This window comes from Dysidea avara, chromosome 1 (assembly GCF_963678975.1).
Source record: "Dysidea avara chromosome 1, odDysAvar1.4, whole genome shotgun sequence".
Taxonomy (NCBI): Eukaryota; Metazoa; Porifera; class Demospongiae; order Dictyoceratida; family Dysideidae; genus Dysidea; species Dysidea avara.
In genome coordinates, this window is record NC_089272.1 from 9,090,971 (window position 1) to 9,162,357 (window position 71,387).

General features: G+C 37.2%; 7 protein-coding genes across 10 annotated transcripts in view; 2 read left to right on the forward strand and 5 right to left on the reverse strand.

Moving 5' to 3' along the window:
* Positions 1–3,858, forward strand: part of LOC136255674 (uncharacterized) — a 10,980-nt gene extending 7,122 nt beyond the window's left edge. Inside the window, exons 4-6 of the mRNA XM_066048488.1 lie at positions 1,169–1,224; positions 2,774–2,892; positions 3,607–3,858. Of these exons, the coding sequence (XP_065904560.1) occupies positions 1,169–1,224; positions 2,774–2,892; positions 3,607–3,763 (332 nt within the window). The 3' untranslated portion in view covers positions 3,764–3,858. The remainder of the gene's footprint in view (positions 1–1,168; positions 1,225–2,773; positions 2,893–3,606) is intronic.
* An 8,143-nt stretch (positions 3,859–12,001) lies between these two features.
* On the reverse strand, positions 12,002–13,146 carry LOC136255817 (uncharacterized). The gene is made up of 3 exons (XM_066048738.1): positions 13,050–13,146; positions 12,457–12,998; positions 12,002–12,397 (listed from the first exon to the last, which is right to left on the reverse strand). The coding sequence occupies exons 1-3, from the start codon at positions 13,144–13,146 to the stop codon at positions 12,002–12,004; spliced, it is 1,035 nt and encodes a 344-aa protein (XP_065904810.1).
* Positions 13,147–13,326: 180 nt separating this feature from the next.
* On the forward strand, positions 13,327–15,098 carry LOC136255896 (zinc finger protein 431-like). Its single transcript, XM_066048835.1, has 2 exons — positions 13,327–13,339; positions 13,506–15,098. Exons 1-2 carry the CDS (start codon positions 13,327–13,329, stop codon positions 14,906–14,908), a joined length of 1,416 nt encoding a protein of 471 aa, XP_065904907.1. The 3' UTR covers positions 14,909–15,098.
* A 14,498-nt stretch (positions 15,099–29,596) lies between these two features.
* On the reverse strand, positions 29,597–44,448 carry LOC136255098 (zinc finger protein 420-like). Of its 3 annotated transcripts, none has more exons than XM_066047820.1 (5): positions 44,271–44,448; positions 38,566–38,673; positions 37,018–37,298; positions 33,339–33,576; positions 29,597–31,969 (listed from the first exon to the last, which is right to left on the reverse strand). In XM_066047820.1, exons 1-5 carry the CDS (start codon positions 44,323–44,325, stop codon positions 29,790–29,792), a joined length of 2,862 nt encoding a protein of 953 aa, XP_065903892.1. In that variant the 5' UTR covers positions 44,326–44,448; the 3' UTR covers positions 29,597–29,789. The 3 variants fall into 3 exon arrangements, with proteins under 3 accessions (XP_065903892.1, XP_065903899.1, XP_065903906.1); XM_066047827.1 differs by lacking the exon at positions 44,271–44,448 and adding an exon at positions 42,048–42,089; XM_066047834.1 differs by lacking the exon at positions 44,271–44,448 and adding an exon at positions 38,727–39,508.
* A 6,364-nt stretch (positions 44,449–50,812) lies between these two features.
* Positions 50,813–59,960, reverse strand: LOC136255440 (zinc finger protein 271-like). Its single transcript, XM_066048211.1, has 5 exons — positions 59,835–59,960; positions 58,221–58,276; positions 55,099–55,217; positions 54,969–55,045; positions 50,813–52,188 (listed from the first exon to the last, which is right to left on the reverse strand). Exons 1-5 carry the CDS (start codon positions 59,860–59,862, stop codon positions 51,095–51,097), a joined length of 1,374 nt encoding a protein of 457 aa, XP_065904283.1. The 5' UTR covers positions 59,863–59,960; the 3' UTR covers positions 50,813–51,094.
* A 4,114-nt stretch (positions 59,961–64,074) lies between these two features.
* LOC136255978 (zinc finger protein 883-like) lies at positions 64,075–65,125 on the reverse strand. The gene is given in 2 exon segments (XM_066048916.1): positions 64,075–65,031; positions 65,092–65,125. Coding segments are annotated over 2 exon segments (762 nt in total). The 3' UTR covers positions 64,075–64,303.
* Positions 65,126–69,007: 3,882 nt separating this feature from the next.
* Positions 69,008–71,387, reverse strand: part of LOC136255637 (histone-lysine N-methyltransferase set-17-like) — a 9,802-nt gene continuing 7,422 nt past the window's right edge. For both annotated transcript variants that reach the window (XM_066048454.1, XM_066048453.1), the window contains exons 3-5: positions 70,561–70,659; positions 69,420–69,700; positions 69,008–69,365 (exon numbers count right to left, since the gene is read on the reverse strand). In XM_066048454.1, coding sequence (XP_065904526.1) covers positions 69,111–69,365; positions 69,420–69,700; positions 70,561–70,659 — 635 coding nt within the window. In that variant the 3' untranslated portion in view covers positions 69,008–69,110. The remainder of the gene's footprint in view (positions 69,366–69,419; positions 69,701–70,560; positions 70,660–71,387) is intronic.

Here is a 71,387-nt window from a genome sequence, read left to right on the forward strand (position 1 = left end):
GTTTTCAGTGTTCCTACCCAGCTCTACATAATTACATATAAATTTAAAAATGAAGTAGGGATCCAAGCGATAAAAAGTAGTGAAATAAGAGACGAACAATGGTAGCTATTACAGCATAGCTCAGTGGGAAATCCCTACTTTGGCATCTAACACAAAGTAATTGTTATACCATGCCAAAGTAGGGATTTAACACTGAGCTATGCTGTAATAGCTACCCTTGTTCATCTCCTGTTTCACTACTTTTTATCGCTTGGATCCCTACTTCATTTTTAAATTTATAATTTTTAATATATATACTAGTTTGTTTAGTTTTTTTTGTTAAAGCATACAGCTAGCTGTACACATGTGACTTCTGTTAGGGTGACTGCTGTATTAGAGTATCTCGAGTCAGCCTGCAAAGATGTGTGCTTACCCAAAAAGGGGTGTGGTCATCGTGGTTTTGATCAATTATTAGACTAGAGTATCTCGAATCAGCCTACCAATTTGAAGGCGTGGTCACAAATGCAGCTAGCGTAAAAGGGGCGTGGTTATCGTGGTCTCGATTGATAGATCGATAATAGTAGAATAAAGAATGGGCATAATCTTGTGACCTATTGTGGAGTACTGGTACCTCCATACAGTAGTGTAGTCTAAGCGCCTTAAATAGTTTTGTGGCGTCTATTATGCTGCTTAAAGAAAGTGTTAATATGGAAAATTAACGCCTCGATATGGTTTCGTTGGATGAAGAAGAAGACAAGCAGCCTGATTGAAGATAAAAGTAAAGACAAGGCGCACAGGGCACACACTTGTCGGAACCCCAAAAGGCACATCCCACCGGTGAGTTTGTTGTTGTGACGTAAAATGGTGACTGTACGCTGCTTCGTTTGGGCTCTAGACTTGCGACTGTAGTCAGGCAGTGAGTGAGTGAAACGAAATTTCAAATTTTGACAATTTAAAAAAAATTCTTTATCCAGCAGCCAGTAAGCATTTTCTTGTTTTTAATGCTACATTTGATATTAGATGGACTAATATTATTCCGTAAAGGTGATTTTTGTCATGTAAGAAGTTTCTAAGCTCGTTTTTAAAGGCGGTATTTTTGGTGGTGCGCACCACTTTTGATGCAAACCCTACTTAAACGTAGTACTGTTTGATAGTGTGCTAATGTTGTTATATGTTACATGATGTGTAGATCGTGATGTTGAGAGTGTTCCTGACAGCTTGAGGATGATATCACATGATCCACAGGTACGTGATAGAACAATCGTGGTAGAACAATTAACTTGAGCTGTAAGTTGAGTGTGTTGATACATATGCGTTGTACTAGTCTGAGAGTGTTTTTTTGTTTGAGGATGGAAGTAAGTTTCTATAGCTCTTGTGTAGCAGAATTCACACCAGTGAAACAGACCATGTGTATAATACAATATATTGGAACCTTGTTATCACATTCCTTACATGCATGTTCAACCAATCCTTCATAGTTACACTTCATTCACTAGGTAGTGTTATCATTATTGTTACTATCACTGATCAGTTTGAAGTGTTTCATTGGTCTTACACTGGCAACTTGTGAGGAGAGAATTTTCATTATATCATCAAGTAAATGGACTGTTCTTCTAGAGTAATTATTTTGTTATCAAGTGTACATTATAGAGTAGTTCGATATAGATTGTACAGTTACGTATCTAGAACACTTTTGTGACACATGGAACCTCGCACCGTGCACTGATTAAAAGTAGCTAGTGTCTCACTGATAATCAACTGTCCAATTTTATATAGTACACTGTGCAAGTATGCAAGTTTGAACGTTTTGATTTTTTTTAAATTGTATGTCACCGTGCTACATAATCTTTTAACATTTGAAATCAGGTGCATAGGTCATGGTAAACTGGCATGCGACTAACAAAGGTGCTGGTTTAATAACACATGAATAACTATGCATTAGAATACTAAGTTATGTTCTGGAGTATAAAATGTTTAAAGGGTTTGTAGTAACGTAGGTTTGCTGCTACAGCAACAGAAATGTACGTAGTTAAGAGGTATACATTAAAATGTTACATAATTTGCAACATGTAGAGTTTAATTGTGCCTTATAATGCGTGGGTGTTAGGTACAGTATGAAGTCATAATTCTTTTGAAATTGTCGAAATAATCTCCAGCAGAAATTGTTCAATTAATCTCCAGCAGAAACTGCAGTGTTGTCCTACATAATTATGTGACCCGGTCTGACAAAATCAGTCTTATAGCCTGTCAAATTTTGACCACAATTTCAAAGGTTGAAATTCAATAACTTTTTCTTTGGACATGATAACTATTTAAAAGTTTCACCAGTTATGTAGAAATTAATGGAGATTTTCTTAAAACTTACAGAATTGTCATAGATTACACAGAAATGGAGATACATAATATTAAGCAAACGCATGTATTTTTCGGCTATAAGACTGACTCGGTCAAATATTTTGTTTAATTCTAGGAACGAAGCTACATGACTAAAGAACCACTGCACTGTACCTCACTATTTGTTAGTTGGCTAGTATTTAATAATGGTTGTTAGTTAATAAGTGCTATTTAGTATGCATGCTGTTATTAAGTACGTAGTTGGGTTGTTTGCTACAAAGAAAATTTTGAACAGTACTAAGTTACCAGAGCTAGTAATTTAACACCGTTAAGTTAGTTCGCCAACAATTAATGTTGTAAGAAGACTTCAACCAAAACTATACCAAGGCTTATCTACTTATATCCACCACTATATACATTACTTGTTTGGAGACTATATCACATGTGACTATTATTTCAGTCAGAAACAGTTACAAAGACATGTTCAACCAAAAGGAGTAGACCTTCATGTGATAATGATGAAGCTATCACTAATACACCAAAGAGGAGTAAAGCTGATAAAGTTGCTGTGAACAAAAGGTTTGTATATGTGAACATCTCAGCAAAACCCACATTGTTTGTACAAGTTACACCAATGAATACGTTATACCAAAGTTCGGCTTATTACGTTTGTAATTATAGACAGTAGGAAGAGAAAAAAATTGATTGTATGGCAACTATACTAAAAATGAATTACTGGTGCTAACATTTGCAGCCATTATATTGCAGCCATTATACTTTCCTTTGCTTTCGTCTACACAAAGTCAGCTAGGATTTGGCTTAACTGTTCACCCAAGGTATTTATAATTTAGTCTGTACATAAGATATGAAAGTGTTTAAAGAAATAAATGACATCAATCATATTTATATCTACTGTATATACAATAGTCCATAATATTTGTATGCGCCCATACAAATAATTATTATGAACTTTTGGTATCATAAATAAGACACATTATAGATGCATGCCCTTGTAAGGATGAATGAAACAAGGATACTCAAACTCTCCAGAGCCGATAAATAAGGTATAAGATGGTTTTATATGTAGATGTAATTGAGTTGAAACTTACTTCTCTGAGTAATGGCTCGATCATCACTTGCTTTTTTTTCTTTTAATATGCATAGCTTTTAAAATGTTGCTTTATTTAAAAAGTGTTCTTGTGCAAACTATGTATGTGGGGTTTTGCTGAGACAGTATGTGGGGTTTTGCTGAGACAGTAACTTGTCATTATGTACACTGTCGTATTGGATTAGGATGAAGTGTAGGAGATCAACGAGATTAGCTAAGAAGGGAACTACTCATTATGAGGAACCAGTTGTATCAGATGATTGTGAGTACATATGTGAGTTATGGCTGAAACGATCATGGAGATTTGGCATTCGAGTGCTTGCTACAGGGGTATATTGTTAAAAATCAACTTGTTACAAGTACTAGATACTTGTGACTACTGTATGTGACACTTTTTATGGCAAATGATAAAACACTTTATAACTGTTTCAATAATAGTAATGACACATGAATGACTCTGTATGCATATCCATATAAAATTAAATTTTAAGGGACCAAAAGAAGTAGTGAAGCAAGGAAGGTTTTCTATACCTGCAGATATACATGTATTAGTGGTCATTTAATCGCCATATTCCAGTCTATAACCATGACTGAATTAAGGATTAATTGCCCTCCTGCAGGTATAGACAATTTCTCTTGTTTCACTACTTTTCAGCTATTCTCTTGTTTCACTACTTTTTTGATCCCTAATCCAACTTAAAATTTATTATGTGTAGCTATATTAAGCAAGTGTCTCCAGCTTGTGGACTACAAAAGCATTTAAAAAAAGTAAGTTAGGACACATGGCTGCTACTAATTTTTCCTTGCTTACATTTTTATAACATAATACCTAATGAACCAATGCATACGACATTATTATTATTATTATTATACAGGAATTAAAAAAGGCTAAGCCTGTAAATCCTAATCCTATGTTACAATAAATCTATGCTAAACTTAATGTCATTGTTCAAGTTGTCAAACAACTTCTTGAATTCATCAGTTGATTGAGCCTCCACAATACCACTAGGAAGGGAGTTCCAGTTGTTCACTACACGGTGAGAAAAATAATTCTGTCGAACCTCTCTAACAGCAAATTGCTTGAACAGTTTGCAAGAGTGCCCTCTAATTGCTGTCCATGCTCTTGTAAAAAAAGTAGTTTCATTCACATTTAGATGTCCATTTAATATGTTGTAGGTCATGATCATGTCCCCACGAAGTCTCCGATACTTTAAAGTTGGTAATTTGAGGCATTTTAGACGCTCTTCATAAGGTAGATGTTTGATAGATGGTACCAGCCTTGTTGCATATCTTTGGACCTTTTCAATTGCATATTCGTCTACTTTGTAATTAGGACCCCATATGATGTTGCCATACTCAATACATGGTCTTACGATAGAGTTGGATAAGTAAGAAAAGGTTTGAGGACTTAAGTTAATAAAGCACTTACTAATTAGACCCAGAAGTCTTCTTGCTTTACTAACAGTTACTGCTACGTGCTTATGAAATTTTAGTTGACTGTCAATCATGATCCCTAGGTCTTTTTTCTCACTAGTTTGCTTAATGTCACAACCGGCCATGGTATAAACATGACTACAGTTTGTCTTCCCTAGATGTAAAGTTTTACATTTGGAGACGTTAAATGGTAACTGCCACATCTCCGACCACATAACTAGATTGTCAGTGTCCTGTTGCATTCTACAAATGTCAGCATCATCTGTCACACAACTGTATAATTTAGTATCATCAGCAAATAACAGGCAGTGATTAGTCAGAACTTGAGGTAAATCATTGATATACACCACAAAGAGAATAGGGCCAAGGACAGAACCTTGTGGTACACCTGAAAGGACATCAGCCCATGAAGATTTAACTCCATTAAATGTTACTCTTTGTTTCCTACCTTGAAGGAATGATCTTATCCAATCTAAAAGCTTCCCAGTAATTCCATGTGCTTTCAGTTTAATGAGAAGTCTTTCATGGGGCACTTTATCAAACGCCTTCTTAAAATCAAAGTATAGCAAATCAACTGGGTGGCGTAGCTGAATTTCATTAGTCCAGTGTTCCATAGCAGTGAGAAGTTGAGTTGTACATGACCTCTTTTGTAGGAAACCATGTTGGGAATTTGATAGCAAGTTATTTGAAGTGAGATGTTTTATAATATCTTCTCTAACAATGGACTCAAACACTTTACAAACAATAGAAGTCAAGCTTATTGGCCGATAGTTGCCCGGATCTGAACTTACACCTTTCTTAAACACAGGAACTATGTTGGCTGTCTTCCAATCGTCTGGCAAATGGCCCTCATCAAATGAGCTCCTAAACAACATACTAAAAGGAATACATAGCTGAGCTGCAGCCTCCTTTAGAACCAATGGATGTAAACCATCAGGTCCTGGTGACTTGTTAGATTTCAAAGTACTCAGTTTGTTAAAAACAATATCACTAGTTATATGAATTGAACTTAATGGGTGTTCATAGTGTAGGTCTTCTAGTTCAGGTAACACATTCAGGTTTTCGGATGTAAAAACACTACTAAAAAATGTGTTCAACAATTCTGCTTTCTGAAAAGGGGTCGTTGCTTTATCACCATTAGATGACATTAGGGTAGCAACACCTGTCTTGACCTTAATCTTACTATTTACATAATTCCAAAAAGACTTAGGGTTGCTTTTTAGATTTTTGGCAAGTTGATGTTCAAAATTGAGTCAAAGAGATCTGGTTAAGCTTCTCAATGAGTTACATTTTTGGGTGAATCTGAAATAGTCTAGTTGGTTACCAGTAGCCCTATATTTTTTCCAAGCAGCTTCTTTTTCGTATCTAAGTTTTAGAGCCCTTCGATTCAAGTATTTGTGTCTCTTTTTTGGAGGCTGGTTAAATTTAGGTATGCAAGTATCAATTGCTTTGTTTATTAACTCTGTTATTATTTCCCAAGTTTCAGAGGCGTTTAATTCCTTTAACTTGTTATCCCAGTCTACCTCTTGTAATATGTCTCTCAGCTAGTTAAAATTTGCCTTCCCATAATTATACCCTGTGGTGTTTCTCTCTGTTCTAGTGGCAGTGCAATTTAGACGGAATTGAATACAAGTATGATCACTACTTCCGAGACCTGCAGTATATGTAATATCTTGGACCATAGCTTCCTCATTAGTTACTATTAAATCCAAAATATGAGGATCAGTACCTGGTCTAATTCTCGTGGGCTGGGTAACAAGTTGATATAGTACACAGTCTTGAAGAGTGTCATAGAAGAGCTGTTCATTATTAGTTAAGCAGCCATTTATCCAGTCGATATTAGGATAGTTAAAGTCTCCAATGACTAAAATGTAAGATGGCATAGTACTACATACTTGGTTTAGGAGGTCACACAGATCATTAGTACTAGCAGACTAATCTGATGATGGACTACGATAGATGCTACCGACAAGTAGATTTTCATTATTGTCCAAAGAAATGTTGATCCACAGATGTTCATTGAGACCACTTTGATAGGAAACTTGTAGAGGATGCAAACATTCAACTACATAAATGGCAATTCCTCTACAACCACTTTTCCCCAGGTCTGGAAGATTGGCATCAAAATTAGTAAACAAATGATACCCTGGGATAAAAATTCTTGAAACACCAATTGGCAAGGTCTGTGCTTTAGGAATAACTTCTGTTAGTAATATTAAGTCAGGTTTATCGTTTCCAGCAATAGTTAGTAATTCATCAAATTTATTGAGCAACTGGTCACAATTAGTATAGAGTACTCGTAAAGGTCTTGAAATGTCTGTGTGTCTAGAGGGTATTATCTTGGAATTTGTATACAAAGCTTTCTGTGGACTTGACGCATGGGTATTGTCACAAAATAGTCAATTGGATAGATCTGCTGGTGTGCCAGCACCAGCAGGTCTACAGACAATCTTTCCGCGCTTGATGTAAATATCTTTTTCTCCAGCTGACCTTCGTGTTTTAAGCTCATCTCTTAACAGTTTGTTTTGAGAACGTTCTTTGGGAGTCAGATCTGGTGATATGTAGATGTTAGACCAAGTTGAACTCTTTCTAAGTTTAGTTGCTTGCTTCAAAATAATTCTCTTTGTGGAAACATCCCCAAGCTCAACTAACAGCAGTCGAGGTTTAGAAGAACCTGACCTAAGGGCTCCCAGACGAGCAATTCTCTGAATCTTGATATTTGGTAGACCAAATTCAGCCTCCGCTAGATCTGCAATTGCTTTAGAATCCTGTTTTGTACGTTGTTCAGTTGAATCTCCTGAGGGTTCAGGGAGGTTGTGGAAATAAGATTGTTTTTACGTTTTTCTCTTTCAATGTATTTGTCAACCACTTCAACTGCACCAGGTGAACAGACTGGGACTGATACACATCCTCGTACACTATCAGAAGACATGTCCATTCCAGTAGCTGTTGGGGCATCAATAATCTCTTCAAGTGCTTTTTTCACATAATCTCGTGTCTTTAATAGCTGCATTAAACTGCTCCACAACTTTACTAAGTGATTCAGAAACTATTTCGGTCACAGACTTACCGTTAGGCAAAGCACACTCAGCCCGGTCATTACTCTTATTTGAAAAGTGACCAACTTTGTCATTACAGTTCTGGCAAAACCAATGAATCTGTTTATAATCGGCAATAATATCTATTACATGCATAGGAATACCTCCACAAGCAGAACAAATCCATCCTTCACAGGCCTCACATAATATAGTCTATTCTACAGATCGTTTACATTTATCACACACAACATCACTATTCCTGTTCAGGGTTCTCTTGGTGATTAGAAGTCTTCATCACATTGTATGGCACAGCCCCTTTACTATCTTTCTTCCGGCTTTTTGTTCTTAGGCATACCTCTTCCAATTACTGCTCACCAAGATGACAAAAACTGCCTACTAACGCACTCAGCAGTCAGAAACAGTCAACTGAGTAAAAGTCAGCAAAACTATACAATATCCAACACTTTAGCAAAGTTATTTGACAACAATGAGAGATTAGAATCACTATGAAAATTTTGAGAAAAATCAAAACCCACAATTAATAAACATTTTTATTGTCATTAAAAGAAAGAAAGAATATTAATGGTGCCAAGCATGCCATAAAATTAATTTTGTGTCTAACGTTCACCCATAATTTCAATTACTGAATAGTGCAGTAGCTATTATGCTTTATTTTTAGATATGCTCCGCATGTTACACAGCATTGTAAATGAGAAACAGTAGAAGTGTCTGCAATCAATCCAGTACTTTGGGAAGTTACACAGGAAAGCTGTATCACTCTATAGTAAATGAACACCTTGCGTTGTCAGCGAAAAGAACTAAGACACAGGGGAGGACATAGGTAAGTCCATGATGCATGCATTGTACATACTGTGATTGGTAGAAAGGCATGTTTCGGGATGAAGTGACAGCAAACAGTGAAGAAATCAAGCCCATATATAGCCCCATCCATTGTTGAGTTATGCTTGAGTTAAGGCATCAATTAGTTAGTCATTTAGTAGAAAATTCAACTAAATAGAAAATTATGGAAACTTGTTGTAAGGGTTTAGGATACATTTTTGGGCTTGGTTAATACTGTCATGAAGTAAGTGAGGCTGATTTTTGGGTGATATTTTTGGCAAGAAACCCTAAAACTCCCCAATATACAGTACTACCGTACTCTTGCATATATCATTAAATTCCAGAAATCAAATTCACAGCCTTCATGATGTGATTTCTAGATGACAAATGTTTATATATTATGAGCTGATGAGTATCTGAGTATTTGCAGCATTTGTTTAGCTGTAATGTGAGTGTAGTATAGTTTAACAAACGGTTAAGTAGCAGGACAAGCTACATAGCATGGGCTGTCAACCACACCCCATCAATGTATAGTGCTTTCCCTATATTTCTCCGTGTGTACTAATAAAATGGCGATTTCAATAAAGAAAAGACAATTATAAACTTTATTCCTACATCATCATAAACAAACACCTGTATCATGCCTTAGTGTACTGACATGAAATAAGACACCATTAACAGACAAATCCATTGGGTTATGGGTTGTGTTAATTTGACCCTTACAAACTTCAACTGAAGTTATTAAATTTTTTTTTTACATAGCATGTGCTACGTATTTACCCATTGTATTTTCTAAGAGTTCAAATATTTGTGTAGTGTGTTCATAAATTATATTATGAACTCTTGTTTATTTCAAGTTCATCATATAGCAAAAATTGTGCGAGTATAGAGCATTTTCATTTCCATGGTAACGAATAATGACGTATAGGGCACACCCACAGTCACCATATTGTTGAACCGGAACTGGATCGTGATTACGGATATGGCGGCTGATGAATTGCCATTGAGTGACTATGCTCCGGAGTTGTCTATCAGTAATAAGAGGAGGTACCTCGAGAAGCTATCTGGAATTCAAGACCTGTATTTGATTCCACCCTCTGAATTGATGAAAGGCGTTTTTCCACCTGTCACAAACACAGATATCTTCAACTACTTGGTCCTGGGACACAGCTTTTGTACTCACAACGGTTTAAAGCTCATAAAAGTCCTGATGCGTACAAGTACTTCCTTTGCAGATTCATGAACTACCTGGATTCAAAACGGTTTGACAAAAAGTTAGCTGCAGTAGCAAAGGTAAATTTTAGCTACACATGCAATCACTTCACTTATATGTACTATAGGTGAGACACTCCCAGCGTGCTAATGATCCACCAGTGAACACTTGGGTGACATGTGAGCATGATGGTACAGTTGAGGCAGGTCACTGCACCTGCATGGCAGGCCTTGGTGAAGTTTGTTCCCATGTTGCAGCTATTTTATTTTGTCTTGAATCAGCATCATGGGTTCCACAACTTGTACACAGATAGGTTGTGTGTGGAAGGAGCTACGATTAGTGAAAGCGATACCTTATACTCGAATAATGGACATAACATTTACGAAGCCTAAAGGTTCTTTTAGTTGCAATAGGAAAAGGGGAGCACATTTATACAATGACTCATTGCCATTGTCGGAATTGCCGCAGTGTTCCCAAGCACAACCACAGAAAGGTTTGTCCGTTGTTGAATTAGCAGATGGCACTTCCGAACTGGAATTAAATGACAATGAAATGGAGCTGCTTGCTAATGAAATAGAGCATTCAGAGTCTATTCCAGGCAATGAAAGCAAGTCTTTAGCTGATTTTAGTTTTTTTCCGATTTTTGCAGACTCTGCCTTCAGATGAAGACAAATTAGCATTCTTGACGGAAAATGAAAGGTTTGATCCTGTGAATAATTCAATTGTCTCACCACTTTCGGATAAGTTCAAGACCATTTCTCCTGTCATCAACTTACCATCTCCATTGAGAGACTTGTACTGGCCAGAAAATGAAGAACTAACATCCAGAGCTGATGGCAGTGTGTGAGCAAGTAATGTTGACAATTACAGAAGAAGAAATTAGAACAGTTGAAGAAGCTACTTGCCACCAGAGTAAGAGTACAGCCTGGTTTGTTCAAAGAGCTGGTAGGATAACAGCCTCTGTCATGAAGCACGTCTGTGTTACGGATCCTGGAAACCCTTCACAGAGTCTGATTCAACGAATTTTTTATCCAGAGATAAACAATTTCTCCTCTAAGGTTACTAAGTGGGGGTGTGAACACGAGACTTCAGCAAGGTCAGCATATGCAAACATCATGAAAAATGTTTACTCTGGCTTTGTTTGCAAGGAAAGTGGGCTTATTATTAGCATCACATACCCCTTCATTGGGGCTAGTCCGGATGGTAATATCCAGTGTGAATGCTGCACTGGAATAGGGGTACTGGAAGTCAAGTGCCCCTATTGCGTTCGTGATGTTGAACCATCATCAGTTCCCTACATTCAAGATGATGGTAACCTTTTGAAAACTTACATGTACTACTATCAAGTACAGACTCAACTCTTTGTGTGTTCTGCTGATTATGCTGATTTTGTAGTTGCAACTTTTCGTGATGGTAATGCATCTCACCGCCCTTGTCTTTCTTGCAGTAACAGTAAGTATAAGTATCACTAACAGCTGAAGCTGCTGCAGTCTGTGCTGGCATAACTTGTTCTCGAGAATGCCATTTTGCCAGCAGTTCTGGAAGAATACATAATTCAAAAAAATGGGAACTATTGTCAACTATGTCTTTGATCAGGTGTTCATCTCCAAATATTCTCTGGATTGAGATGCTTGGTTGGATGTGACAATGATGATTGTGAGAATGGTCAATGGTTCCACCTCTCATGCCTTAATCTGAAGAATCCTCCACGTGCCAACAAGTGGTATTGTGCAAACTGTCGTAAGTTGCCTCAATTTACATGGAAGAAGCAAAAGAAATGTTATTATATTAATGTATAGTTATAGTACTTGTCATGTAATGAAATTAATTATTAGGAACTACAGATTTACATAAATTATTTAATGCTGAACAAATAATTATAATTTTGTCTATAGTAGCTTTTTCTCCATCTGCCTTAGGTTTCACAAAGTCTATGGGGATACAATTCATCAGAATAGAGTATCTCTGCCTTGTAGCACCTATTACCCTCTCAATGTGAATACAGACATTTGCCAGTTGGCGAGTTTTCTCAAAATCTTGTAGAGACAACTGCACTCATCCACGTGTGAATGCGGGTATTTGTAAAGCTGCCTGCATTCTGGCAACATCCTCATCAATGTCAAAACCGTGGTCAGCAAGGACAATGTCTCCCAGCAATAATTTTGAAAGAAAGCCACTGTTGACAGTCAAGTGTTTATCACTTACTCTTCCTCCCCAGGCACATGAAACAAAGGTAGTTACTCCTTTTGGACACATTGAGATGAACACTTTAGCAGTGTTAGCATGTTTATATTGCAACCATGTTGCTGACTTAGCTACTAAATGAGATGGTGTTTCAATCTTTGTCTCATAACAGTCAACAATTGCCACTACCTTAGTTCCATAGCAAGCACAAAAACAGTTTGGCATAGTTTTCCACAGCTGCTCTCTCTGTGGCCATTTTATAAGCCACTGCAAACATACCATCATAACATCTAGTGTTGCATGGAATGAACGTGACACAGTAGCACATTCAATCTATATGCTAGGTCTTGCAGTCCCAGATTAAGCCTCAACTTTAAAAGAACTATTAGGAATGAATGCCAGTAGAATGCTCGTATCTCTCCATTACAAAAGGGCTTCATTACAAACTCAAATGTTGACAGTAGTAGTGCGCACTTGGTCAGTCCAGTGTAGTAATGTACCTTGGAATCATTTGACAAAAAAACCTTCTCATCGAAAAAATTCCAGTCATCTGTCTGAACCCCAACATTACAAGTCTGAGGTGGAGTTGTTTGCACCGTTTTACTGTGACACAACACTCCTTGATCAGTTTGAGTACCCTCATTAACAAACACACAGCCAGTATCTTCCTCTGATACTTGTGCACCAACACTGGAAGAGGCAACAGAAGATGAGGTTGCAGCTTCCTCCATTCTTTGCCTTCTCTGTTCAGTTCGTATTGCCCTATCACTAGCTGCTTGCAAAGTACTCACATTGACCTTGTCATGCCCTAGGTTAATGCAAGGAGCCCAGTCAACATCAAATGTTTTCATAGCATATGCTGGTTTACCTAAATAAAATGAATTAGTACAGCACAACACACCTAGTTTGTAGCACTTACCTCTTTCAAAATGATTACTGCAAACATAAACATTTTCTAAACATAGCAAATTGTCTCTAGAGATGACTGATAACCAAACTCTTCTCCCTTCCGTCATTATTTCCACCATTTGAGGTCCTTGGTGCGTGATTATGGTTGGTAGCTTGTGAAACGAGCAATTGTTCCTTCCAGGCTTGCTACTGTCACTAGAACAGCCAACAATAACACAGTTAACCATTGTATTCACAATACAAACGCTGTAAAAACAACAATCACTACCGCAATGTGGTTCAACAATATGGCGACTGTAGGTGTGCCCTTTACGTGATTATTCGCTACCATGGAAATGAAAATGCTCTATTTACTCAGTTGGTCACATGTTTCCACTGAATTATTTCAGCCAGAAATGTAAAGTTTTGTGCAGTTCACATACATAGTACGTGCATATTACCATACTCATCATATGTTTCCACTTAGCTCCCGGGTACACTTGTGCTCACTGTCAAACAGAGTTTGTGGAACAATACAATTTTGATCTTCACTTGAATTACAGTCAAGCTTGTCGTGATACTAATCCACAAGTGTTCAAGTGTGGAAAATGTGGAGAAGTGTTTACTACACTGATCAACCTTCAACAACATATCAGCAGATGTGGGCAAAATGATTCTGTTACTCGAAGGAAACCAACTAAGAAACAACTCATCAAAAGGAGGTCTAATGACATGAAGCCCTACCAATATACTTATTATAATAAAGCAACTACAATGCACAGGAATCTGCGACCACGTTTAAGAACCCATACAAGACAAAAGCCATGCCATTGTGTTGAAGCATTTAATGACCTGAAAATTCATGCAAGAACTCGTAAAAGAGAGAAGCTCTACCAATGTCAATATTGTGTGAATGCTTTTACACAATCTAGCTATCTAAAAATTCATTTAAGAACCCATACAGGAGAGAGGCCATATCCTTGTCAATATTGTAGTAAAGCATTTACAACATCCTTTCAACTAAAAACTCATTTAAGAACTCATACAGGAGAAAAGCCATTCCAATGCCAGTATTGTAGTAAAGCATTTGCAACAACTGGTGGTCTACAAATTCATTCAAGAATTCATACAGGAGAAAAACCATACCAATGTCAATACTGTGGTAAACAATTTACAACAAGTGGTACTTTAACAACACATGTAAGAATTCATACAGGAGTTAAGCCATACCAGTGCCAGTATTGTAGTAAAGCTTTCGCACAACCCAACGACCTACGAAAACACCGAAGAACTCATACTGGAGAGAAGCCATATATGTGTCCCAATTGTGGTGACGCATTTGCAACCACTGGTAGCCTACGCGGACATTTGAGAACTCATACAGGAGATAAACCTTACCTATGTCAATTTTGTAGAAAAGCATTCACACAACATAGTGTACTACAAAAGCATTTAAGAATTCATACAGGGGAGAAGCCATATACATGTCACAATTGTAGTAAAACGTTTGCAACAACCAGTAATCTACAAACACATTTAAGAACTCACACAGGAGAGAAGCCCTACAGGTGTCAATATTGCAGTAAAGCATTCGCGTTACGTACTATTCTACAAAACCATTCAAGAACTCATACAGGAGAGAAGCCATACCAATGTCGATATTGTGGTAAAGCTTTTGCACAACAAAGTAATCTAGTAATTCATATAAGAAATCATACAGGAGAGAAGCCATACCCTTGTAAATATTGTAGTAAAGCATTCACAAAGAATGGTAATCTACAAACACATATAAGAACTCATACAGGAGAGAAGCCCTTTCCGTGTTCATATTGTAGTAAAGCATTTACATACCATGGTCAGTTACAAAAACATCTAAAAACCCATACATGAGAGAAGCTGCATACGTGTAAATAACTCTAACATATTACTGCATTTGCTGAGTGATGAAGCATTGTTTGTTGAAGATTTAACTCACAATACAGGAAGTTATACAAAATGTTGTGTAATAAAATGATTTTAACTACATGTGTCTCAATTTTATGTACATTAGTAGCTGCACAAGTAAAATCTAAACATTATCGTAAACGGGGAAAGTTTTGCTGGGCAAAAGTTTCGCAGTTAATTAAGACTATTTACCACAAAACCTTTGTGGCATGACATATAGCTGTAACTAACATGGAAATATATATATAGTATATCTAATCAAAAACAGCCAAGCTGTAAAAAAAGGTGCGGCCCCCAAAAAGGCCATGGTGAAAAAAGATGTGAAATCCAAGGTGGCGGCCAAGAAATGGCTGTGATGGTAGGTTAATGGTAAAAATTTTAATAACGACAATTCAGGTGAATTTGATGCCAAGACCAAGTGGCACAAAATTCACCTGAATTGTCGTTATTAAAATTTTTACCATTAACCTACCATCACAGCCATTTCTTGGCCGCCACCTTGGATTTCACATCTTTTTTCACCATGGCCTTTTTGGGGGCCGCACCTTTTTTTACAGCTTGGCTGTTTTTGATTAGATATCACTTCTTTTTGTATTTGTATACTGAAAAGCCAGCCTATGGCTGGCTTTGGGGCTTTTTTAACCCATGTGTTTTTTTATTTTTTTGTAGCTGAACTCTCTACATGATGGTTTCTTTGTAGCTGAACTCTCTACAAGGTGACTTCTTCTAGCTGAACTCTCTACAGGGTGATTTCTTTGTAGCTGAACTCTCCACATGATGGTTTCTTTGTAGCTGAACTCTCTACAAGGTGACTTCTTTTAGCTGATCTCTACAGGGTGATTTATTTGCAGCTGAACTCTTTAGGTGGTGATTTCTTTGTAGCTGAACTCTCTACAAGGTGACCTCTTCTAACTGATCTCTCTACAGCGTGATTTGTTTCTAGCTGAACTCTCTACAGGTGATTTGTTTGCAGCTAAACTCTCTACATGGTGCTTTCTTTGTAGCTGAACTCTCTACAAAGTGATTTGTTTCTAGCTGAACTCTCTACAGGTGATTTGTTCGCAGCTAAACTCTCTACATCCATGGTGGTTTCTTTGTAGCTGAACTCTCTACATGATGGTTTCTTTGTAGCTGAACTCTCTACAAGGTGACTTCTTCTAGCTGAACTCTCTACAGGGTGATTTCTTTGTAGCTGAACGCTCCACCTGATGGTTTCTTTGTAGCTGAACTCTCTACAAGGTGACCTCTTCTAGCTGATCTCTCTACAGGGTGATTTGTTTCTAGCTGAACTCTCTGCAGGTGATTTGTTTGCAGCTAAACTCTCTACATGGTGCTTTCTTTGTAGCTGAACTCTCCACATGATGGTTTCTTTGTAGCTGAACTCTCTACAAGGTGACTTCTTCTAGCTGAACTATCTAAAGGTGATTTGTTGGTAGCTGAACTCTCTACAGGTGATTTGTTTGCAGCTAAACTCTCTGCATGGTGCTTTCTTTGTAGCTGAACTCTCTACATGATGGTTTCTTTGTAGCTGAACTCTCAACAAGGTGATTTCTTCTAGCTGAACTCTCTACAGGTGATTTGTTTGTAGCTAAACTTTCTACATGGTGCTTTCTTTGTAGCTGAACTCTCTACATAACGGTTTCTTTGTAGCTGAACTCTCTACAAGGTGACCTCTTCTAGCTGATTTCTCTACAGGGTGATTTGTTTCTATCTGAACTCTCTACAGGTTATTTGTTTGCAGCTAAACTCTCTACATCCATGGTGGTTTCTTTGTAACTGAACTCTCTTCATGATGGTTTCTTTGTAGCTGAACTCTCTACAAGGTGACTTCTTCTAGCTGAACTCTCTACAGGGTGATTTCTTTGTAGCTGAACTCTCCACCTGATGGTTTCTTTGTAGCTGAACTCTCTACAAGGTGACCTCTTCTAGCTGAACTCTCTACAAGGTGACTTCTTCTAGCTGAACTCTCTACAGGTGACTTCTTCTAGCTGAACTCTCTACAGGGTGATTTCTTTGTAGCTGAACTCTCTACAGGTGATTTGTTTGCAGCTGAACTCTCCACCTGATGGTTTCTTTGTAGCTGAACTCTCTACAAGGTGACCTCTTCTAGCTGATCTCTCTACAGGGTGACCTCTTCTAGCTGAACTCTCTACAAGGTGACTTCTTCTAGCTGAACTCTCTACAGGTGACTTCTTCTAGCTGAACTCTCTACAAGGTGACTTCTTCTAGCTGAACTCTCTACAGGGTGATTTCTTTGTAGCCGAACTCTCCACCTGATGGTTTCTTTGTAGCTGAACTCTCTACAAGGTGACCTCTTCTAGCTGATCTCTCTACAGGGTGATTTGTTTCTAGCTGAACTCTCTACAGGTGATTTGTTTGCAGCTAAACTCTCTACACGGTGCTTTCTTTGTAGCTGAACTCTCTACATGACTGTTTCTTTGTAGCTGAACTCTCTACAAGGTGACTTTTTCTAGCTGAACTCTCTACAGGTGATTTGTTTGTAGCTAAACTCTCTACATGGTGCTTTCTTTGTAGCTGAACTCTCTACATAACGGTTTCTTTGTAGCTGAACTCTCTACAAGGTGACCTCTTCTAGCTGATTTCTCTACAGGGTGATTTGTTTCTAGCTGAACTCTCTACAGGTTATTTGTTTGCAACTAAACTCTCTACATCCATGGTGGTTTCTTTGTAACTGAACTCTCTACATGATGGTTTCTTTGTAGCTGAACTCTCTACAAGGTGACTTCTTCTAGCTGAACTCTCTACAGGGTGATTTCTTTGTAGCTGAACTCTCCACATGATGGTTTCTTTGTAGCTGAACTCTCTACAAGGTGACTTCTTTTAGCTGATCCCTACAGGGTGGTTTGTTTGCATCTGAACTCTTTAGGTGGTGATTTCTTTGTAGCTGAACTCTCTATAAGGTGACCTCTTCTAACTGATCTCTCTACAGGGTGATTTGTTTCTAGCTGAACTCTCTACAGGTTATTTGTTTGCAGCTAAACTCTCTACATGGTGCTTTCTTTGTAGCTGAACTCTCTACATGATGGTTTCTTTGTAGCTGAACTCTCTACAAGGTGACTTCTTCTAGCTGAACTCTCTACAGGGTGATTTCTTTGTAGCTGAACTCTTTAGGTGGTGATTTCTTTGTAGCTGAACTCTCTCCAAGGTGACCTCTTCTAGCTGATCTCTCTACAGCGTGATTTGTTTCTAGCTAAACTCTCTACAGGTGATTTGTTTGCAGCTAAACTCTCTACATGGTGCTTTCTTTGTAGATGAACTCTCTACATAATGGTTTCTTAGTAGCTGAACTCTCTACAAGGTAACTTCTTCTAACTGATCCCTCTACAGGGCAATTTGTTTGTTGTTGAATTCTCTACATGGTAATTTGTTTGAGGCTGAACTCTCTACATGGCAGTTTCTTTGTAGCTGAACTCTCTACAAGGTGACTTTTTCTAGCTGAACTCTATGCAGAGTAATTTATTTGCAGCTGAACTCTCTACATGATGGTTTCTTTGTAGCTGAACTCTCTATAAGGTGACCTCTTCTATAGCTGAACTCTTTACATGGTGTCTAGTTTCTACCTGATCTCTCTACAGGGTGATTTGTTTGCAGCTGAAATCTCTACAGGGTTATTTGCTTGTAGCTGAACTTCTTACATTGTGTCTAGTTTCTAGCTGATCTTCACAGTGAGATTTGTTTGTAGCTGATCTCTCTACAAGTAGATTTGTGTGTAGCTGATCTCTCTGCAGGTTGATTTGTTTGTAACTGATCTCTCTACAGGGTAATTTGTTTGTAGCTGAACTCTCTATAAGGTGATTTGATCTCTCTGCAGGTTGATTATTTTGTAGCTGAACTCTCTAAAGGGTGATTTGCTTGTAGCTGATCTCTCTGCAAGTTGATTTGTTTGTAGTCGATCTCTCTACAGGGTAATTTGTTTGTAGCTGAACTGTCTATAAGGTGATATGTTTGTAGCTGATCTCTCTGCAGGTTGATTTGTTTTAGCTGAACTCTCTACAGGGTGATTTGTTTCTAGCTGATCTCTCTACAAGTTGATCTGTGTGTAGCTGATCTCTCTGCAAGTTGATTTGTTTGTAGTCGATCTCTCTACAGGGTAATTTGTTTGTATCTAAACTGTCTATAAGGTGATATGTTTGTAGCTGATCTCTCTGCAGGTTGATTTGTTTTAGTTGAACTATCTACAGGGTGATTTTTTTCTAGCTTATCTCTCTACAGGTTGATTTGTGTGTAACTGATCTCTCTACAAGCTGATTTGTTTGTAGCTGATCTCTCTGCAGGTTGATTTGTTTCTAGCTGATCTCTCTACAAGTTGATTTGTTTGTTGCTGATCACTCTAAAGATTGATTTGTTTGTAGCTGAACTCTTTGCAAAGTGTTTTGTTTGTAGCTGATCTCTCTACAGGATAATTTGTTTGTAGCTGAACTCTCTGCACAGTGATTTGTGTGTAGCTGAATTCTCTAGAGAGTGATTTAATTGTAGGTGAACTCTCTACAGGGTGCATGACTTGTTTATAGCTGAACTCTCTTTAGTGTGACTTGTAATGTTCTGAATCTCTACAGTGATATAATTGTAGCTTAATTCTCCACAGGTGACTTACTTCTTGCTTAACTGTCTATAAGATTAACTGTTTGCAGCTGAAGTCCCTACAGAATAACTTGTAATGTAATAGAATTCTATAATGGAGTAAATAAATTAGCTGAATGCTCTATTAGGGTGACTGTTCTATTAGAGTATCTCGATCTCGCATTTGCTACATAGAGTTGGCTTTCGAATCCTAACTCAGTGGTTTGTAATCCAATTCTTCTATACTACTGCAAGGACTTTCTATGAAGATTATTCCAGCTATACACCGATTTTCAGCTCATTGCTCTTAGCGGTTTGCCTAGTAGGCGTAAAAACTAATACTTTTTTATTACTAAAAATCGATCGCGTAATTGTGACACAGGTTGGGTTTTGTGTCATATCTCCGTGGTCTTAATCTCGATTCCTTTCAAACTACCAAAAGGCACTTCTACGATGGTTACTCCATCTACATAGCAATTTTCAGCTCATTCCATGAAGCCGTTTACCCTGTAGGCGTGACAACAAATCGATCTTGTTTTACGCGAATAATCGGTCATAACTCCTGAACCATTCATCGGATTTGCACCAAATTTGATGCTAGGATGCGCCTTTGGACTCCCTTTCTGTGTGCCAAATTTCAAGGCGATCGGAGCACGCGTTCGCGTTTTATAGCAATTTTTGCAAGTGTGCGAAAAGACGAAGAAGAAGAAGAAAAAAACGAAGAAAAAAAAACCAAACTTTGGCCGCTCATATCTCGGAAATGGCTTGAGTGATTTCCTGCAAATTTGGAATGTAGACTCCCCTAGCTGGCGGGCAACTCTGCAGCAAATTTGGTTTCAATCGGATAAGCCATCACCGAGATACAGAAGTGTGAAAATGACGTTTTCTTTCTTCCTGTCAATATACTCACGGTGTGGCGCGCCGGCTTCTTGGGCCGCACGACACACTATCGTGTGTCTTGATATATAGCCAGTAAAATTGATAGCATTAATTCAGTATTGTGGGAGAACTTTCACAATTTGCTTAACACTATGAAAAAAATCTGAAACTTTCCCTATTGATGGTATTTGTCAGATAAACAAGAGTTTATAAAATGCTATATGTGACTGTCTCTGGGAAAACCAGTCTTATTGCCCATTTAAAAGTGTTGAGAACGTCGGTTTTAAATATTCAGTGTGTTGTAGCTGGCCAATGGTGGTAGCTACACATACCAAATTTTCACACATTTCTTACCTTCCTGATCATCCACTGAAGTAGTCAACAGCTAAGTTTCCTGCCATTTTAGATAGTTTTTAAACCAAGGTTGTCTGTATCAGGTGAGCTCCAGAAGGGTGGGAGGCGGGGGCCCTGGAAGGCGGGCAAGATGGTGTTCAAAAATTGAAAAGAAACATGCTGGGATGAATTAGGCCAAGTTATAGGCCATTCAGGGCTCAGAACTGGCTAAAATGAAAGGAAACTTACAGCACAGGTCATTGTCCAACACCACGGAGCAGTACAGCCACACACAGCCATCACCTGGTTGGCCAGGGCTCCATCAAGACCCCAGACCACTCGTACGGCTCGCCACTGTGCTCTAAAAAAGCCGCCATCAAAAGCAGACCACTTTACTCTGATCGACTGTGGCAGTGAAACTTGATAGTGCAATCATTAAGCTTTGTGTTTGTGTGAAAAAATCAAACTTCCTGTCTTGGGCGATAAGAACGGTTTTCGTAGATCCAGTCACATATTATGCTGTCGTCATCATTATAATGGAAGTCACCAAAGACTAAAATTGCAACTTAATATTTGAAACACAACATTTGGTTATTACTGTTATTATTGTGACTGGATTTGCAGAAAGGTACACCTTTTCCACACACAAAATTTGACTTTTTTTCTTTAACTTTATGACTTCAAAACTTTTTAATCGTATCTGAAATTTTCCAAGAGTGAAACTACAGTATCTGACAGCATTTTGATGTAAAGAGCAACTTAATTGTTATAAGGATCAATATACGTTTTGTTTGTTTTTATGTAAAATGTGTGAAAGGGGTACCTTTTTGCAAATCCAGTCTCTATTAATGGGGGGGGGGGGGGGGTAAAGAAGGCAAAAGCCTGTAAAAACCTGTTGAATTAACTACTACAAAAAATTATTATTGGTAATCATAATAAAAGTGTGTCTTAAACAAATTGGTTGAATTAACACTGACTAACCATCTGGAAGTCCATGCATCCAATCATTTACAGCTCTTACTGAAGAAAGTGATGGTGTAGCAAACAGGTATAGCATGTGGTTTAGTGTTTAGGGCACAGCATGGAATACTTGCAATGTCCCACCATAGCTAACTGACGTGCAGTTGAAACTGTGCATCAAAGGTGCAAGGCAGTACTGAGGCAGAACATTTCAAAAATTTTCTTGTAATTCAAGGTATCTATGGTTTATTCTCCACTTAAATGGGTAGGAATTTAACTTGTAATGCTGTGTTCCAGAACTAATAATTATTTAATGAGTCGAATGCACCCATAAGGGTGATTTCCCAAAATTTGGTTACACACCTATACATATATAGCTAGCCTTGTGTTGCCTTCATTCTCCAAACTGGATGTACATGCATGGCTTTTTTGGAACCATATCCAATTGGACTACTGCAGCACTCCATGCTTATGGTCATGAAGTATATAGCCAGAATGTGAAGTTGTGCACGTTGTATCACTTATATTTATAGGTAGATGTATATATTATTATAACAAGTATGAGAAAAAATTAGGAATTTAAACTACAGTAGGGACAGCGCAGTACTACGATATAAAGTACTGAAGCAAGCAGGATTGGAGTAGAGAGAGATAAACGTCATAACAATTACATGAACAAATAATTACAAGAGGTCAGGAGTCTAGTCTCAGGGTTACCAAGTAATTACTAGAAAGTATGGAGCCCTGGCAAGACCAAAAAAAAATACACTACATACAAAACTAAACAATTATACATGGCTTCTCAACAGGTAAACAGATCAACTACATCCCAAGTAGTGGAAGCACAGGAGTTAAAGATCCTGTATGAACAGAAGATTGCAACACGAGCTGCTTGCTGAAGAATACAATGAATAGTATTCTTCGTTAGATGGCATACATCACTTAGCTTAGAGACGGTCTCTGGTATGAGATTGCCCAAACAGTCAACCTCAATTGTCACAAGATTGACTGAAATCCAGCCTGTTGAAGGTCAGTTAGTAATGAACCATAGCGATCTTCTTTACAGTTCCTTGCAGCTAAAAGGTGATGTTCAGTATTAGTAACTACAGAGAGTTCTAATAATGCGATGTAATCTGTGGAAACTACCACGAGATCAGGTCTGCTTAAAGTAGATGTAATATGAGGTGGAATAGTACTTGGGGGACTAACACTTGCCTGGTAGCCAGGAAGATCTGCATAAATCTTACAACATGGTGGTAAATCCTTCTTAAAGTTGCGAACAAGAACCTGCAGAACAGAGTCATGACGTCAAGTGTATCTGCCTTGATCAAGTGCAACGGAACAACCAGTTAAAATATTGCTAGTTGTTGGTTGAGTACAGTGACAAAGGGTACAAACTGGACTAGTGATTATATTCCAGCGAGCCAGATTCATAGGTGTTGGTAAGGTGTCACAACCGGCACGCAATTGCTGTAAAACAATAAAAAGCAAATATCCCCACTGTGCGTTTCAATCTCCACAGCACAGTAGGGATATTTGCTTCTTATTATTTTACAGCAATTGGCAGTACTTTTTATCATGACACTACGTACATATGTTGTCCCTACTCTAGTTTAAAATTCCTATATTTTTCTTATACTTGTTTGTGAACTTTTTCAGCAAGTTCATGACCACTAGACACACTGTATAGCAGTACTCTAACTGGATTTTTTAAAACAGGTCTTTAACACTTATCCATATGTAACACTGGAAGAAATCCGAAGAATACTAAAATTTCCTGGATCAGGAAATATGCAGTACAGGGAAGAATTTCCTATAGACTTTCCAGGAAATTCTATAGGAAATTCTGCCCTGTACGTACTGCATGTTTCCTGATCCCAGGAAATTTTAGTATTCTTCCAGTGATGCAGGAGCTGAATATAGAACTAAATGTTTTAAAATGTATTTAGCAATGTTGGTGCTAACTATATTGACCAGATTTGATGTCATTAGTTACAATCTGTCTGAAACTGTGAATCATTAAAGTTGGTAAAATTGGATGTGTACATGGAAAGACCCCTTTTCACAAAACCGGTCACAATATACATGCACAATTATAGTTAATGACAACACTATACGGGTATAGTCAGCAAATCTTTGCCAATTAGCTAAATGTATAACACTCCACATAATATTATTATTGCTAAACTGTATTCACTTGAAGGTTCATCAAGTTATATCTTACTAACTTTGACACATCATGCAAAGAAACACGAAGAAAGTCATGAAGGAAAGCTAGCATGCTACCAGTCTGGATTATGATGAAGTGAACAACAAAAGCAGCTATGTAGGGGCAGATCTGAGGGACTCAAAGGGCTAATTAGAATCCCGGAAGGTGACAATTAATGCATGCAAATCTACAAGGGTTTGAGGAATGATCCTTTCAAGGGAAGTGTTAAAATTAGACTTCCTATTATCATTTTGGGATTAGGGTGACTGCTCTATTACAGTGACTGTTCTATTACAGTATCTCGATCTTAATTTGATAAGTTTCTGTAAACCACTCAGAAACCATCCTTAAGCAGGTCTTATCCATCCACTGTCACTCTACTTGTAGCTAGTAGGGAGTCCTGACTGTAACACTGCTCCTAGTATCTGCTATGCTTTCACCATCCCTGTCCCCGTGGTCTCAGTTTTACCCCTCTTGGACCCCATCCCTGTCCCCATCCTGGTTTACCTCATCCCATTAAACATTGTTGGGGAATCTACCATTTATAATAAGGATGCATGGAGCTTCCCCTGTTAGAAGTCTGAATCCCGGCATGTCTGTATGTTAGTGAATGGTGCCTTGGTATGCAGATCACAGCAAACATTCAGAAACGCAAGTAGTTAGCTAAGTTTACTTTGCTAAAAACAAAACACTTGTCTCTGATGATATCGGACAGTTCACTCAGCACTGCAATGTCTACAACACATGTACACGTTACACAATACTTATTGCATATTGTTGCCACCCACATTGATGGAAGCCCTACTATCGATGAAGAACTTTCACTGGTACAGCAGGATAAAAGGCAATGCAATAGCGCCAGCATTTTAATTATACTTACTAATGTGCCAAAGGTTTTTTTCTTAAGTGAATTTCAAACATTTTCGTGAAAGAAGTAGGGCTGTAGCTCTATACCCAGTTACCTGCTATGCTTGACTGAACGCATCAGGCAGGCAGTAGAAAATTATGTCAAATAATTTTTTTTTTAAATTCTATAGCAACTTAACGAAAACATTTTTGGTTGATCTGAAGGCACTTTTGGGCTTGATTTTACTCAACCAATATTGTTGTATCGTGAGTAAAAATTGAGGCTGGTTTTTGGATGATATTTTATTGCCAGCCACGCCCACACCTTCATTGTCCCTACTATACAGTACTATCGTACTGTATGATACTATCACACTGTATGGTAATCAATACTATACTTATATAGCTCTAATCACTAACTGAGTGATTAACATTAAAATGCCATTTCAAAAGTTACGTTGCTTATAACATGGACATCTCATTACTTACATATGTTGAAAATGGGGCGGTACCCATCAAAGGGGGCGGTACCCATCAAAGGGGGCATGGTTGGCTATGGCCAAATATCCTAAAATTTTTATAATATAATTATCTACTTCTGTGCCAAATTTGATACTTTTATCACAACATGCACTATTGTTATGTACTTTTTGACTATGTCACCCACTAATTGTCTTCTTTGTCGCTTCACAAGCATTGGCCACTTCAGCAATTGTGTCTGGCCTAAACAAACAATCTTGATGGAAATGAGATTAACAGATAGGCCAGAAAGCATTGTACTGATTTCTAACAGCCAAAAGATGTTGCTGGGTATTGGTGGGGATAGTACATATAGTTCAAACAATTATTGGAAACCAACACCAAGTCAGGCCTGCTATGGGTGGAGGAAAGTTGGATTGGTTGGAATGGTGCTAGGAGGACAGGCACTAGCAACAAGATATCCTGGAAGGTCAGCATAGAGTTTGAAATTGTCAGGTAAGGCCACATAAATTTAATTATTAGTTTCTCATCCCTGTCCGCACTGCCATTTTTCTTACCTCATCAAGGATTTTTTGCACCGCTGGTGGCTTAATTAGTGCAGTAATCCAACACCTTTTAAAGTTGTTACCTTGCTAGAGCAGTCTAAGATACTACATCCTGAATCATTTTAGCTAGCTAATTCAGCTATCCAGTTAGTAAAAAATATAGTAAAAATCCTCCCTCCCGCATTGCTATTTTGAGTGCAGGAGGATGAGAAGCTTATAATTAAGTATGTGGCCTACGTGCTGCTGAAGTCTGTGAACGAGAACCTGTAGGACTGAATCATGTCTCCAGGTATGATCAAGAGCAACAGGTCATCCATTCAAGATATGGTTTGTTGTGGGCTGGGGAGCTTGATTTAGGGCTAGTAATGATGTTCACCTAGCTAGCTATATACCCAGGTCCATAGGGTATATATCAGAACCAGCACGTAGCAAGAAGGATAGAGAGGCTATAATTAATATACATCAATCTCTTCCATAAAGGACAAGCTTGCTCCAGAGTGATGACGTCTAAAAGTTTATTTGAACAGTGTCTCAAGTTTTTGATTACTAATGTGTCCAATAAGCAACGTGAATTATACAATGTAAATTATAATGTGCATATAGTTCCTGCAGGTTGTAGAATGAACATTGCACATTGGCAACTAAATCCCTAGCAGTGGATGAAGAGCTATTTAAGGACAGTGGGAGAGTGTTGGCTAGTACAAAATATCGCAGCCCTACAATATTCTATATACTGCTGCATTATAACTCACCAAGAATAATGAGCATGCACATGAAATTTATACAAGAGATTCATACCTTTCAGGTCATGTAGTGATTGTAGCTGCTTGTAGAGCTTGCCACCAAATAAGATGGAAAACCTGAGCAGTTAGACAAGCAAAGTAGTATCACAACTGATCACAAAAGTGGAGGGTAGTGTGGTGGGCAAAAGATAGAACTAGACAAGAGACAGACCTGAAAATGGAGGCAAACCACAATATTGAATTCCAGACAAGAGATTATAGGCGGTAGTATGAAGCACAAAACACATTTAGCTGACCATATCAGGCCATTCAACAGTACACCACTGATTCCTGTGAAATTAATTGATGTTACTTTTGATTTGCCTGAAAATCATGAAAAGGCATGGAATTCCAATGTGTGGATTTTCGATAAAATTTTGATGTTTAAGCTACTCACTACTATCAAGGGGTAATAATAGAAGAGAGAGGAGAGTGTCTAACACAATACAGAGCCTCTACAAATGATTTATATGTATTAGTGGGATTCCCCTCTAATACTTTTGGATTTGTAGTATATTCTATATGTGAAGACTGTTTTAATCATCACATTTCTTTGTTCTGCCTGTGTGTAATCATCATTTTTTTCTACCAGTGTGCACTTGTTAACACATCTGAGAGAATCCCTTTGAATAGGCCTGAGTCAAATATGCTCAAAATTTTGCCCAAAATGCTTTCAGGACTTTCCCAAAATTTCCACCTATTAATAGGCTATTATGCTGTTTCAGCGCTCCCATTATGTTCATAGGTTAGCAGCATTTCTAACAATTATCTTGGAACATTTCACTACAAAGTGACTGTTCTATTAGAGAGTATCGATCCTAGGAGCTATCTGCAATGTTGAATTTCCACTGGCTGCTCTATTAGGGAGTATCAATCTATTTTCATGGAATAAGCTTCATAGTTTGAAATATCCACCTAATACTGGTATGCTAGTATTACGCTGGCATAGCACTCCAGCCTATTATGCTTTTTATTATGCTGGCGTATTTGACACAGGCCTACCTTTGAATCCCTATAAATGATTTTTGTCGAGGCTCTGTATTGTTTTAGATATGCATGTACTCTCCTCTCCACGTAACTCTTGCTACTGCCGTGTATAGTTTTCAATTTCGCATGATATAAGTTAGCTAGTAATTCATGAGTCAAAATACTATAAAAGTGATAAACTATATAGGTATTTTCAAATTTTCATAGTTACAATCAATTCATTGAAATTCCTTGGGGATTTAATGTAGAGTAATGCTGTTCAGTATGCTGATTTCCTAGTGATTTCCTTCTTCAGAACATTAATACTTGACCCAAAAAAAAATGCATGGGTGAGAGTAATGGAAGTAGCATCATCAATTGTATGGTTTAGAATATTTCCTGGGATAAGACCTGTCAATTAAAGAGAAATTCCAGTCCAGTCTAATATTGTTCTTTCTGGCATATCTTTAATATTGGAAGAATACTAAAATTTCCTGGTTCAGGAATTATGCAGTACAGAGCAGAATATATTTCCTATAGACTTTCCTGGTTTTTCAGGAAATTATCAAGGAAATTCTGCATGCCCTGTACTGCATAATTCCTGATACCAGGAAATTTTAGTGTTCTTCCAGTGAATTTTCATCTGTAATTGACTGCTATAAAACTGCGAAAGTTGACTGCTTTATTAGAGTATCTCAATCTTTCATGATCAGTAGTACATCGAGAAGACAACATTACACTCACCAGCTAAACTTTCCGATTGTTCCTATATAGAACACGTACATCACCTATATATATATATTCCAACATATTCCTATATAGCTATATATAACTGAAACAATATTGTCTGGGGACCCCAGTATATCCTTGATCAGCAAATATAGAAAAAGTGCAGAGAAGAGCAATGAAGTTGATCCACAACCTTCAGGATTATGCATATGATGACCGTCTTGTTGAATTAAACTTGCCATCACTAAAATACCAGAGGCGTCGTGGTGATATGATAATGATTTATAAACTTCTACATAATAATCTTAATGTAGATTCATCAGAATTACTAACCATCAATAGTTTATCAATAACTAGAGGTCATAATTACAAACTATTTCAGCCACAATTATCTACTATAGTGAGATCTTCATTTTTTACTGTGAGAGCTATTAATCATTGGAATAACCTACCTCATCGCGTAGTTAGTGCTCCCTCATTGAATGACTTTAAAAATTTACTTGACTGTAGTCTATAGCTACTTTATTGTATGATTACTAATTATTTGGCTACTTCTTGTTGTATAATCTGTATAGTTTTTATGTTGTAATTAGCTATTAATAGACTATAATTTTTGTAAAGATCAGGCTTTACAGGCTCCTTACCTGTAAATCTAATACTAAGTCAGTGTAAATTCAGTAAACTTCATGGTCTACCGCATAGCTGGAAAGTTTGGCGGGAGGAAACTTTGGTGAATTAGCTGCGATAGGATTTTGGCGAGAACAAAGTTTGGCGAATTTTTTGAGCTACTACTTTACAATTGATTTGGTGGATTTTATATAGTTTGGCGAAACATTGTTCACTAGCCAAAGTTTCCAGCTATACGGTATATAAATCAATGAAGTTTCACTGTAATCATAAATTGTGTATTCTGCACTTGGTAGCATACACAATGACATGCGTAATAAGTATGTACATAGTACTGCTGCGTACTAATAATGTGCATGTACAGGTGGAACTTCAGTTATCCAGACTCCAGCCCACTTATAATTATCCAGAACATGGAAATGACTGCTCTATAAGATCTAGAGTAGTAACGGTGCTATTAAATAAGGTTAGTTATACCAATACATATATATAAGTTTCAGAGATACAGACTTTTGGACCACCCCTGGTTAGTTACCCAGAGTGGCATGCAAACAGCCAACACACGCATGGCTATACTAGGAATTTTTTACTTCAGTTCATTAATTTAGTTTAAAATTTGCACGGAATTCTTAGCATACAGATTGCCATGCAGTATTTCCGTAGTATTTATAGCTAAACTATAATTACAAACAATGGCTACCAACAATCAATGTCATGGCTTAATTTCATTACATGTCATGCCTACAAACAATGTATTCTGCAGCATAGCTACACATGTACATACATACTAGCAACTATTTGGGTACAAGTGCATGAATGTTCAAATAGTATACTACAAAAACTGATGTCAATAGAAGGCACTTATGTTAGGATCCTATAGACGGGTGAGATTATTTAGTAGTATTGACAGTTTCGCTATGAAGTTTTAAATGTTTCTTAAGGCTATAGTTTGTGGTGTAGGCTTTAGGACAATGCTGACATTTGTAGGGCTTTTCCTTTGTGTGGCTTCTTGCATGATGCTGTAAATGTGATGATCTTTTGAAAGCTTTCCCACAAATATCACATTGATGGGGCCTCTCTCCAGTATGAACTTTCAAATGCTTTGTTAAATATCTTTTGATTGTAAATCTCTTGTGGCAACTTTCACATTGATAAGGCTTCTCCTCAGTGTGGGTTTTTGAATGTTTGTGTAAATAAGACAAACATCTAAATGATTTTCCACAATCTTCACAATGAAAGGGCCTCTCTCCAGTATGAACTCGCAAATGTCGCTTTAGGTAATCATCAGAGACAAACGCTTTACCACAATTATCGCATTGATTGGGCCTCTCTCCATTATGAACTAGTAAATGTTTATTTAAGTTACTTTTGGTTGTAAATCGTTTGTGACAATTTTGACACTGATAGGGCTTCTCCCCAGTATGAGTTCGTACATGACATTGCAAAGAAAATAATGTTGCAAATGTTCTTCCACAATTATCACAATGGTAGGGCTTCTCTCCAGTATGCACTCGCATATGCCTATTTAAACTATCTCTAGCTGTAAAAGCTTTGTCACAACATTGACATTTATAAGGCTTCTCTCCAGTATGGGTCTTTAAATGATATTGAAGCTCACTTGAGGATGAAAACACTTTACTACACTGCTTGCACTTGAATGACTTTTCTTTTGCACAAGTTCTTAAATGAATTTTAAGAGCACTAGATTGTTCAAACACTTCACTACAATACCGACACTGATATGACTTTTCATTCTTGTGAATCCATAGATGTTTCCTAAGCACCGAGTTGCGTGTGAAGGATTTGTGACAACATTGGCATCGGTAAGACTTCTTCCCTTTGTGAGTTTTCAAATGATATTGTAAATAATCTGATCTTACAAACACTCTACCACAATAGTGGCACTGATATGGTTTCTCCCCTGTATGTGAACGTAAATGCACTACTAAATTGTAGATGGTGACAAATGTTTTTTCACAATATCGACATTGGTAAGGCTTTTCTCCTGAGTGATTTTTAACATGAATTTTAAGAGTAGAAGGCTTCTCCCCTGAGTGAGTTCTCACATGAACTTTCAGAGAAGAAGATGTTACAAATGATTTACTGCAAAGCTTACAACTGTGAGGTTTTTCTCCTGTGTGAGTTCTTAAGTGAACCCGAAGACCGTAACATGTTGCAAATGATTTACTACAATGCTTACAACAATAAGGCTTCTCCCCTGAGTGAATTCTCAAATGAACTTTCAGAGCAGAAGATGTTATAAATGATTTACTGCAACGCTTACAACTATGAGGTTTTTCTCCTGTATGAGTTCTTAAGTGAACTTGAAGACCATAACATCTTGCAAATGACTTACTACAATGCTTACAACAATAAGGCTTCTCCCCTGAGTGAATTCTTAAATGAACTTTCAGAGCAGAAGTTGATACAAATGATTTACTGCAATGCTTACAACTATGAGGTTTTTCTCCTGTATGAGTTCTTAGATGCAGTTTCAGATTGTAGTCTACTGCAAAGGCTTTGTGGCAGTATTGACACTGATGAGGCTTTTCCCCAGTATGGGTTAGCGTATGACGTTTCAGCTTGCTCCTGGTTTGAAATGATTTACTGCAATATTTACAACAGTGTGGTTTTTCTCCAGGTTGAGCTATCAGGTGTAACTTATGATGATTACACCTTGCAAGTGTCTTTCTACAACACAGACATTCATAAGGAGTGCCTCCATTATGAGTTCGTAGGTGCTCCTGTAGATTATCATTTTGCATAAAAGATATACCACAGAATTCACATTGGAATTGTTCACTATCACCAGCTGGCAATAGTATCTGTGATTTTAAAGAATATGTTACTTCATGAGGTCTTGAGAGCGTGGATGTGAGATGGTTATTTTGTTCATGTCTCCTGATATGTTGTTGAAGGTTGATCAGTGTAGTAAACACTTCTCCACATTTTCCACACTTGAACACTTGTGGATTAGCATCACAACAAGCTTGACTGTACTTCAAGTGAATATCAAAATCACATTTTTTCACAAACTGTGCTTGGCAGTGAACACAAATGTAGTTGGCATCTGCAAAATTTACATTTTAATGATATTACAATTAGTATAGCTTAACGATATACAGTAAAGTAGGATCTCGATTCTCACTTATCCTATAGCCCTCGATTATCCAAAGACTGTTCTATTAGAGTATTTTGTCAACAGGTGTATATTCTATTAGAATAGTTGAACGAAGTTGTGTATATAAATGAATGGTATTTATTTATCTGCTTATCTAAACATGCACTCCTATGATTGAACTGGCACACAGGTCCTTGGATAATGGAGGTCCCACTGTAACATCCTTCTTAACGCAAGCCTGTACTCACATCTGAAAAGTGGTTTCTGAAATTGGTCTGGAGAAAATCAAGTGTCTGCATGTCTATCCATGTAAAAGTTTTAAACAAACAAGTCAGCTACATTTTATGAACAAAACCTAGACTGTATCGAACACTCATATAGGTTAGCTAGTCATTTTCATTGGTGTTACTTAAACAGGGAATAATGTGGCCAGTCTAATGCAACCCACCCTACAAAGCTCAGCTACTGTCATACATTTTTGTGAATATTCTAACAATTTAGTGGATGCATGACCTTTGTGACTTGTGAGTAAGACTGGTACCAGTATGTAGCTTAATAATGGCATCTCCAGCCTTGCAAGAGATGGATAATGCTTACTATTAAGGAACTTAATTACAGAACACTCTGCTACAAACTGCATACAAGGATGTCATTAGGTTCCAGAGGTAACTCAGGCATGCATGATGTCGTCGCTAATAAGGCCACTTTGTTACACAGACCACCTCTGTACAAAGACCGATTCTGTAGAAAGACTTCATTACAAACATGTATTTCATGACTTTTATGTGTCACAAAACTTAAGTTTCTTCGATACACTTCACTTGCATGGTCTGTTGCAAACTAACTGATTTACACCTAATGACTCTTAAGTGACTCAATTATGGTAGAATGATATCACAATGACCTTACTGTAGGGTCATAAAGTAGGCCATAAATTTTCTGAAGCCTAGATGTTTGATATGAAAATAGTCATAAGGTCAAGTCCTGTCATGACAGGAGTATGCACCTGAGACCTACAGTAATTATACTTGTCATACTCATTATTACACATGGTCTTTGTAAAGAGATAGTCATTGTAAAATGTAGTCTTATTGATGATGTAATTAAGTATACCCTTAGCTAACTTTGGGACTTAATTACAATGTGGTCTTTGTAACAAGGTGGTCTTTAAGAGGTGGTCATTGAGCAAGGGTTTTATTGTAGCATACACAGTATGCTAGATGAATTTCATTTTCCGTTTCCAGCATCCATTTCTACTATTTCCAATTGTCTGCTCATGCTTGCCAGGAGACACACAATAACAAAATGATGCTCTTACCAATAACATAGTCCACTGGTAGTCCCAATAGTTTGACATACTGCTCACCATACCATACTAATAGTTCTGTGCCTGGTAGAATATCCTTAATGGTGTAGCAGTAAATATTACCCTGGTATTGGAATGATAATAAATTCTGTTCTTCTTCATTTCCAGCATAATTGATAAATCTCAACCAACTAGCATGATCCTCATTCTTGGCATCAATGTAGTATGACTCAGAAACATTTTTCTTTACCTAGAAATGACAATTATACACAGTAAATTTTATTTGAGTAGAGACCATAGTAGAGAGAAAAGTAATGAACAAGGGATGATGCCTACACATGTAACCATAACAGTGTAAATTAGGATCTGTATATTTGTTTATCTACTTTTTATTCAAGGCACAATTGGAAACACTGGAAACGGAAATGGTCAAATAGTTATATACGTGTATCCCAGCGTAAAAACCTCACTTAGTGACCTCCTCTTAAAGACCACATTGTAATTAGATTCTAAAAGATAGTTAAGGAATACTTGATGATCTAACGTTTTAGACCACTTCATGGTCACCTTTTATAAAGACCACCTCTTTACATGGTAATATTCAAATATGTACTTTGTGACTCACAGAAAGGGATCACCAGAGTGGATTATAACGGTCGGCCATCAGACATTTACCAATCAATTAGCTGAACCAGTCAAGGATGGCCAACCACTTTCCGCTGAAAAAGATCGATATACTTTAATAGAACAGTCAGTGATTCTAACAGAGCAGTCTAAAAATGTACTTAAAAGGTCTAAAAAAGCAAAAAAAAAGTTGTCTAGCTTGGAGAATCGAACCTGCACCTTGTTATCTGTACCATTCCACCACATGTTCATACACTGTTTAGGTGCTCTAAAAGGGGTTTAAATGTACTGCAGTATATGACCATAATTGATATAGATACATGTCACAAAACATCGTATTGGATAATTTCATATCAAATCATTACAATGTAGATTATTATGTACGTGGCTTAACAATATGGCTGCTGAAGGAGTTTTGGGTGTCAAAATGCTCGCATCTAAGTTTTGAAAAACCAAAATTTTTCAGGGAGCATGCTCCAGCTTGGCATGCTTACATCAGTTACACATGCTGCTAAGCATTGCCATACAATGTCAGATCATGTCAGATCAACTTTAACTTTGATCTGACATGATGTCATAATCCTCTCTGGGGGTCACCCATATTTTGGTCCACACTTCACTCAAGTCATCACTTAGTTTGTACCAGAATATATCACAGTCTATGTAAGTGAAATGTATCTAGTCACTACAACCTACTGATCAATGAAAAAGAAGTCTCATAAGGAGATGATGACCTTTAGAGCCTAGCTGACCTAGCTGTTTTGATAAGTCATGAAATGATTGATGTTTGAAACTTAGGTATTATTACAATGTGGAAAGGTGGTCCTATAAAAGGTGACCATGAAGTGGTCTTATAAGGTAAGTATGCCATAGCTATCTTTGAGATCCAATTACGATATGGTCTTTGTACAGAGGTAGTCTTTAAGAGGTGGCCACTAAACAAAGACTTTACTCTATAGGGTACATTTACATGACGATTTGACCATTTCTGTTTCCCATTTTTAGTTTCTATTTTCACTGTTTCCAATTTCCCTAACCTTACAAATCTGGTCAAGTACCTCTGGCCACACAGTCTGGCCACTAATTAGTTCAAAAACATCAAACAAAACCAAACACCAGACCAACACAGGAAGTCACAACACAAAGGTAGGTAAATACAGTGGACCCGGGTACCGAGGACCCGTGAGTATCCATCTCTTCTTGGAATTTTACATACTTCACAATCTCTATACTTGTACTAGGTACCTCTGCAAGTAGTCTTGCATAATCAATCCACTTCTCCCCTGTCATAGTGTCTCATTTAAATCAGTTAGAAATTATAAGCACCTCTGAAAAAGTGACTGCATTTATAGGCCACCCACCTGCTGCACAACGAGCATACTAGTAGTGATGTGTGATACGCCTGAAATGGTGTATCTGTATCTAATAGCTGTGTAGTCACGATACGATATCGATATGTGATACAGTACATCCTTTGTACAAAAAAGCCAAGTTTAATTAAGTGCGTGGGTGGCTGAAAATTATTTTATTGTTTAGTACCAGCCATTACACCATTGCAATATTATATAACAAGCTTAAGGAGTCTAGGAAACAGGTAAAAACCCCAGCTACACTCTTAACTTGAAGAAAGCCAGACCTTCATATTTCCGTGATTGTGCAATCAAAATATTGATACGTGTACGTGTGTATCGGTGCGATACAGCTGGAGTATCGCAATATTCCGATATATCAATAAGTATCGCACATCACTACATACTAGTCTATTACGTCAACTTGCTACTAAAATTTAGAGACATTGTGCAAATACACCACGATGTAATGTGCCTGGTTGTGCTGGACTGAAACTTGCTTAGCTTGCCAATTGCTATTTCCCCCTGAACATTTTTTTACACAATGTTTCTAAAACTTAGTAGTGAGTCGAAATAATAGATTAGTATGCTCAAACTACAGCAGGTGAGTGGCCTATAAATGCAGTCAGTTTCAGATACATTTTTTCAGGGGAGCTTATATTTTCTAATGGGTTTAACATCATGTGAGACACCATGACAGGAAAAGAAGTGGATTAGACATGCAAGACTACTTGCAGAAGTACCTAGTACAAGAGTAGAAGATTGTGAAGGGTATAAATTCCAAGAAGAGTCAGGTTCCCCTGGATCCTTGGTCCCCAGGTCCACTGTTTTTACATACCCACAATACAAAGCTAATACATCAAGGACTGACAAGGAGGTAAATCACCCCGGAACGAATAAACACACAACACTGCACTCGTCTGAATAAAGAGAAGCAGTAAAACTGTTGGGTTGAGTCAGTATATCTGTATACCACATGCTCGTTCGCCAATAAATTAAGCTAACCAAGGCTATTATAGCGCTGCACCACTCAACAATGAATATCCAACACTTCACCTGCACTCGTCTAAATGATGCTAAGCAATACAATTGTTGGAGTGATTGGCATAAATGATGGCAACTCACGCTTGTGCATGGCAAACGTGCTACCAATGAACAAACTAGCTAACAATGAATTAACCATCAAGACAGTAATTAGTCAGTAAAATCATTTCTTTGCACACAACGCTCAGTGGTAGCCAATATATTAACCTTGCTTTCTTGTTCCTTCCATGTTACAAATGGACGCCTTTGATCTGTGCACTCCCCACGTCACAAATCAGTTATACCACATCCATATGGTTTGTCTCTGATTTGTGCCCATAGGTGTCATGTTTACAAATCCGATACAAACCTCATGGGTGTGTTACAACTATTACCTGTACACAATACAAATTATACATGTATTACCAGCTAATGTGCACACTGTAATTTATTCTCTGTAACAGAAATAAACATCAAATTTAGTGAAGTATTTGAAACTGGTCTCAGATTCAGCCTCACTGTGTTCCATTTTAAAAATGTCTGGGGAAATGCCCCCCAGACCCCTAGAAGCTTGTGCTTTACACTGCCATGCAATTTCACAATGGCCCATCAAATGTACTTTTGATCGGCCATCTTGTACTACTGTAACAATAAATTTGCATTGTACTGTTCACTGTGCACAATAGAAAAATTACCTCAAAGAAGTAACTTGTATCAGTTTCATCAGTTACATCTTCTTTCTGTACCACTTCTCCCTTGTAGGGACCAATCCTAGTCCTTCTGGGTATTAACTCTTTGGCAAACACTCCCTTGCCAGCATTCATAATGGAGGACATCTTCACTGTAACTTGTAGTGGTACTGGTACACTGGTAAAGGATTTTGAGTCTTGGTCCCACCCCCGGGATTCATCCAATGGTGTTAGAGGACCATGTACTGGACAGTCACCATGGTATGATTTATCACAAGTAACACAAACTGGAAATGGTAAAACAACATTAATGTTGTTGTATAACAAACAGAATAATTATCTGGTCAAACTTAACCGACACCCTCACTGTTATATTAGAGTGTTTCGATTCTATGCATTGTATATTGAGTAGTATGGTATTATTATTCATATCTAAACATTAGTCAAATATCACGGTATTCCAGCATATAGAAAAAAGTCACATGTATCATGCAGGATTCTGCCCAGGAATTCTCAAGTGTCGGCCTAAAATTTAACATTGACCCATATGCTGTGTGTTGTGTTAGACTGTAGTGATGCAACGGTATCACTTTTCACTACCAATCCGATACCAATACACTTGAAGCTGGAAATGGCCGATACAGTTTCAACTGTACTAATAATGGTAGCAACTGGCTTCTTTCGTGGGATCTTGCTTAACTCAGTGCGATGCGCTATGTACACCGCCATCTTGAAAAGTAATTACAGTAAATGACATCATTTATAGTATCAGTTGGTATCAGACATTTATAGCCTTACCGATACAAGTCCAATACTACCAAAATGGGGCCGATACTGATACTAGTATCAGTGAATCACTATTAGACTGTGTGTTATATTAGAGTATATCACAGCATTAGTGATGATATACGAACTAGATACTGGTTGTATTTAAGAAGGCAATGGTCAGATTTTTAGAGGCACTGGTTGTTTTGAACCACTGCTGAAGAGTGTGGGTAGAACTCAGACTGTGAAATATTGGTGTACACTCCAATTGCTTTGTATATAGAGAAACAAGACTCAATATCTGTTGTACCACTTGCTAGTAAAACACTTTTTTCCGATTTTCATCTGTTTGTTTACAAATGTGATGGAAATAAAGTTTGTTTGTCTTTCAAATAGCCTTCTTGTTTGTGCATATGGATAGATTTAGGGCTAGCACTACACTATAATGGATTCACTACTGAAGTGCTGAACATGCTAAGTTGACTCTTGTCTTTGTACCCTTCTTCACTCATTAGTTATGATTTGATTAACTAATCACCTGTATTATATTTTCAACTATAACTGCTCTACATATCAATTTTGTGGCTGTTCCAACTGTCTAGATCTATAACACTTTTATACTCCTGACATAACTCCAAGAGTATTGAACATATTAGGCTGAGCACTCCACTCCATTATTACTCTAGAGTAACAAACACTTTAAACATGGCAAGTTTCGCTCAGCCATTTGGTCAAATATAATAAATGTAACACTTGTAAATATGTACCATATATGGTAACTTCACTTACAGATTACATCGTCAATACTAGTGTCATTGCTACTCCCAGAAGTAGCATAATTCAATGTCTCCATCCTTGTCATATTTTGTTTCAGTGGAGCGACCACTACACTGCCGTCTGCAAATAAACAAGTACACTTACTAACTTCATAAACAAGATAAATAACATACCGTATAGTAAAAAAACTTTGGCAGTAAAAAAGTGTGACGAAACCCCACTGTTGAATAAATTGGCAGAAAAAACTTTGGTGATTGAAATAATATTCGCCAAAGTTTTTACTGTACAGTACGTAAGGATAAGGTGTCAACTCATCAGTTAAGTAGTGTATAAGTAGCTAGCATTGTTTTTGTAGCTGTACTTTAGTAGCTACTGGTCTAATGACGTGCTAGCAAAGACATGCTTCTCTCGCGGCTTCTCTATCTCCTGCGATGCCGAGAGCAAGTGTATTTGTATTTTCAGTGAACTCCAGTAGCAGAGGTTATCACGTATATCAAACTATTTGATATACGTGATACAGAATATACTGGCCGGTAAACAAAACAAAAATAATAAAATAAATTGGCCAAATCCATCACAAGACGATGAACCATAGCTGAAAAGCAAATGGGAAGCCGGTTGGAAATGCTATCCCAAGGAGTGCTTACAACTGTGGGACACATTCCTAGGAAGATCTCCAAAGTCAGCTCGATCTTTATTACATGGTGGTACGCCTGACTACGAGCTAACCTTCATCTCAAGTTTTAGGGTGCTCGTGTGATCATCTAAAATAATTGGCAAAAAAACTTTGGCGAATTGAATGCCATTCGCCAAAGTTTTTTACTATACGGTATTATGCACATTTACGGTACTGGTTCACTACTGCTGACCCACTGACCCAAATAGCAATCCGACCTAGGATTAATATAAAACCGAGGTGTGCATATAGCTATTTTGGGTAGTCTCATGTGAAAGAGATCGATTACAGGAAATTTTCCTTTCCCTACCTTTCTTGAAATGTAAAATTTGTGATTTTATGCTAATAATCATTTAAGTTTGAATAGGGATCATAGAAAATTGAATAATTTTAAAAAATTGCATCGACCTATTGAAAGCATTTTATTATTGTTGCTGTACTGAAGGCATTTTTAGACTTGGATATACCTAAACAATACTGCCAAGGTACCATGAAGGTATTGTGAGGTGGTTTCTGGGTGATACTTTTTGGCCAAATCTCCATGATCCCTAATATTACTATGTACCATGCTGTATGCTTGGGATATATCACAGAATTACGCACACCAAAATTAATACTAGAGGTCTGGTCATGAAAGGTTAACACAAAAGGGTAGTGTTATGCATTCCAAGTTATTGTCTACTGCCTATAGTGCTGGCCTATAGTTTATTTTTGATCACAGTTGGTACTAACAGGAACTTTGGCATTTATAAGTCTCATATTCACCAACAACCAACAACTGTAATATAACACATAACATGAATATTGTGGCAGCACAGTTGATGAAAACTGTAGCTAAGAGGCCATCAGTACCCGGAATACTGAGATAACTTTTGAAGCAACCCACGAGTCTGAAATACAAAGTTTCCTCGGTGCATGCCCTAAACCTTCTCCCAAGTCTCACAACACTTTGTTCCCCCGAGTCATTGCTAGATGAAGACCTGCAACACTGTACTGTATGCCAAATAGATGAGACTTACTTTACACAGCCCTGGACCATAGCCACACTACCACATCCTTCTAATACATCATTGTATTACTTAATAGAATAATCAATGCATTAACTTCTAGTCAGTGTCATAGGAATACAGGTGTAGCTATTCATAGGGTACATCAGAAAACAACTATTGTTGACCGCTCTATTTGATCAAATCGGTACAAGGTTCTGCTACCATAAAAGGCTATTGGTAAAAGCGGAAATTCGGGATTCCACACTGATTAATTTTATCACGTGAGTCATATACGTATTTGAGTCTTTGGCATGGCGTGTCAAGCTGGAATCAATAAAGACATGTTGGAATAAACAGAGGTCAATTCTTCAGTAGTACAGAAACACAAATTTACTGGAAGTGAAACATACGTAGCTGCAGTATTGACAACAATTAAACAAAAGAGACATTGTAGCAGAAGGAATTAACCAGTGGCAATTAGACTGGCGAAGCTATTTGCTTAAGGATTTGCTGCCCGCCATCCACCCATTACACTTCACAATACTCTCACCTGGCATGGTGCTCAGCACGATTAAGGTGGAGTCAGTAAACAACACATTAGCTCTGTTAAAAAAGTCCTGCAACACTGGCACACGTACAGCAACAATTCAGTGATGAGTAGCATAGAGCTAGCTACAGTGTGCCATTCTTGCTATCATGTTCACTAATGGCACTTAGCAATTAAGCCAGGATTTTGCCAAGGGAGTAGCTCGGGGAGTACTGTAGCAGTCACTGACCAGCTTCCTATCTGGTTCATCTGCAGCGAGGTCCTCTGTGTCGCTGTTTTCATCCATATATAACAGGACACTGTTTTACTGTAATGTAGTATGCTAGAATGAAGTTACTGCTAGATGCAAATGTCTTCACTCTGTCAATGCATCATGCTAAGACTCAATAATAAGAATCACGTGATGAAATTGAAAGATGTGGAATTCTGCGTTTTACCAATAGCTGTACTTTCCATTAACTTTATATGATTAGCTCCATTAGTCTGTTCCTAAACACTTTCTAATCTAGCACTCTACTTGTCCTTTTACATACTAGAATAGAATTAGTCACGTAATCTCCCACTCCCTCATCACAGTTTGTTCTATTCTTGTCCTATTCATAAGCTCCATTACAGTAACAGTTTTTCACATTGATGACAACCAGGTAGCTAGGGAATGCTTACATAATATCAAGAGGGGAAGGAATAACATCCAGACACTCAGATTGCTTAGATGTCTGACCATACAGTAGATTGCAAGATAGCTGTCGTTAGAATTTCTTTCACTGGTGATGTCACGTGAAAAACAGCCAATCTGATACTTTGTAAGAATTTGAAATAGTCCAATTGTTTATCATTGGCTGGTTTTCACGCGAGTCCCATTCAAATTTTTTGTACGACAGCCAATTCATCGGGACACAGTGTCCATCCAATGTAGTAGAGCAGCTAAGCAACAAATTTGATGAAAGCGTTCACTTTGTGATAAAAGCACCAAATTTTCTGTAGAAGTTGAGTAGGGTATACTATATCATTTGAGATATGGTGCCATGTCAAAATCACTGCCTTAGGGCATGTTTTAGAACTTTAAAGTTAATTTCTAGCTGGTCAGGAAACCATACAGGTGCATTTGAAATCTGCATTTTTGCTTAAATAGTATAAATGTATCTCAAATTTACAGTGTAATCAGAAAATGTTTCAAAATAATCTGTTATTAAACACTTCTAATGGAGCCAATACTTCAGTGTTAAAAGTACAGACATGATCCAATAGAAATAATATATTGTACATCTATAGCTTCACATACCTTGACCCGCCCTGCTTCTTAACATAATGACCTGGATGGTCACTTCCCTTGACCAGCTTTTGGATATGACCATCCGTTGCTTGTCTATTCAGATGCAAAGTTTCAGTATATTTACGATTGAGGCAGCTCAGAATACTTTTAATGGCTCCCCCAATACATTTTCTATTGATTGGCACCTGCTGTGGTTAGTCATAAAATGACCACGAACACTAAAACCTTTGATATAGGAAAACAAAAAGATATGCTAGCCTTGTAAACAGCATGTTTTTACAGGTGTTAGTGGTTGTCTACTCATCATAGGTTATGTGGTTGGCTGTTACAAGCTGCTGAAGTTGAAAAGTTCTGGCAAAAAAAAGTGTTCTAGTATCAAGGAATGCAAACAGATGCTTGTTTCTATGTCTTGATCGAAGAACAATACAAGAACAAGCATTAAGATCACCTGGATAGTGGTCTGCTATTTATTTATCTAATTTGTCAAAATGACAGGGTAACACCAAAAAGCATAGCCTGTATGAGGGTGCTTCCCTCAACATACATACATAACAAGACACATAACAAGAACAGTACAAAACATAACTACAGCAGAACCTTAACAGGACACTTGAAAATGAGTACACCTGCATAATCTGGACATGTGGTGAATACTAATGGTCCAAAGTATCCCTTACCATGTAACCTTGACAATTAGGACACTTCCGTTGGTCCCAAGGTGTCCATAATACACAGCTTTCACTGTATAACACAATTACAAGAAACACTAAATACAAAACAGACGATATAGGGCACGATGAAAAGAGCTCACAGGTTTGATACTCAGTATATCAAAAGACACATTGTTCAACAGGAATACAGTATTCACAAAAAACGAGAACTGGTAGCTGTTGATGGAAGATTGTAAAGGTACAACTGTTAGATCGTGAGCTCTTGTAGGAGACATGTTATGATGGTAATAATCAGAAAAGTTCAGGGATGTTCTACTATTGAAGATGTCATATAGTGTTCATACAGATACATAGATAGCTCAGTGATCAGTAAGCTTAGGCCAACGTAGCATATCAACACAATCATCAGGGGATTTATTCCACCTCCTAGAAGTAGGATCCCACCGGCTTCCACATGCCCATCTAACAGCACGATGTTGTACATTTTCTAATGTATTCCATAGAATCAATAAAATTATCTATTACCAAGCTTTGCAATCAGTTCTGAGTGGTTTTCAAGTAGAACTCATGGGTATCAATCATGGAAAGTGGTTTTGTAAAATCCTCAACTTCACGGCTCCATAACTCGCCAACCATTTATCCTATTAACAGCAGACAACAACAAAACGAAAGAGAAATCAGTGTAGTGTCTATCTATGTACAGAAAAATGGAACATACCATATACTTTGTAAGCAAAGGAGGTTTTATTGTCAGTTATCATCACTTTCCCAATGGCTTCAATACATTTTTATGGGCATCCAGTGGTTGCACAATATGCAATTAACTCAAATTGCATACCCAGACACTTATACTAGACTCCACTATTGAATTTGCCACTCTAACAATTGAATCTGTCAGGTCACTTTCGACAAAATTTGTTGCTTATTATTCCCTGTAACAAGATTGGCTGCTGGAGAAAACACAAAAACAAGATGTAGCAGCTGCTACAAGACCTTATCCAGGTACAATTATAGTAAACAACTCTTTATGAGGTTCCACTACACAACATTCCCAACTATACAAACTAATTAACTACTTGCAGACAGCCACCAGCTTCAGGTACAACCACCTTCTAGTGTCTCAAGCGTAACTCTCCATGGTGAAAATGATTCACTTTCGTGATGAATAAAAATTTTTTTTGAAGACAATTTAAGTGACAAATTATTGTGCCAACTCGATGCCAAAACCTTTAAAGAATAAATAATTGTATTAGGTGGCATCTGAACATCTATTTAATGCACATTACATACCCACTTCATTTCATTTTGTCACATTTCTTTTCCACTGACCTCATCAATTACAGGCTATAAAACTTGCAGCGAAACATTTCAACACATACAGCTTGTAAAACCGTTCTTTATACACAGACATACACGTGTCTCGAACCGAAATGGCCTAGTTACCTGGATTCGAGACTATCAACGGCGTTTGATCTCACCATAGATATTGTATTAATGCGCACACTAGCTATTAAGAAACTCTAGTCATTCACTAGCCTAGGCTACCTGCTGAGTACCGTACCTTCGCCTTCATGCGAGCCTTCATGTGGCGTCTTTTGAAAAGTAACATGATCCATATCGTCTATCACTCCACCTCACACACCTCTTCACGTTTCAATCACGTCTCCAGTAGTTGTTAATCGTCCTCGTCGTCCGCTCCAACTTATCTGAGCATGATCTGAAGGAGTCACGTGCTCTCGCATTAGACGCACGTGTTATACAGTACAGTAGATTGTAAGACGGTTGTCAGTTACGATTTATTTTGCTGGTGATATCACGTGAAAACAACCAATCAGATACTTCGAAAGAATTTGAAAATGTTTGTTCGTCTATCATTGGTTGCTTTTCACGTGATTCCTATTCAGAATTTTGTGCAACTGACAACCGACATGTATCATGTTACATTTGTGAGGTTACGGTGATCCAGAAGTACGTCCTATGTCCGAGTCCCTCTTAAAATGGACTGTACATCAGAGCAGTGTGAAAAGGAACAGCAGGAACATTTATTTATTTAATGGACAAGAAAAATAACATTAATTAAGTTAATAGGGCATTGGCCTCTCAGCATGAAGGTATATGTTGTCACGTACACTCTTTGTGGTTGGTTGTGGCTGAGGAATTTTATCACCAGTAAACAATGCAGATGGTTTTCGATACTTTCTAACCTTGAGTCAACAAAACCATGCCAATTAATCGTAGCTTTGTAAAGCATGGGGCAATCTTTGTAGACAAGTTGAACAAAAAAAAATACATGGTCACGAGGACATACCACGTTTTATTGCTGTTTACATCATTAACAATGGTTTTCTCTCTTGTATCAACCTGTACTACCCCTCCCACCACGTCAAATATCTTCACTTCCCACTTGACTTTCCATACACCAGACTGTTGCGAGGTCTGCTGTCCATATATATGTTGATACATGTGCTTGGTACTATGAGGAAAATGTGTGGATTCAATCAAAATTTGACTCACTGTATGTCTCACAATGGATAATTGTGATTGTTGAGCTGTTGTAGTACTCCACTGAAATAGGACAACATAAAGATGATGACATCAAAACCTAAGCAGTCTAGTGGCAGAAACAGTGATGGTGTGATCTGTAATTGTCATATTAGTCTATACAGACTACACTGTATCTGTACATGTACCAGGGGCGGATCCAGAGTTTGGAAAGAAGGGGGGGCACTTTGCTGAAAAAAGTTTAAGAGCAAAAAAAAAAGGTCACGACAATAATAGCTATAGGTATCCTTTGCCAAATATATATTACATCATGTATGTTATGTAAAATAAAATCCTTATAGCTTTATAGGTAGGCTACACTGCTTTATTAGAGTAATTGACTGTTCTATTAGAGTATCTCGATGTTGTATGCAATTTTTTTGAAGGTGGGGGGGAATGCCCCATCCTGGATCCGTCATTGTGTACTGCCATGTCCATACGTATACAATACTTCTATAACTAAAATACTGCTTTACATACTGTTTGCATGTATGTAACATCTATGGTACGTTATAGCATCAAATTCTTCAAAATGAAATGACTTAATTTTGCTATAAAGAGGTGATTTACAGTGGAGTAAGAAGCAATCTTAGACTGGTCAGGCAAGTAAAACCTTTAGAGAGATTGTTGTGAGTTGCTAAAGTATTGTCTTTAAATTGGTAATCTTCTACTTGTCTTCTTGAATAAATTATATAGTTGCATCAGTATAATTTATTAATATACAAAAATTTTGACTATTGTAATAGAGTGTTTGACTGCTCTATTTGAATATCTTGATCTTGCTGTGCCGTGCAGATCTTCCAGATCTACTCAGATGCCCCTGGATTATAAATTTAATTTATTGCACAACTTGAAGAGGTTACAATACTCCAATAATCTACACTTTGAGTCACATGGGAATTGTGCATGCAAGGTATTTTGCATGCTACTAAATTATATTAATTATGATGAAACTAGTATTTTGGTGATTCAACTTGTAAAGTACATGGGCACTTTAAAACAGTGTGTGTGTGTGTGTGTGTGTGTGTGTGTGTGTGTGTGTGTGTGTGTGTGTGTGTGTGTGTGCGTGGGTGCGTGCATGCGTGTGTGTGTAGTTTTCCTCTTACAAATTGTTGGTGAACTAACTCAACAGTGTTAAATTACTAGCTCTGGTAACTTAGCACTGTTGAAAATTTTCTTTGCAGAAAACTACCCAACTACTTTACAACAGCATGCATACTACTGTAAATAGCACTTATTAACTAACAACCATTAACTACTAACTAGTGTTGGGCGGTATGGCATTTTTGATCCCAGTATTTGGTATTGAGAAAATACCCTGGTATGTGGCATTTCATGGTATCCTGACAGTCAACTAATAACACACTTTAATCAACCTGGTATTGCTTTATTTGTGACAAAAACAGCCAAGTGTTAATCTGCATTACTATCCAATATACATGCTGGGTATATACGTACCACATGTAAAAGTTACTCATGGCTAACAGGTTATAAACGCATCTTACTAACATCTATATATACAGTTAATACTGTAGAGGCAAGCTGGAATTAGGTTGTAATCTGAAACCTCACAGTTTATTGTTAGGCTGGTCTTGTGGTCACATCCAAAACATTAACACATTACTTGACTAAATACAATACCTGATGTCTGGCTTCCCTCATAGCACAATACACTCATTCCAATATTAACAGTATATTACATTCCAAACGGTTCAATGAAAATACTGCGGTATATGGTATTATCAGTATACCACCCAACACTACTACTAACCAACTAACAAACATTGAGAAACAGTGGTTTTTCAGTTACTGCAGCTTTGTTTTTAGAGTACGTAGGACAACACTCCAGTTTCTGCTGGAGATTAATTGGACAGTTTCTAAAGAATTTTCACTTCATACTGTACCTAACACCCATGCACTATAAACTCTACTTGTTGCAAACTATTGTGTAACATTTTAACATATACCTCTTAACTACGTACATTTCTGTTGCTGTAGCAGCAAAACTACAGTGCTTAACCCTTCATATGCTTTATAAACCAGAGATCTAATGTATAGCTATTCACATGTTATTAAACAAGCACCTTTGTTAGTCGCAGGCCAGTTTACCATGACCCATGCACCTGATTTCAAATGTTAGAAGATTATGTATATAGCACAGTAACATACAATTTTAATAAATCAAAATGGTCAAACTTGTTTACTTGCACAGTGTACTATATAAAATTGCACAGTAGATCATCAGTGAGACAATACTCTTAATCAGTGCATGGTGTGAGGTTCCACCTCATGTGTCACAAAAGGTGTTCTAGATAACTGTACAATCTATATTGAACTACTCTACAACGTACACTAGATAGCAAAATAGCAGAACAGTCCATTTACTTGACAGTTTAATGAAAATTTTCTCCTCACAAGTTCTACAACGTATTAACCACATCAAGTAGACGCTTTCTGTGTACTGTTCTTCATGATTCAGCTTGAGTATATACAGACGTAACAGTTGAAACTGAGCCGAAATGGCTACAGAATCCTTGTTTTCAAAAAAATGTGAATGTAATTATTATAATATTATATAGTTATCTTCTTCCCTTGCTCTGGGCAACATAATCATGTTACAAAAGCTAACAAACAAGCATAACTTATTAATGAAAGTAACTAGTAACTATATACTTAATTACATTATATACTAAATTACATGGGATAAAAGTAACTAGTTACTTTTCTGAATTAACTACCCCATCTCTGCTCATTATTTCATTTGAGTTGTCTTTCTGCTGTTTTTCAACTATCAAGTAGCTACACCATTATGCATTGTTTAAAGTCCGAAGGAAATGGGATTTGTGAAATTTTGTTTAATTTTGTTTTATGATATCGAAAACTCAGGTTATGGATTTTACAATGAAATTTGTTCACAGCCACCTTTTCTAAAAATGTGGTCTGAGACATTGCAAACACAATAAAACAGTAAATTATGAAATACTAATGAGTAGAGCAAGGCATGAAAGCATAATGAACATTGTAGAGTGGGATATAGAACAAATGAGTGGGCAGACAAGTAAAAAATTTTGAAAGTTTATGCCTGGTTGCACTATATCAATTCTGATGGGAACTTGCCGGTATCTTAGGTTATGATCATGTGTAGGGACCCGCCGATTATGCTCATTATTTTACCTATTATGCTATGCTGCACTGTTCAAAATTTTGCCTATTATGCTTAAATTAATGCTCAATATTTACCTATTATGCTCAAATTATGCTCAATATTTATACCTCAGTTCTCATGTTTTTCTAGTAAATTTGCACTTTATGGGAAAACAGTAAGTTGCTGAAGCATAGACTCTAAATCCCTGCTTGTCAAAACCCAAGTCACGGAAAAGATCGATATACTCTAATAGAACAGTCAGCTGTCTATTATTTTCTGACTGTTCTATTAGAGTATATCGATCTTTTTCTGTGATATATATTTTGATAAGCAAGAATTTATGGTAATGCACAAGTGTTCTGCCTATTATGCTAGCATTATGCTCAATGCTTTCAGGCACCTATTATGCTCATTATTATGCCAGCATAATCGGCGGGTCCCTAATCATGTGTACTGGTTGGATGCAGATATATCTAGATTAACGTGACCAGGTATTCATAGTAGGCCTACATCAAATATATCAGCATAATATTCAAGCATAATAGGTTGGAGTGCTATGCCAGCATATTAGGGCTTAATTCCATGGAAATAGACCAATACTCCCTAATAGAGCAGTCAGCGGAAACTGCAAACTGCACTTAGATCATTGCTCTCTAATAGAAAAGTCACTTTATAGTGAAATACTCTAATAGAGCATTCACTGATTAAAATGTTCCAAGATAATTGAAACAAATGTTGCTAACTTAGGAGCATAACGCAAGCATAATAGGAACACTGAAAGAGCATAATGGGTGAAAATCTTGGGAAATTCCTGAAAGCATTTTGGGCAAAAATTTGAGCATATTTGACTCAAGCCTACCAGGTAGCATTTTATAAAACATTATTAACATCTCTTCAGTGTAGAAGTGTTATCCACTCTAGCTTGGTAATCATACTAGCTAGTTACACTGGTATATCATGAGAATTCATTAAAAATGAAATGAGCAGCTCTATGCTGTATCGCCCCAAGTTTCTGAATATCTGTCATGGTGTGTTTGGAGACCATACCATGGATACATACTCAATAATTGATCTGATATACGTATATGGAAATGAAGTATGCTTGTGTTCTTGAGGCATTAGAGCATTGTTTAAAGTTTCTTTGCAGGAAAGCAAGTATGCATAGATCTAGCTTTATTGCAAATGCATGCAACATGGTCTGACCAGGAGAGGATACAATTATTAAATGCCTAGGTATTTGGTATGTCACTTTCTTTATGGTGTTACTATAAATTTTGTATGTCGAGGAAACACATTATACATTAAAGAAAACACCGAAACCTTGTATACGCTGTGCTATTCGCACCCAGACCAGTCTACAGAGCATTATTTGATGACTTTGTGATATTGTTTAGAACCACAGGTAAATGTGCTTCCCAAAAAATATATACCATCTCAAAAAAATTTATGGGAAGGCATATTATTTAGCCGAGGCTATCTTTTATAGCATATTTAACCTCCTTTTTCTACCTACAGCATTTGTGACTGGATTTGCGAAAAGTCACACATTTGACATATCAGCAAATAAAAAGATGCAACACTTGACGTCTTATACTGATTAACTTGCTCTTAGTATCAAAATGTAGCCAGATACTGTAGCTACATTTATTGACAATTTCAAGCAATTATATGCCATGATCAAAAAGTTATGAAGCTTTAAAGTTCAGAAAATGGGTCAAATTTTGTGTGTGAAAAAGGTACCTTTTCGCAAAACCGGTCACATTTAGTGTAACTAAGAATGCATGTATGTGCTTCCTCCGCAGCATATGACCCACCATTGTAAGATTTCTAACCAAAGCAACAGTGAGGTGGTCATATTAACCAACACATTATCATAATAACACCACAAGTCATTCACATTACAAAATAAAGTCGTTAATGCTGTAATATGTATATGATCAACTTTTGTTGAGAAACCAGCCTAAGGACATTGGTTCTTGTACAAAGTCTACAGGCGCATGGTGCAATTTCCAATCAGGTGGGGGGTATTATAGTCTTGTGTAGACAGACCACTACTTTTTCTTCTTTGTGTGGGTGGGAACATACACACAAAAGTTGTGGTCTGGCTTTGCTAGACTAGGGGGGTATATTATTTATGGCTAACTCAAATGCTCTATACCATACATCCTGCAAGCAAACATTTAGATTATAAACTTCCGACAAAAATTGTTAGTCTTAAACCTGTTTCTGCTCTGGTTCATGTAAAATAACAGACACTACGAAATGATGCATGATTATTAGAAGAGCAAGCAGATGTAATGACTGTCACTACCATGGTAGCCTTAAAAGACAATGACAATATCACCCTTAATCATGCAACTATATAATGTTAAAGACATACATCCACAAAGCAAAAATTTGTTCATGAAATTATTTAAAGTATCTTTGATTCCACACACAAAGTTACACACTATAGAATATTATGCTGTAACTAAGTATAGCCAATTGTGTTATACAACACTGTGGATGCATGCAGGTATAGTTAGTAAAGTTCTTATTGTTGTGCAACATAATATGCATTGACACTCCTGGATCTCTTCAATGTACTGTTAGAAAAACAGGTGCTGTAAATGCTTTACTACAAACTTGACATGGATAGAGCTACTTTAGATCTCTTGTATGGGTTTTCAAATGTCGCCAATTTGGGCAAAAGCTTTACTTCAATGTTGACAATGATATGGTCTCTTCTCTGTATGTGTCTGCAAATGTATAAGTAGGCTACCAGATGTTGTAAATGCTTTACTACAATATTGACAGTGGAAGGGTTTCTCTCCTGTATGAGTTCTCAAATGTATCTGTAGGCTACTACATTGTGTAAACACTTTACTACAATACTGACATTGGTATGGCTTCTCTCCTGTATGAATTCTTAAATGTGTATGTAGATTACTAGATGTTGCAAATGCTTTACAACAATATTGACACTGGAAGGGTTTCTCTCCTGTATGAGTCCTTAAATGATTCCGTAGGTCACCAAGCTGTGCAAATGCTTTACAACAATATTGACATCGGTATGGCTTCTCCCCTGTATGAGTTCTTAAATGCATTTGTAGACTACTAGACATTGTAAATGCTTTACTACAGTATTGACAGTGGAAAGGCTTATCTCCTGTATGGGTTCTTAAATGTTTTTGTAGGTCACCATGCTGTGCAAATCTTTTACTACAATATTGACATGGGCATGGTTTCTCTCCTGTATGGGTTCTAATGTGTGTTTGTAGATTACCAGGCTGTCTAAAAGCCTTACCGCAATATTGACATTTGTATGGCTTCTCTCCTGTATGAGTTCTTAAATGCACACGTAGACTACTAGACGTTGCAAATGCTTTACAACAATATTGACATTGGTATGGCTTTTCTCCTGTATGGGTCCTTATATGTGCTTTTAGGTTATAAGATTTTGCAAATGCCTTCCTACAATATTGACACCGGTGTGGCTTCTCTCCTGTATGAGTTCTTACATGTCTTTGTGGATCACTGGGTTTTGTAAGTGCTGCACTACAATATTCACATTGGCAGGGCTTCATCTCATTAGATTGTTTGGTAAGCGCCTTTGCTGTATTGCTCAGAACCACACACTTTCCCTCATGTTTCCTGATATGATGCTGAAGGTTGATCAGTGTAGTAAATGCTTCGCCACATTTTCCACACTTGAACACTTCTGGATCACATTCACAACATGATGGACTATGCTTCAAATCAATATCTTCACTCAGAAACTCTGTTTGACAGTGAGTACAATTGTGCCTAGGAGCTAAGTGGAAACATGTGAATAAGTACAGTAATATGCACAGCATAACATGAAGTTTAGTAAATGAAGTAGAGATCCAAGCAATGAAGAGATATGTATGATTCCAACATATGTACTTAGCTACGTATGTGGTAAACAATCCCAACATTGGCATGTTATTACAGTTTGTTCTGGGGCGGGGGGGGGGGGGATCTCACAAAGCTATGTCGTCCACAACTTTTCTTTCACTACCTCCATATCACTTTAATCCAAGTTTAATATTTCTAAATACAGTTTGTTACAATATCAATTAACATGCTGTATGCTTGTGGAATGTATGAGTCGGTATTATAATATTAAGAGAAAATAATTTGCTTTGGATTCCAGAGGACGAGTCATCATGACAGGAAGCTTGGATTAAAGTGATTATTATAAATGGGTTCACTGGATGCCCAGTGATCAGTTGCTCTTCACAATGTAGTTTTTCCACTGTTCGTGAGAAAAGTAATACCGATAGCTTATAAGCTAGGAGGGGAAAACAATTGCAGTATCACTCTGAACACCAAGAACAACGTGAAGAAAGTTGAAAAAGAAATACCATGCAGATTTATGCACTGGAAGACCAAGTCTTAACTTTTATCCTAAAAATCATAATGTCGAGCTGCTACATGTATTATACTGATGATGTGGAGCTTCCAAAGGATGATATAAAGCTACCAAGACATGACATCAACGTTGAGCTTCTAGAATCTAGAACTTACAAGAAAAGCTGAAAATGTGCTAAGGAGGATGCACACGAGATAATCACCATTTTAGAAGAATGGTTAAAATCAACCAATGAAAAGGCGCTCGCCCTCCCTAAGCAAAGCCTCGCCTCCTTTAAATTTTAAGTAATCGAAAGTGTATCAAAATGCATCAGGAACAGTAATAACCTGTTCTGGTCATTTTCAGGTGCCAGAGAATACACCAGAAGCAATCTGACAAAGCCTATAAATGCAAAACTTTCCTGAAGGGGAATGTCCTTCACAAGAACCTGAGAGTGCACCAGAAGATTTAAAATACTTTGCTTTCCTTCCCCCTCCACTTCCCCACCTCTTTGGACCATTTGATGAAGACCTGGAAGCTGTAAGATGAGTGATGTAAAATGTAAGGAAGTGGATAAGAAGTAGAGAAGAGGAACCCTGAATTTGTGCATAGTAGCAAGCTGCCAAGTAGCAAACAGCAATGCTTCTTGTTTAAACTATTGTAGTGCATTACTTAAAACATTAAATTTCATCAATAAAAAGTAGTGAAACATACGAATGATGGTAGCATTACAACATGGGGAAATCCCTATATAGGTTTTTTACCACCATCTGTTTAATGCTAGAGTACATAGTAGGGATTTCCTACGTATATACATGGCTTTGTGGTATAATGTATCTTGTTTTACTACTATTGGTTGCTGGAATTTTTAGCCAAATAACTAGTCAAAAATTATGGTAAAAGCATTACTTGGGAATGCAGCAAGACTGAATGTAAAACATGAGTTGGTACATTATACTTTAAACTCTTTGTTGATTCAAGTTAGGCAAGTAAGGGATTGAGGAATTTTAAGTTCGATTAGGTATCATAGAAAATGGTTGGGAAACAAGGGAGGTCGCTTACACCTGCAGATATACTAGTGGACATTTAATCCTTACCTCAGTCTATGCACAAGATTGAATTATGCATTTAACGTCCACTAGTACATCTGCAAGTGTAGGAAACTTCCCTTGTTTCCCAACGTTTTCCATGATCTCTCACTGAACTTAAAATTACTAATTTTTAATTATAATTGCTTGTTTACCTTTTTTGTAACATTATTATGACTGGTGAACCAACGCATACCGCATCAAAAGAAAGGATGGTGCTAGAGTTAATATTTTCATCTGATTGCATGCCCCAGCTATCAATTGCTGACTCTAAAGTGAAATGGCTATTATGAACACTTTGCTTTCAGCCCATTATATAGCACTACATATGAAGAACAGTAAGAAAAACTTCTCTGCAATCAATCCAGTCATTGCGAAAAATACGGATGCTTATTCACGAGTTTGAAAGTGAAATGGCCAATATGTTTGGCTTTCACCTATGTTCAGCCTGTTACACAGTGTTACAAACAAAGAACAGTATAAGAAGCCTCTGCAATCAATCCAGTTGCTAGGAAAATATGGGCGAATAGCATAATAGCCAACAAAAGGTGCATCATGCCATTGCAAATTGACACCTTGCATTGTCAGCGAAAAGAACTGGAACACAAGGAAAACAAAGGAAAGGCACGTCTTGGGATGAAGCGATGTCAAATAGTGAAGAAATCAAGCCCATAATGTTATCCATTGTTGAGTTATGCTTGGCTGGAGGCATCAGTTAGTCAGTCAATGTAAAATTCTGCTAAATAACAATTAAAATTCCATAGACGCTTTTTGGAAGGGTTTGAGGTTGGTCCGAAAACATTTTAGTACGGGCAGTAGAATATTCAGTTAAATACACATACATTTTTGTCATTTCATAGCATTTCATTGTAAAGGTTTGGGGTACATTTGTGCACTTAGTTATGCCTAAAAAATGCTGCCAAGCCGTACATAACTGATTTTTGGGTGATACTTTTGGGCAGGAGAGCCCATGCAATCTCCATAGATCACTACTTCAACATGGTAAGAGATTTTTCCACATATGTAGGCACTTATGTTGTAATGACTGATCTACTGTTTCATTACCTTCTATCACTTGGATCCCTTCTTTATTTAATATAATATTAGAGTATATAATATGTACGTAGTCACCTTCATCTGGTATAACTGGTTCCTCATGATGAGTAGTTCTCTTCTTAGCTAATCTCTTCGATCTCCTACACTTTATCCTAATCCAATAAGACACATGTACATATTGTAAATGACAAGAATATATACAAACCTTTTGTCCACAGCAACCTTATCTGCTTTACTCCTCTTTGGTGTACTAGTGATAGCTTCATCATTATCACATGAAGGTCTACTCCTTTTGGTTGAACATGTCTTTGTAACTGCTTCTGACTGAAATAATAGTCACATGTGATATAGTCTCCAAACAAGTAATGCATATAGTGGTGGATAAATGGGATTTAATATACGTTGTTTGATTACAAGGTCGCTTTTCAAATTGTACTACATACATACAGTAGCTTAGTACCGGCAGGAACTCATAAGGCGCTTATATGAATAAGCTCCTGGCGCCGGTGATATGCAACTTTTGAAAAATTTCTTTATAAAAAAAAGAATCCAATAGCTCTATTTTATACTTGCTCAAATGCTGGAAAACCAGACTTAGAGATAATCGCTTCAATTGTAAAACTGGTTAGTGATGTCTATTGAATAATTATAAACAGTGTTAGCCTGTAAAGTAGTGAAATTTCACGTTTTGTTTTGCTTAGATCGATTTTTGTACTGAAGTTATATAATGGATTTGTAGTTGCTCTTGTGTAAATAACAACTTCATAATCAAATTCCTTGTTCTACAGCGAGTAATTTGATATATAGTTTTATAGGATTATATGGTATGGTGTGAATGTTATGGCAGTTTAGAAATGTGTTCAGCAGATTTGAGCCTCTACAAACTTGGCGGTGAAGGGGTTAGGGTTAACTCATATGGAAAATTCCTAAATTTTTCTTACACTTGTTTGTGTACTTTTTTTGTAAATTTTATTGAACAACTGTATTTAGTAATTCACCCCACCTGCAGCTAAATGTTCCTAAGGATGCGTAAATTTAACAAACCGCTTTAAACAACACATTACCCACAGAAGTATCTTTTCAACTGTTTTATAGTGTGTCTACAGTATTATTTTCCACTAATTCTCTCAACAAAGCCTCAGGGCTGCACTTACTTTTAGTTTGCGTAAGTATGGGTCACGCCCACTTTCTACACAATGAGATACGCGAACCTATGAGGCCTACTACAGTGTTTTTTAGTTGTAGTACGCCTGAAAAGTGCTCTGGGAAAGCTACCCATAGAATCTGTAGAGAGGCGCTATATACACCTGGTTTTTAAACTTGGAAAAGAAACCACCTTCGAGCCAAAGCAAACACTCTAATCCTTATACGTGTAGTTTCTCAACCGGTGATGTTGAACAGGCAGCAGCATATCCCAACATTAAAATCATGTGCTTGCTACAATTATGCTACACGTTTATTCCAATATGTTGGGGCGCTGTGGCGTGTGTGCTTTGATGGAAGTTGTACCCATGAGAGATGGCCACGAAAAGAAGGATCAAAGATAAAACAGTAAGACAGTAGCACACACATCGTAGGTATTTAATATTGTGAAAGGTTCTTCACTACAAAATTCTAAGTGTTTCAGCCAAAGAAGCAAGGCTGTAGCCAATTTTCCGCTATGCTTTACTGAACGCATCAGTGAGGCAGGCAGTGAGGCAGTAGAAAATTCGCTAAAATAATTTTTTTTTAAAAATTTCGTAGCACCTCATTGGAAACATTTCGGGTCATTCTGAAGATACATTTGGGCTTGTTTATACCTGACCAATATTGTAAAGTGGCCGTGAAGGATTTCTGAAGATGATTTTTGGTAGACTTTCTTCGTGGACCACGCCCACACCTTCATCGTCCCTACTATACAGTACTATTGTACTGTATGATACAATAGGAACGACTAGAGTACTTATACTTAGGTATATATAAATATATACACATAACTAGTATATTAAAAATTATAAATTTAAAAATAAAGTAGGAATCCAAGCGATAAAAAGTAGTGAAACAAGAGAAGAACGATGGTAGCTATTACAGCATAACTCGGTGGGAAATCCCTAATTTAGCATGGTATAGCCATTATTTTTGTGTTCAATGCCAAAGTAGGAATTTCCCACCGAGCTATGCTGTAATAGCTACCATCGTTCTTCTCTTGTTTTACTACTTTTTATCGCTTGGATTTCTACTTTATTTTTAAATTTATAATTTTTAATATACTAGTTTGTTTAGTTTGGCATACAGCTAGCTATAAACATGTGACTGTTCTATTAGGGTGACTGCTGTGTTAGAGTATCTCGAGGCAGCCTGCAAGATGTGCGCTTGCCCAAAAAGGGCGTGGTTTCGATCGATAATAGAGTATGTCGAATCAGCCTTCCAAACTGAAGGTGTGTGGTCACTGAAATACAGCTAGTGCAAAAGGGGTGTGTCATCGTGGTTTCAATCGATAGATCGATAATGCGTACAATGAAGAATGGGTGTGATCTTGTGACCTATCGTGAAGCTATCTAGCTAGTACCAGTACCTCCGTACAGTACCCTCCGTCATAGATTATATCAGTAAGGAATATAATCTATTCCTCTGTACTCTTGTGGCGTCTATTATGCTGCTTAAAGAAAGTGTTAATACGGAAAATTTACGTCTTGATATGGTTTTGTTGGATGAAGAAGAAGACAAGCAGCCTGATTGAAGATAAAAGAAAAGACAAGGCGCAGAGGGCACACACTCGTCGGAACCCCAAAAGGCACATCCCACTGGTGAGTTTGCTATTGTTGCGTAAAATGGTAGCCATGCACTGCTTCGTTTGGCCTCTAGGCTTGCGACTGTGATCAGGCAGTCAGACAGTCAGTCTAAAATTCAAAGTTTTGGCGATTTTTAAAATTGTGTATCCGGCCACCTGTAAGAGTTTTGTTGTATTTAATGCTGTTTTATGTATTATATGGACTAGTACTATTCCGTAAAGGTGATTTTCGTCTCGTAAGATATCTCTAGGATGATTTTTAAAGGCGCGATTTTGGGCAACGCACGAAAATTTCACATGGATTCCTACTTAAACGGTACGAATCGTACCGTTTGATAACAAGTACACATACGTAGTACTTTCTAGTGTAATTGGTCCCATCCTAAGTGTGGGACTAAGTACACGAGTACTCATATTATAGTAAAAATTGTCAAGTACATCTTTGGAGTACTTGTGGTTCAGTATAAGTATTTCTAATGTACTTGACCCCATGTTTGAGTACAAAACAAAACACATTCAACTTACAGCTCAAGTTAATTGTTCTACCACATACGCACCTGTGGATCATGTGATGTCATCCTCAAGCTGTCAGGAACACTCTCAACATCACGATCTACACATAACAAACAATTCTATATCACACTATATAACAATGTGTGCAAAACTGTCAAAAACACTGTTGCATTATTACTAGCTAAACTAAGGGGACCAATTATTGACTCCCACTTATTATCGACAAAGCATGTATAACATGTAAATGTAATAATCAGTACAGTAATCCAATTAAATTAAACAAGGAGTACTAGTAAGTGCTAGAAAATACGTACTCTCTATTAACACTAAGGCAAAATGTTGCTATAGTTTTGCCATTTAACTGTAAATACCGGTAATGTCATTACAAAACTCTAATGGAAGTGCAGACAGCCAGGAACAGGCCCCCCTCTCATTGCAGCACTCACTCAACAACCCAGTGCAAAGGTGGAAAACAATCAGATAAGGCCACTATTTGATGATAATATGTTTTTCATCAGCGCCCACATGTATTTTTACTACCACGCATATTTCTCCATTATTAAAGATTTAATCATTATTTCATCTGATTAACCAAATAATGAAGATGAGCAATTCAATTTTCAAGATTGCTGCACAGTAGCTACCTTGCATTGTATCAAAGAAAATGTGAAAGATTAGACTGTAGTGATGCTTACTGATCCTCGAGTGGAATTGTGATCACGTGACGAAGGACGACAGGATATGGTTGCCAAACTGGCTGTGTTGAGTTAAGCTAAGTTAGCAAATTGTCTGTTATGTAGACAGTATCAGGCCCTGGAGAGTAGAGGTATGAAAATAAGTCTAGCTAGCTATATTCAAATACTAGGAATAATGGATAATGGTAATAACCTGCCCGCCCGCACTATAAATTTGGAATTTTTTGATGAAAGACATGATATCACCAAATAGTGGCCTAATATCTCCTTATTCTCGTATACTTTCATTAATAATAGGTTGTCTGACTACTTGTACCAAGAGCAGGTTTCAAGAGTTCACATAGTTCATGTAGCTCATTAGGCCATACCTATTTGATCTTATGTTGCGCGGGCCCGACCAACTGTATTTTTCTTCAAATGAAATAATTTTGAAAATCATGTGTACGGATCACGCGTTCTTAATTAAAGATAACACGGCATTAACATTGCTATGTTGTAGTCATAAATGGACCATTGAAGATCGTCCAACACTCTAAAATTGTGCAGATACGATGGGAAAGCTCTTTTGGAGATCTGATACTACATTAGAAGTGGAGATTTCACAGGCTGACCAATTTCTGAATGCTCACGAGGTTAGTATAATATTAATTCTACCTTTTGATATATTAGAGCCTTGCAACCAGGCAGTCTAATAATATGAAACCTATATTTTAACTGTGTATGTAAAATATTGTACCATTATAGCTACATTAATTGTTTGCATTTTGTACGCTTTTGTTTAAAATTTTTATCGTTTTCATTTTCAAACCGACCTAGCTACCTACCCAAATTTAGAATAATTTTGCCCGCGCAACATAAGATCAAATAGGTACGGCCTTATATGAACTCTTGCCACTTGTCACGTACTATAAATCTCGCCCCCAAACCATTTTGTCTGCACATAGAGTATTAAATTAAACTCACTTCGTAGATTGTACTTTATGTTGAACATCTCCGCTATGTACGAGGCTACGTAGTACGAGACGCAGTGTTTTCCGAGGTGATTTCTGCACCACTAAAATAATTAAAGCACACCATGAATCACGTGCACCAAACCTTACTAAATATTTCTAGGGGGCGCTGATTTCGCGGTTTTAAGCGAAAATTTTAGCCTTGAAATAGACCTCCGTATAGTCTAATACATGCATTTTGGGACTGTTTGCAAATTCGCGAAATTTTTATTTTTAGCAACACTGCTCAACCTCTAAATATTTTCCCCTAGCTAGCCAAGATTTTTTTTTCTGCTTCATCATTTTAAATTTTTTAAAAAAATTTACATAAGATAAAACAGTACAGCCAGGATTTTTTGAAGCGGGATTCCAACAAAAGTATTGAGTTACCAGGTCTGGGAGCTGCCCCCCAGCTGCTGAGAGACTTTCAATATTTTAATGAATCAAAACTCTATATTTTATGCAAAAAATAGTACATAATTATAATGCATAGCTATATATATAAGTGCCCCTGGGATGAAGTTTGAACAGACAGCATAACACATAGAGACACACATAGACATCTGTAAGTGATAGTTATCCAACTGGTAGCTAGCTATGGGAGCCATGAATCCAGATAAAAATGGAACGACTTACAATCAAAACATTATAATTACAAAATATGCATAGCATGGATTCATTCTGCATGCCCAAGTGATAAAGTACTGGCATTCTATATCTTTAAACACTGCGTACCAAAGCTATAGCAGTATAAGGTCATGTTTATAGTTTTGCATTTATTAAAAGTTAGAATGTCTAAAAAACTCCACTAATGAAGTTCCTTAATATAATGGGTACTTACATGCATGTTCTATCAGAGTATACGTGACTGCTCTATTAGAGTATATCAATTTTTTTTACAAGCTTTCAAGAGGGTTCATGTTACCTCTGTAAATCCTTCCCTGAGAGATGAATGCAAGCTTTATCAATGGTTGTGCTGTGCCATATACTATTACTTACTCATTTTGTCCTGCCACACTAAATGGTGTGTTTATACTCAGGGTCTTGCATGCTGTAAACTCAAAACTCTAAATTTTACAGGGGGGTTTCTGAACCCCTGGGAACAGGGCCTCCCACAGGGGGGCATTTTGTCCCGGGCCCCAGCCTGAAAGGGGCCCCAGGAGGCCCAATGAAGGGCTGCTTGAAATATTCAAAGATCGATATACTCTAATAGAGCAGTCAGATCTAGATACTCTAATAGAGCAGTCACGGTATTTTTGAGAGGAGCAGTGTAACAAGCTTATAAAAATAAGGAGATACAGTATGGTAGCTATTGCTATTGTCAGCATGTAATGACCTTTTTTTTGTCTTCAACTTACAGCTTGGGTGAATTTGTGATTCAGAATGGAAACCTCTTTGCCCCTTTAACTCTTGCCCTGGGCCCCTTAATTTCTCTGGGCGGCCCTGAATCAAGTTTCAGTTACAAACAAATCACCCACTGTAGAAAAATCAGCTACAATCAAATCATCCAGTAGAGAGATCAGCTACAAACAAATCACCCTGTAGAGAGTTCAGCTACAAAAAAATCACCCTGTAGAGAGATCAACTAGAAACAACTCACTGTGTAGAGAGTTTAGCTACAAAAAATCACCCTGTAGAGATCAGCTAGAAACAAATCACATTGTAGAGAGTTAAGCTGCAAACAAATTACCCTGCAGAGAAATCAGCTACAGGCAAATCACCTTGTAGAGAATTCACTTACTAACAAATCTACCGGTAGAGATATATCAGTTACAAACAAATCACCCCCTGTAGAGAGATCAGATCACCCTGTAGAGAGTTCAGCTACAATCAAATCAACCTGTAGAGAGTTCAGTTACATTTCAAGTCTTTTAGTAGAGAGATCAGCTGTGAACAAGTTATCCAGTAGGGAATAATAGACATGTAATAAATAATTATATGTATATAATTACTGATAAATCAAAAACAGTTGAAGTATTAAAAATCTGCTTTGTCATTTTATTCTTCCTGTGGTAAAGAAAAAGGATAGGTTAAAAAAGCCCCAAAGCTGGCCTATGGCTGGCTTTGGGGTAAAAAGAAGTGATATCTAATCAAAAACAGCCAAGCTGTAAAAAAAGGTGCAGCCCCTAAAAGGCCATGGTGAAAAAAGATGTGAAATCCAAGGTGGCGGCCAAGAAATGGCTGTGATGGTAGGTTAATGGTAAAAATTTTAATAGCAACAATCCAGGTGAATTTGGTGCCAAAACACAAATTCACATGAATTGTTATTATTAAAATTTTTACCATTAACCTACCATCACAGCCATTTCTTGGCCGCCACCTTGGATTTCACATCTTTTTTCACCATGGCCTTTTAGGGGCTGCACCTTTTTTTACAGCTTGGCTGTTTTTGATTACATAATATAAAAAGAGAGGAGAATGCATGTCCTACTGCAGTATAGCCTGTACAAATGCAAATCTCAAAGTTATGATGCAATATACCAATACTCCAATAGTCACTTTCAATGTACTAGCTTGGTACTAAAATGTTAAGGGTGGTTTGTGGCAGAATAAAGTGATTCAGGTGGTGTTGCCTTGTGTGAAATTGGGTACGTTGGTAATGTGCGGGAATAGAGATAGGTAGTACAATTGTTCAGATTATTCTGTAGAACAATGTTAGCCTTGATGATTGATGGTGCTGTTGTAATGTGGGTATGTTAAGAGTGGATAATAATGATGCAACACTGCAGAGGCAGTGATGGCTGGAGCTCCCATATTGATTTTATGAAATACTTTAATAGAACAGTCAGTTGTTCTACTATGTAGTAGTAGTAAAAAGCTTTACAGTGCAATGTTAAAAATACATAATGAATACAAGCAGTAAGTTATAGCTGCATGAGTAAGTTGCACTAAAGGAATCTGGTAACAAGTAACAGACCCTGAAGTTATGTACTTAATTACTTATAATAACTAATTATTGTGCACATTAGAGTTCGGTGGCTTGGGGTGTTTAGAACAGATGCTGCAGGGACAAGAAAAATGAAGACTGTAGAGTACTATACTAGTCAGTGCACAAAATTGTCCTCAGAATTGATCTCGGAAGGCTATACATATATATAATTCTCCTGTAGGGCATGCATGCATGTCCCCAGATTCCCCTAGAGAGATCATGTTAACAAGTGATCATGATCATGAGCTGCAAACTGTGCTTTGCACATTGCTGTGCCTCGCTTATCCCCTGTTAAAAATATTTTGCTATTCCTATATGACAGGCAAGGCAAATCAAATGACTCAAAATTCAAATTGGTTGATAATAATCAATATTCTGGAATTTCTTTTATGCCCCGGCCGATTATGCCAGCATTATTTAATGCCATAGGTGACCAAAAGCATCAAACATAATGCTAAGTTGATATAGGGAAGCAAATAATCAGTATTAGTAGTAGGGATGCGGTGATTATGCCGGCACAATTTCAGGCATAATAGGTATGTGTGGGAATCAGGAATCATGCTAGCATTTTGAGATGATTATAAAGCTTTAACAGTAGGAAAATCTGCAGATTGCACAATTCCGTTAAAAAAGATTGAGATACTCTAATAGAGCAGTCACTTACTCTAATAAAGCAGTCACATTGAAATGAAATACTCTAATACAGCAACCAGCTAAAGAATTCAAGGCTATTTGAAGCTTAAACATCAATGAAAATGGCCTGATACAGTAATAAATTGGCATTCTTAGCTGTATATGGTGGAATAATTTTGGCAATTCTCAAAAGCATAATAGGTGATTTTTTGAGCACTGCTCAAAAGCATAATGCTCAATTTTTGGAGCATAATAGCCTCATGCCTAATTATTAGTGCATTTCATAGTTAAAAACACGTATATATAACTTCACTAACCGTTTCTTTTTTGGCTTTCCACACTTTAAGATCGAGATACTCTAATAGAGCAGTCAGGCCAAAGACTGATATACTCTAATAAAACAGCCAACTTTAGAGCATAGTCTTGATTTTAAAAGTATAATTTTGAGCATAATAGGCTTAATTTTTGAGCAATGCTTTAAAGTATAATAGGTAAAATTTTGGGCATAATGGGCCGGGGCCTAATTTCTATATATTCACAACAAAAACCATTAAAACAGTCACACCTTTCAAATGCCATATGTATAATATTGTATACTGGAGCTGTGATGTTTCGGCTCCCTGGAATAATATTAGCCAAAGCTGTACCAAATCAATCAATCAACGAACTACACACATGAGGTATTATACAAGTAACATGAATGCTTAACTGTATTATTAACATTGGTACTATACAGTTTTAGCACATATGCTGTATATAATTATATAGTGTGCATGTGAGTTATAAAAAGATGTTGATAACTGTATAGGGATATTGTACTCTTACAGCAATGTTAACACATGTACATAAGAGTTCTACCTTGTATGGGTTCTTAAATGACGTTATAAATGGCTAGACTGAACGAATGCTTTACTACAATAATGAAATTGATAGGGTTTCTCTCCTGAATGGATTTTTAGATGACGTTGCAGACTGTATGATAGTGCAAACGATTTACTATAGTGCTCACAATGGTAGGGCTTCTCTCCAGAATGAATTCTTAAATGACAACGTAAACTGCTTGCCCGAGTAAATACTTTTTTACAATATTGACATTGATGGGATTTCTCCTCTGTGTGGGATCTTTAATGATGATGTAGACTGCTTGACTCTGTAAATGTTTTATTACAGTGTTCACAATGGTAAGGTTTTTCTCCTGTATGAATTCTTATATGACGGCAGAGACTACGTGAATTTGAAAAGGTTTTATTACAGTGTTCACAGTGGTAAGGCTTTTCTCCTGTATGAATTCTTATATGAGAACGCAGACTGGTTGAATTTGTAAATGCCTTACTACAGTGTTCACAATAGTAGGGTTTCTCCCCAGTATGAGTTCTCACATGACGGTGTAGGTTACTTATTGAAGTAAACGCTTTACTGCAATATTCACACTGGTGTGGCTTCTCTCTTGTATGAGTTCGTAAATGACCAGGCAAGTTTTTTTGGGAGAGAAAAGACTTACTACAGTACTGACACTGGTAGTGCTTCTCTGCAGTATGGCTACGTAAGTGATCATTTAGCTTTGAGTTGGTTGTGAATGTTTCACTACAATAAGAGCATTGGTAGAGCACTTATCCTGAATGACTCTGTAAATGATATTGCATTTCATCAGATTTTGTAAGTACCTTACCAAAACATTTACAATGGTGAGTGTGGATTAGCATTACGACAAGCTTGACTGTACTTCAAGTGAAGATCAAAATTGTACTTTGCCACAAATTGTGATTGGCAGCAAGCACAAGCGTAGTTGGCATCTACAGCAAGGAAAATATGAATGTAATATTGCACTCTACACAAAGAATGCAATTACATACTGATATTTGTATTGAAAACAACATACAGCATGTGTTGCAATGCATATACAGTAGATCAAGAGTAAATAATGGAAGATTATTTACTCTTGAGTAGATGTAATGGTATAAGCACACCAAAATGGTATAAGCACACCAATTTTGAAAAACTGATTTTCTTTGGCACATTGCAGGGCTCAACCCAGAACATTAAGCTAGGAGGGGGCAAAGTAAGCTGCTTCGGATTCTAGGGGGTCTGGGGGCATGCTCCCCCAGGAAAATTTTGAAAATTTAGGTGTAAATATACTCAATTTTGGTGAAATTTTATTGTGATGCCATTGAATATTGACTATTCAATTATACAGCTTTGGGATCAATTAAACCTTTCCATTTCTTAAGGCTTTAGGTATAAACCTGGAGAGGGGGGCAACAGCTAACCCAGGGGGGCCTGTGCCCAGGTCTCTCACCCCCCTCTCTAGATTAACCCCTGCATTGCTAACATTAACATTAGCATGAGACTACTATATCTGGCTAACACTTTACCTTATAAGGTATGATTTCTGGATAGACTTCTAGTCCTTTGTAGGCGTGTGAAAGCCAACACAGCAGTCAGTCAACACAGCAGTCTACCAGTCTTGACCAAGTCATTGGAGTTAATAGTGGGGGACAATGTTATTACCTTGGGGTGCCTGCATGACAAACTCAAGCGAATGTGAAATATGTGCATTTGTGTATTTTATGACATCACAGTTCATCCACAGCTCACAGAGGTGTGTAATCAAGTCTGGAGCTTGCTATTGAAGCCTTGACTAATTTTTTGAACTCTACCTGGTGCCCACCTAACCCCACCAGCACTCACCCTCTACTCATATCTGAATGCTAGCAATGTTGAAGGTTTCCACTTTCAGAGGTAAAAATGTACATATGGAGCAAGACATGAAATCTTTGTCTATAGTACAGAGAGTTTCTATTGTGTCCTAAATTCAGGTCTACACACACTAGGAAACTCATCACATAAACATAATGCTATCAAAAAAATCAATGCACCCACTATTTTTACTGATCAAACAGCTTAGGTTGCATAATAATCTCTGCTACTGGTGTGTATAGAACTTATCCTAGTGACAGCATCTAGGAGGTATGAAGAGCTCTGGAAACTTGAAACTTTACACAGATTATTGCATATACCCTATAAGCAGAAATTTTGGCATGGAATTAAAATTGGTGATTTGGCAGATGCTTACAAAATAACCAAATTAAAATCTTGCCAATTTTATTATTAGTGTTTGAACATTTAAACAGATTGACCGTGCAGGCATGACATTAAAGAAGAAGCAAGGTGCTATATCTAGATGTACTGAACCACAGCCTGTGGTTAATCAATATAGGCTTGCACCAATTATGCTGGTGTAATTTCAAGCATAATAGGCTAAAAAAAGCATTAAGCATTATGCCAGCATAATAGGAGGATGTTCAAGATTTTTAGTTAAATGCACAATGCGTGTGCCAAAACTACAGCAAAACATGAACACACTATACACCTTAATACTGCATTTCATATCAAGAAAATGTGTAGTGTTATTTCTTGATTGATCATTCACACTTCGTGGAGATACTCTAATAGAGCAGTCACTTACTCAAAATACAACAGTCAGGAAAGGCTGATATACTCTAATAAAACAGCCAATGCTATACCATAATTCTGAGCATAATAGACTGGATTTTTGCATAGTAGGCTATTTTCATAACATATTTGGCAGCATATTAATCAAACAATTCTATGATTGCCCATAAACATTAAGGCCCTATGTACCTCATGTGCTACTCTTTGGGCAGAGATCATACTTGCACAGTCACACAGAGAATGTTCCCAATAATCACTTCATATCCTTTTGCTGCACTGGCTATGTGTATGGATTGAATAAAATCTCTGTCCTCAGGGTCATTTTACATGCTCCAGTGGGCCAATGAGGTAATGAAGCATCTATACATCTTTGTAAACATGGTGAGAAATGAGAAGCCACATAGCTAGCTTGACAGAAATGATTTACTACCATGTCGGACTCCACTTTATTAGAAATAGATTTCTTCAAATTAAACTCTCGCAAAATGCAAATTATTAAGTAGCAAATATTCTGCTCACCAAAATTTCTGCTTGTACGGTAGCTTAAAGGCTTTTAACCATGGTACAATGTACTATATGCAGTGAGGTGTATGCTTTACATGACCAGCAGTTATTCATCACATTTCTGGTCAAATAATATCACCCTAAAACCAGCCTTATAATACTTTCGTGGCACCTTGAATATTGGTTAGGTACAAACAAAGTCCAAAAATACAGTACATTCAGTGTGATCCAAATAGCTTCCAATAAGTTGCTATTTTTTTAAAGTTGGGATGAGCCTTAGTGAGCCCCAGGGTTGTCAGTTGAGCATGGTACATACGTTACATGCGCAAAAACTTCCTGGAAAGCCCCACACTTGGTAGTTGATATACTATATACATTGTATCCACGAAAATTACCTGAAAAACACATGGATCATTATGGAAAGGGAAGAGAAATTAAGGAGAAGAGAACATGACAGCTACAAGTAATCAACGACAAACAAAGTTAATCACAAAATAAGTAGTCATTGATGCTTTATTTCTATAATGGCACTCTATATAGATTGAGTAGTTTCCTATAGCCAGACCACTTTTTTCTTTTTATCGCCCTTTTTTTTGCCACACATGCACAAATGAAAACAAGTAGTCTAGCTATGCAAGACTACTAGATGTAAAATTATTTTTATGGCATGCCTAGTTCCATATAATTTTTTCGTTTGTTTGATGCAGTATGGGTGGGTTCATTAGTTTTGTAAGGGTAAGCAATAAGGAAGGAAATTTACGTTGGATCAGGGATTAAAGAAAAAGTAGTGAAACAAGGGACTGGAATAGCAAAAAAAAATAGTGAAACAAGAGAGGTTGCCTATACCTGCAGATATACTTAAACTATAGTGGACATTTAATCCCTATACCTGTATAGTATATCTGCAAATATAGACAACTTCTCTTGTTTCACTACTTTTTAGTTTGTTTCAGTGCACTTTTCTTTGATCCCTGATACAACTTAAAATGCCTAATATTTCCTCTACTTGTATTATGATATAGAAAGAGACATGATGAACAACATAGAACTTGGAGTTACAACATGAATACATAACACATTATATATAAAGCGATTGCACCCTTTTACATGCTGAATAAAAGTGAGGCAAAACCCAATACTGTAACAGCAAATCCTCAGTTGTCCAACCATGCACCCTTGTTTACTAGAAATTGAGAGAACTGTTGTTTTCAACAAAGTATATAAATGTATTAATTTAACAATTCATTTATCTGAACACTTTTTCCATTGCCAGAGACCATTGAAGTTCACACAACCAAGTGTCCACTGTACCAAAATTATACAACATAATGCTTTGTGGTGCTCTGCCACAACAGAAACATGGACAGCTACTTCACACCATGGTGAAATAATCATCAATATAGGCATTATAACATACTAGCATAGCTAGTCTAGTTCCTAATATATATATACGTACTTATACAATGTCCCATCTGTTTGGTGCACAAGCATAGAAAATGTGTAGAGGAGGATCACATTGTATTGCAATATCAGAAAACTAGACAAGCTCTCCACCTGTACAAACATGTTACATGTTTTTGCCACATGTTAATTGCTGCAACCTCTATAATATACATGTATAACTGCAGAAAGTCTATATACAAAGCAAAACAACTACATACAACAGTATGTACACGCAAGCCAATACTATCATATGCAGTCAGTAATATTCATTGTTGTTAACACTTGTATTTACTGTAGCAGTAATTTACCAAAAATGTGTTCCACTGGTAGTCCCAATAGTTTGACATACTGCTCACCATACCATACTAATAGTTCTGTGCCTGGTAGAATATCCTTAATGGTGTAGCAGTAAATATTACCCTGGTATTGGAATGATAATAAATTCTGTTCTTCTTCATTTCTAGCACAATTGATAAATCTCAACCAACTAGCATGTTCCTCATTCTTGGCATCAATGTAGTAAAATTCTCTACCTTTCTTAACCTAAACAAAAAGAGTAATATGTTCTACTGACACTAAAACTATAATAGTATGTACCTCCCAGAAGTAACTTGTATCAGTTTCATTAGTTACATCTTCTTTCTGTACCACTTCTCCCTTGTAGGGACCAATCCTAGTCCTTCTGGGTATAAACTCTTTGGCAAACACTCCCTTGCCAGCATTCATAATGGAGGACATCTTCACTGTAACTTGTAGTGGTACTGGTACACTGGTAAAGGATTTTGAGTCTTGGTCCCACCCCCGGAATTCATCCAATGGTATTAGAGGACCATGTACTGGACAGTCACCATGATATGATTTATCACAATCATCACAAACTGGAGACAAGAAAACAATATATGTGACCCAGACTCACCCAGTCTGGGAAAAACGCTCTTATTGTGTATTTAATAGTATCAAGAAATGTCGGTTTTAAGTATTTATAGTGTGTGGTAACTTGCTAATGGTTGAAGCTATGTATACCAAATTTTCACACGTTTTACACCAATTCCTTACCTTTCAGAGCATCCACTACAAAAGTAGCCAACAGCAGCCAACCCTAGGCTGGCCAGAGCTCCATTAGGGCCCCAGACCGCTCATACGGATTGCCACCGTGCTTGGGAAAAGTAGCCAGCAAAAGCAGACCACTCAAGTCTAACTGATTTTGGTAATGAAATTTGATAGTTTATTCATGTAGCTTCGTGTTAATGGTGAAAAATCAAATCTGCTGACATGGGTGATAAGACCGGTTTCCCAAACCCAGTCACATAATATTATGTTAGTGGAACTACACAACTATACTATACAGATATACATGCACCACACAATGTGTGTTTGATTGCAAACATGTATTCTATCAATAACTGGTTACTTTATATACACTAAGTTGCATATTATACAAGTCCATACACTGTCAGTTTCATAGTCTACACATGTGTATTATCATCATTCTCAGGGTTCTGTCCCTTGAGTGGCAGATAAAATTGATCAAAGTAAAGAAGGTTTCTGTTTTGTTTACGTAAGTGAAAACACATCAATTATTGACAGTTTTGTAGCAATTGTGTCAGGTCATTTCAAGTAGTGGTGGCTATTTTGGCTACTGCATGCTGACCAGCATTGGCAGAATCCTGTATTGTCATGAATTACAAACTACTATGAACTCTTGGTGATTAGATTTCCATACACAATCTTCACTTACAGATAACACCATCAATATTTTCATCACCAGTGTTCCCAGAATGACGAGTTTTCAGTGTGGTAGGAATATCTTTTAATGGAGTCAATCTTATACGGAAGTCTGCAATAGACATGTGTATATACTGAACAATTCATTGTCACCATAGCTACTATTGGACATGCATGACTATGTGATGAATGCACAATATACACATATAGTATGTAGAATCCTATTTCTTTGAAATAATCTGCACTTTATTCATTACAGTCAGTCTCCTTTACTACATAAATCTTGTAGAAAAGACCATCAAGTATCACTAAAGGTTACCTTTACAGTAAACTACACCCTGTAGTATTAAAATTATTGTGAAGTATCAGTGGTGGATACAGGGGGTTGCATTGGTTTTAACTGAAACTCCTTTGAATATGGTGTGGGTGCCGAGATCAGTGTATGGAGTGGTTAGGTAAACAGTGATACTACATGTACTGTATACTAGTGATGGACAATATTGATATTTTGCTTTACAATTATTGTCAGAAACAAATATTGCAAATATTTCCCACTCAACTTCAGTAATAAATAACACTAAAGAATAAAGACATTATGAAATGTCAACTAAACTAGCAAAAATTATGACAATTCCATACAATCGGTACAAACATTTCTGTGATTATCACGATTATACTGTAACAAAACAGTCATTGCGCCTGAGGCTGTTATACCAAAGAAAATGCTCCATGCATGCCTGCAAAATTCCTGGCTTCCTTCCCTCTGGAATCATAGCTGGAATAAACACAGTATATGTATAGACAGTGTTAGTCCAGACACTACTTGAGAAAATATAGTAT

What these genes read in the sequence shown, in the direction of transcription:
- LOC136255098 (XM_066047820.1), bottom strand. Translation starts at nt 44,325, where the DNA reads ATGGATCATGTTACTTTTCAAAAGACGCCACATGAAGGCTCGCATGAA. An exon ending in ATACAAGTTACTTCTTTGAG is followed by an intron (nt 33,577 to 37,017) that starts GTAATTTTTCTA and finishes TGTCATTTCTAG; the next exon opens with GTAAAGAAAAATGTTTCTGA. An exon ending in ACCAGTGGACTATGTTATTG is followed by an intron (nt 31,970 to 33,338) that starts GTAAGAGCATCA and finishes TAAATTTTGCAG; the next exon opens with ATGCCAACTACATTTGTGTT.
- LOC136255440 (XM_066048211.1), bottom strand. Translation starts at nt 59,862, where the DNA reads ATGTTCAACATAAAGTACAATCTACGAA. An exon ending in TGACATCACATGATCCACAG is followed by an intron (nt 55,218 to 58,220) that starts GTGCGTATGTGG and finishes CTATTATTTCAG; the next exon opens with TCAGAAGCAGTTACAAAGAC. An exon ending in ACCAGTTATACCAGATGAAG is followed by an intron (nt 52,189 to 54,968) that starts GTGACTACGTAC and finishes GTTTCCACTTAG; the next exon opens with CTCCTAGGCACAATTGTACT.
- LOC136255817 (XM_066048738.1), bottom strand. Translation starts at nt 13,146, where the DNA reads ATGACGGAAGGGAGAAGAGTTTGGTTATCAGTCATCTCTAGAGACAAT. An exon ending in CAGTAATCATTTTGAAAGAG is followed by an intron (nt 12,999 to 13,049) that starts GTAAGTGCTACA and finishes CATTTTATTTAG; the next exon opens with GTAAACCAGCATATGCTATG. An exon ending in ACCTAGCATATAGATTGAAT is followed by an intron (nt 12,398 to 12,456) that starts GTGCTACTGTGT and finishes GTATGTTTGCAG; the next exon opens with TGGCTTATAAAATGGCCACA.